At 45.8% G+C, this 72089-nt stretch overlaps 1 protein-coding gene across 1 annotated transcript; it reads left to right on the forward strand.

Annotated features, from left to right (window-relative positions):
- Positions 1-32462: 32462 nt before the first annotated feature.
- Positions 32463-49397, forward strand: EIF4EBP1 (eukaryotic translation initiation factor 4E binding protein 1). Its single transcript, XM_084803906.1, has 3 exons — positions 32463-32685; positions 46370-46540; positions 48995-49397. The coding sequence occupies exons 1-3, from the start codon at positions 32520-32522 to the stop codon at positions 49024-49026; spliced, it is 369 nt and encodes a 122-aa protein (XP_084660032.1). The 5' UTR covers positions 32463-32519; the 3' UTR covers positions 49027-49397.
- The last annotated feature ends 22692 nt before the right edge of the window (positions 49398-72089 follow it).

The following is a 72089-nucleotide window of genomic DNA, read 5'->3' on the forward strand; positions in this document are numbered from 1 at the left end:
CATTTGGGAAGCTATGGGACATGTTGGAATAGCATTCCAAGAAGCGTTTTGTCCCTTCCTTGTGGCTTTTTAGAAGCCTTAATTTTGCCATTACAATATAATCAGTACATAATATGTAGACCGCTGCAATCCCTCGCCATTTACCAGCTGGGAAAATGAGAGTCACAGTAGCTTGGCCTGAGAAAGTAATCATCTTATTTGCGGCCCTGAATAACCAACGGGAATGAGACGTTTGGGAAAAATCAGCTTCATCGTGACATTCTAATGCTTTTTGAGAACTGATTCACAGCACATGCAGAAGGAAAGAACAATGCCTGGAAACACAATCTCTCAGGCTGAGCCAAAGAAACCAGTCAGTCCCCATTTCATGGTCCCATCCATCCATCCCAAGGCCAGATCTAACACTAGACCAGCCGATCAGCAGGGCTGCAGGGGGAAAGACAGCTGTTCCAGCTCTGATTTTATCCCCGCTGGAGTTACTGAAGTGGAGAGGAAGCTTTGGCCTCCCCCACTCTTGACCCAAAGCACCAGGATTGCTGCTTCTGCACCACTAATGGGGGCAGAGAAGTGGCAACCCTGATCGTGTCGTGGGGATGGGAGGAGGCTGCAGCCCTGGTTCCTGCTGCAACTTTTGTCTTGGATGCTCCCAGAGCCCATGTCAAGGGTAGGCATGGTTGGGCATCTGCTGAGGGTAGGGGCCTGCTGACAAGAGCTCCCTGAATGTGCTCCTCCTCTGTACCACTGCAGCTTGCTTATTCACCTGCCTCTGTCTCTGGACCAGACAATGGTGGTGATGAGAAAGAGCAGTGGCGGCCCCTGCCTACTTGCTCGCTGGTTCTCTGCCTGTCAAGCAAGCAAGTGATAGCCATGATGAGCATGAGGGGGAGCCACATCAGCTGGTGACCATGGCAGTGAGAAGGTAGACTCACTTCCGGAGGGAGCCCATGGAGGGTCTCTTGCCCAAGCGCCCTCCAAAAGCTGGACCCAGCACTGGATGCTCCAGTTGCCAGAGAAGCTCCTACCTAGAACTGCCCTGAATATTGTTTTGGCTTTACATTAACTGGCTGGTTTTGTGTATGTTTTTCACATATTGTTGCCTGACTTGCCTTGATTCTCGGGGATGGAGATGGAGTTACAACGACCGAGAAGAGCTCAGGTTCCTACAGCAGTAGTCCCCAACCTTGGGTCCTCAGCTGTGGTTGCACTACGACTCCTAACATCCCCAGCCAACGGAGAAGGCTGGTGGAAGTTGTAGTCCAATAACATCCGGGGACCCAAGGTTCAGAAGCACTGTATAATGCCACCTCCACAGATACTTGTTTGTACCCACTGTTGAATGCCTGGAAGGGCACTACAGATCCAATCAGAACAGGCGCACATAATTGCCAAGAATGCTGGCCTGATCTGCCGAGGATATTATAAGTCCAAAGGACTTGCCTGCTGTGCTGACATTACTCTCCATTTTAGAACATCTTCCATCTTCTGTACACATCTGGCCTTTGTGTATCTTACTGAATAACCTCCATTCACCTCCTCTGTGTGGCCAACCCCTTTGCAGTGCAAACGTTCATCTTGGGCAGCTTTCACGAGGACTGAATGTTTTCCAGCTGATCTTCGAACTTGGATAGATCCAGCCATGTCATCCCCTAAGAGAAAAATGCACAACTCCAAGGATTGCTCGCCAGTTTGAAAGTGTTCAAAGGGAGGAAGCGGGAAGGCAAAGACAGATGCATGAAACAGTGTGTAGAAATAAAGCCTGGGGCTTATTTTCTGCATTGCCTTGCAGCCTTTGCTCTGTTTAAAGCAGGGGTGGAGAAGCTCAGGCCTGTGAGCCAAATTGGCACTCCTGAGGTCCCAGTCTGACTCTCCAGGGTTCACCAGATGGCCACGCCCCCACCCCTTGACCCCACAACCACTGATCATTTGATGTTTTCCCAGCTTTTGTGCTGTTTCTTGTCCAATTTAAAAGGCTGAAATGGCTTTCCTAAGGCTTATTTACTGGCGGTAGGAGCTTTAAGCTACCATGTGCTGGTATTTTTTGTATTTTGGCACCTACCACTGGAATTAGGTCACCAAGAACTTCTCCAAAATAGAATTTAGCCCTCGGGCTGAAAGAGGTCCCCCACTCCTGGTTTAATGTTTCTTTCCCTGGCTTTCTCCTAGTGGAGTACATGAAGAATGCCGTTGGAGAATCCTGCCATATGTCCCAACACCACAGATGCATGCGTCCTTCAACTTTGATGAGACATCCACAAGAAGTATGGAGGTGTTCCATTATAATTATTAGTGCTGTGCTGAAAATTTATCCCACATTCTTTTTCGACCATTCTCATTCAATTGGATAGAAAAGAAGGGCTGGATGTGCCTGATCTCAGAAGCTAAGCAGAGTCAGCCCTGGTTAGTACTTGGTTGGGAGTATGCCTGGGAATCAGGCTTCCTGCACTGAGCAGGGGGTTGGACTCGATGGTCTTGGAGGCCCCTTCCAACCCTATGAGTCTATGACTCTAAGGTATTCAATGGAGGATAAATTTCAGAGAAATTCTCATGGGTTGGGTTTGGGGTTCTTGTGCTTACCTTACTTGTGAGGTGGCTGAGGAGCATGTGCGAGTATCCTGTCTGTCATTGTACAATAATCTCTGTGGCAGCCTGTAGCCTCCTCAGCTTCCTGCACTTCAGTTAAAGCTATAATGAGGAAGACATCATGAGGCAATTCCTCCCACAGGGTTTTTTCAGTTCAGAAAGTTCAGGTGGCCTGGGAGGCTGCAGAGCAATGGAAAGATGTGTGTAAGAGAGAGACAGAGAGAGAACACACACACAGCGCCCTCAGCCACTTCATAGTGATTAGGTAAGCTCAAAAAAAAAACCCAAAAGAAATTCAAAACTCTGCCTCAGAAACGTGGAAGCCTCAACACAGCTGAGGCTGTTGCCACTTAGAGAAGTAGTGCAATAGACCAAAATCCCTTAGGAAAGAAGGCAGAACCTGTGCTACAGCCCCTGCCAGTAGTGAGCCCTGTCTGTGAGAAACTGTTGGGGAATTTCTCCTCCCCTAGGAGAAATTTGGTGAAATTGTCCCACCAATTTCTCTGCCCACAAATTTTGAGGCTGGAGAATTTTGAGAGCCCATTTGTGAACAGCTCTAATAATTATATCCTAAAACAAGGGAGGGCAACTTGTGGCCCTCTAGATGTTTTCTCCTACAATTCCCATCAGCCCTAGCCATCATAGCCAATGGTGATAGATGATGGGAGTTGTAGGCCAAAACATCTGGAGGCCCACAAATTCCCCACTCCTGTCTGAGAAAAACAAGGACATTCTTAATGTAGTAGAAAGCTGGAATGACAGAAGAAAGGGACCACCAGAAACCCCTTTGCAGATGTCACACCAAGTGGGCAAACATCAAGAGAATTTTAGGCTGGAGACAATCTTTTTTTTCTTTTCTTTCTTTTCTTTTTTACAAGGAAACGCAGAAAGCTGGTGGCAATTTGTTCACCTACATTCATTTTCCATCAACAGGACCTTGTATAGATTCAAAAGCCTGCCAAATCCATTGGAATGGATGTGAGGGTATGCCAAAAGAAATATGTGGGTACCCCATGTGAAGAGAACTTTTGTCATACTTGATCCTAACATTCAGAAGCCACATGGACTCAGAGAGTGAGGGGTAGGGTGGCCAGGGGACCTCTTTTATAGAGGACTGCCCTCTGTTTTGAATGCAACCTTTATCGGAAGGGCTGCCCACTCCAAGTCCAGCATAAAGATAAAGAGCCATCAGAAGAAAGAGCTGGGCCTTGAAGCTGCCCATCAACAGCACCTGGGCAGCAGACTGAGCAAGGCACACACATCACCTGGTCACAGTCTTCCACACTATGTCTTGTCTTTCTATATAAACTATCATAACTATTTCTAAATTTGCATCTCTACATTTACATCAGCAAATGCAAACGTTATGCAAATCACTGTCCTCTTTTGTCCCCTTTGTTGGTGATGCATTTCCTCTGTTTTGGTGATTCATAAGTGGCCAGTGGTGCTGGCTGAGAAGGTGCCAGGACTGAGCCCCACCCCAAGAACCTGGGACTCCCTCCAGATCCAGGACCCCAGATCCACAAGCCCTTGAGCCCAGTTCCACCAAGTGGCAATCGTCCCCCAAACACTCACACTCAGCTGAGCTGACACTCACCAATGCAGGCAGCATCCCCGGCTTGGAGTCATGGAGAGGTGGAAGCATGCTAGTCTCCAAGCCAGAAGGCTGGCCCTTTAAGGCTCTCCACCCCTTAGCAAAAAGGTGGCGCCTGAGAGACTCGGTCAGGCCCAAGAAGCAGAAAAAGACTCTATTGCAGGGGTCCCAAACACAGCACCCGTGAGCACCATGGCACCCCTAGGACCTCCAGTGGCACCCATGAAGCTCTTCCCTCCCTGCCACCTTCACAAAAATTGTTTGAAGAGAAACCTTGGAAAACATTAGGGCAATCTTCTTTCTCTCTCTTTCTAGCTGCCAGCATTGCATTTTCTCTCCCCACTATCCCTTTGCGTTGCTGTTTCCCCCTCCCTCCCAGCCTCTAGCCTTGCTATTCCCCCCTCCTCTGTAGATGACAGGGATGAGTCCTAGTGCCTTGAGAAATTTGACAGCTCCAATCAGAGTTGGGGCAGCTAGATCAGAAGCCAGGGGAGGGACCCTCCCTAGTGAGCCAAGATGCTGGGAGAGACTCCTCCAAAAACCGTAACAAGCAGATGGCCCAGGCAAAGTCTCTGCCCCCTCCCTCCACTCAAGGAGGAGGAGGAAGGAGGAGGAGGGCTGTGACTTGAGGGATGCTCAGGCACGCGGAAAACAAAGCGTCCTGCGGAAAACAAAGCAGCAAAAGTTAGCGGCAGGGCTCAGACACTCAGCTAGGATAACCACTCTTGGAAGCCAACGAGGAGGGATCCACCCTAAGGGAGGGGCATCACTGCGAAGCAAGTCTGGCCCTGAAGTTCATGCCCAAACTGTCAGGCAACTTCAGTACCCTCCAGTTTGTCTCCTCTACTTAGGGATTGTGGATTGGTTGTTTAGGGGTCTGAGGCAGTCTGAGAGTTTCCTGGAATCTGCATTTGTAAAGAGGCTAGTCTCTAGCAAAATAAAGTAGTATATTAGCCTGAAGCTTTGTCTCCTTGTGGTGTTGATTGCGAAAGGGGAAGGATGATCCATTTCTGAAAGCAGCTTGTTGTTTCCCCCTTCCTGACTTCTAGCCTTGCTCTTTCTTTCCCCTCTACCCCATTGCCTTGCTATTTCCCCATCCCTCCTAGCCTCAGTATTTCTTCCCCTGGCCCCAATTTAGCTCACTTTTCACTAACCAGGCCCCCATGGCATTATGTGACTAGCAACATCCTCCATGGGAGCCATTTTGTGGTGGTGCCCACAGCATTCTCAAATTCCTAAATGTGCCCATGGGTCCAAAAAGGTTCAGGACCCCTGCTCTACTGAGACCAGCTGTTGTTGGGCTCTGTCCAGGATCCTGGCTTTCTGTGCGAAAATCCTGATCCTGACTGCCCGTAGGCCTATGCCATCCTGACTCTGGGCTTTGCTTCACCAAGACTGGATGCATACCACTTTCAACTCTCCTTAAAAACTATTGCCCTGTTCCAGACTTCTCTGCCTAACTCTTTGCAGGAACCCATGCCTGGCATCTTGACTATAGCCCTTTTAAGAGCAAATGCATAGACCAAGGGATGGGGAAGACTGTGCCTAGGGTAGCCACGTGTTCTACTTTACAGAGCGCAGTCCTCTATTTAAAGATATCCTCTTTTTGATGGGCTGCCCAGTCCAAATGTGGCTTGAAGTAAAAGGACCGTAAGGAAGGAGAGCAGGGGCCTCACAGTCGCCCATCAACGGTTCGCACCTGTTTAACAACAGTTAGCAGACCAAGAGGGCACATGGGTCATCTGACCACAGTCTTACTCACTATGTGAGATGTATTGTATTTCTATTTAAAAGATAGTTATTATGTCTGATTTTGCATTTATACATATGCATTCGCATATGCAAATGTTATGCAAATTGGCGCCTTCATTTGACCTTTTTCTTTCTGGTAATGCATTTCCTCTTTGGGGGCAATGCGTAAGGGGCCACCTTACATCAATACCCTGAGCTCTGCCATTGATTGGTCTGTATGCTGCTGATATGCACAGATCCTCTGTAAGTGCAATTGAGAATCCCACAAAAAGCAGGGTTGCTAACCGCACAAAGAAAACTTACCTATATGCAGGAGCATTGCTAGGCCCATGAGTTCCTTGGCTTGAATCTCTTTCCCAGGGTCCCAGATCTATCGCCTAGCCACTGACTGTCCATTGATGCCAATGGAAGGTTTCTTTCTTACTTTAATTGCCTTGCAGGGGGCCATTTTCAAGGGAATTGCAGCTGGGGAAGGAAGGGTCAGCCCTCCCCTCCCACATGCTGGAATATCCCCCTCCCCCACCATGCCCACCCCATGTGGCAATTTAACTTAGAATTAATGCAGTTAAGCTTTTTTTCTAAGCTTAATTGCATGGGGTGGGGGCAATTTTCCTCCAAGAGGGAAAGAGAAAAAAGTGGAGGTGGGAGAGGATTGAGGGAAAGAGATTGCAAATTAATTGCAATTGAAGAGGAACTACTGATTAGGGATGATTTGGGGCATGAAATAAATGGAAGCATTTATTTTATTTGAGGTGATTTGGATGAGAAATTAACTAGCAGGCTTTGCCTTCCATGAAATGTAAAGAAATCTTTAAATTTAAATAAATCCTAATAATTATTTCTAAATTTGCAGCTATAGATATAAATTAGCATATGCAAATTTTATGCAGATTTGCATTCTGTGGGCCTGGGCCCAGAGGCGTTTCAATGGCCAGCAACTCCCTTGCCTACATGGGAAGATGCTACACACTGAGAGCCATGCAATCAATGCATGGATGTTTTGAACAGGGAAAGCAGGCATGATCCCACATGTTTAATTTTAGGAAGTCTGGAAAGGGTTAATCTCTGAGAACAATCAGACATCCCTGCTCCTCAAGACAAATAGCATTGGGGACTGGAGATTCTGATACCAAGGGGACCCACTGGGGAACGCAAAAATCTCCTATTTGTCCTTCCTAGATGAAGCAGCACCAGAACAGCAGTTTGCACTTGTTGCCGAAGCTCAGTCCGGCTCTCTGTAGGCTGGCTGTCATTTCCAAAACAGACTGCAAATCAATGCAGGCCTCAGGCCAAGAAGGCACACAGAGGCCGCCTGAGTTTATTCTTGGCTGTCCTTGCAGGATCGTTAGAATCGCCCACACTAACCACTTCTCACACAAGAAAGGCACTCGCTTGCTTGGAGCTAGAGACAGTTCACCACTTAGAAAAATTCAGTCACCCATATTTCCACCTCCCCCTCACATTCACCCTGCTGCTCTGTCTGATCTTTATTGCTTTTTCCATGAAAACAACAAGAACCCTTAGATGTAGGTCAATATTTATTCTCATATACAGATGGGGAACAGAGACTGTTTTGTGCAAGGCTGGCCAATGAACCGGTGGCAGAGAATCCTTCAACATACAGGAGCACTCTCAGGTCGAAGGGACACCCATAAGGGCAGGGCCGGCTCTGTGTTTGACAGGGAGCCCAACAAAGGGTCCTTTTGACTTCGGTGCCCATCCACCTCCCACCTACCTCTGGCAGGTGTATCTGTTGCTGCTGCTGCTGGTGCAGGCAGCAGCGGTGCTACAACCTGCTGTGAGTTGCCCATCTTTGAAACGTCCCATAATGCCCCAGAGCAATGCTGCAACCTGCTGTGAGTTGCCCACCTTTGAAATGTCCCACAATGCCCCTGAGCAATGCTGCATAAGGGCAGTGTGGGAAACTCAGACAGCAGGCGGATTGTACAGCCTGCTGCCCAGTGCAAGGGAGGAGAGGAGGCAGCATCAGCAGAGGCCCAGCAACTGCCTAAAGATGCTGGATATCAACGGCAGTGCTGTTTAGGGGTAGCAATATGACAATGAATGATTTTTTTCCTGCTGGATTTTTTCCTGCTTCAGATAATGATCTCCAAGAATCTTTCAATGCCCACAGAGATGCTCTCCACAAAGATATATGTTGTTTAAAAAAAAAAAAAGGAGAGGACACAAGACAAACTTAGGGCGCAATCCTATGCAGGTTTAGACAGAAAAACGTCCTACAACTCCCAGCATTCCCCAGCCAGCATAGCTACCTGGGGGATGCTGAGAGTTGTAGGACTTTTTTCTGTCTAAACCTACGTAGGATTGTGCCCTTAGATAGTACCCAGATGGACAGAACCTAAGGCCTAGGAGCCAAATCCGGCCCTCCTAGTGTCCTAGTACTAGAGGGCTGTGCCCCCTTACCCTGGCCCCACCTCCTTTTCCCCAAGCAACAATTGTTTGGTGATTTCCCAGCTTTTGTGAAGTTTTTTCTCCATTCTAAAAGGTCAAAATGCCTCTCCTAAGGCCTAGTTCCTGGCAATAATAAAATATGCTGGTATTTGGGGTCTTTCTGGCCCCACTCCTTTGCCTCTGGCTCCACCCACCACTGGGATGCGGACCCCAAGAACGTCTCCAAAATAAAATTTGGCTCTTGAGCTGAAAGAGGTTCAACACCCCACCAGTCCCCCAAATGGGCGGTGCACAATTAAGTCAAAAGAAACAACTGCATTTTCTAATTTATAGATTCAATGTGCTGATATTAACATTCAAAGCCCTAAATAGCTTGGGGACAAGTTATCTGAAGTATCACCTCCTCCCATATGTGCCTGCCCAGACCCTAAGATCATCCTCAGGGGTCCTTCCCCAGGAGCCCCTGCCGAAGGAAGTGAGGCATGTGGCTACCAGGAGGATGGCCTTTTCTGCTGTGGCACCCCGGCTGTGGAATGAGCTCCCTAGAGAGGTTCACCTGGCACCAACATTGTACTCCTTCCAGCACCAGGTGAAGACCTTTTTATTCTCCCAGTATTTTAGCATTTTAGCTTCCTAGTCTTTTAGCTTTAGTGTTTTAAATCTGTATTTTAAATCTCTGCGTTGCCGCTAGGTTTTATTCTGGTCATACTGTTATATTGTGGTTTTAAGCTTTCATATTTTATATTGATATAATATATTTAACAATATTTTATATTGTTTTATGCTGCGCTTTGTGGTTTTAATTTTTGTGAACCGCCCAGAGAGCTTCAGCTATTTAGCAGTATAGAAATGGAATGGAATGGAACAGAATGAATGAATAACTGTGGTGAGTCTGCTGGCTTGATCATTGTGACTGAGGGGTCAGGGAAGCAGCACAATCATGTGGTCCCTACTCTATGGAATTCCCATCCACGGGATGTAGAATTGGCCCCCTGAGTTGCAGTATTTTAAAAGGCTTTGAAAACCCACCTGTTTCGCATGGCTTTTCACTGATGCCTTTTATTAGTCCTGCTGCTGCTTTATTGATATTTTATTGCTGTGACTCTGCAAATGGCTTTTGTAGTGGGTGAATTATATAATATAATTTCAGTCTGGTTTCAGGTCAGGGTACTGCACTGAAACAGCCTTGGCTGCTCTGACTGACGACCTACTCCCGATGAAAGACAGGGGGAGTGCTACCCTGTTGATCCTCTTGGATCTCTCAGTGGCTTTTGCCACCATTGATCATGGTATCTCACTGGATCGGCTGTGCAAGGTGGGAGTTGGGGGCACTGTGCTACAGTGGTTCTGCTCCTACCTGCAGGTCCAATCCCAGAGATTGGTACTGGGGTATTCCTGTTCTACCCCATGGCTATTAAGCTGTGGGGTGCCACAGGGTTCTGTTCTATCCCCCATGCTGTTCAACCTCTATATGAAGCTGTTGGGTGAAGCCATCAGGAGTTTTAAGGTGGGGTGTCACCAGTATGCTGATGATGCTCAGCTCTACTTCTCCTTGTCATCGGAGTCAGCTGGGGCAGTGAAGGTGCTAGACCAGTGCCTGGAGGCTGTAATGGGCTGGATGAGGGCCAATAAACTGAAACGAAATCCTGACAAGATGGAAGCTTGTGGATTGATGGTTCCTGAGTCTGGGAATTGGGTCCTAGGTGGAGTTGCGCTCCCTCTGAAAGAGCAGGTGCATAATATGGGAGTACTCCTAGATCCATTCCTGTCATTGGAGCCCCAGGTGGACTCTGTGGCATGGAGTACTTTGGGCCAGCTTTGGATGATCCATCAGCTACAGCCTTTCCTGGAGAGGGATGACAGTAGTACATGCACTGGTAACTTCCCGATTAGACCACTGCAATGCACTTTACGTGGGGCTGCCCTTGAAGATGACTCGGAAGTTGCATCTAGTACAAAATGCAGCAGCTAGACTGTTGACAGGAACATCGTGTAAAGATCATGTAACACCAGTTTTAAAGGAATTGCACTGGCTGCCAATACACTTCCAGTCAAAATTCAAGGTTCTGCTGATGACATTTAAAGCCCTAAGCGGACTGGGACTGCAATATTTGAGGAAACATCTCTCCCTATGTATGCCTGCCCAAGGATTAAGATCTGTTGGAGGAGCCCTCCTTTGTGTCCCACCAGTGCAAGACATACACTATGGTGGGATGTGGGAGAGGGCCTTCTGTGCTGTGGCACGCTGGTGGTGGAATGCCCCCCCCCCCGGAAGCCTGATTGGTGCAGACGCTGGTTTCATTTTGGCCAAGTTAAAACATGGCTTTTCACCAAAGCCTAATTGAGGGCTAAAAGAATTCCCTAAAGTTGCACACTGTTTTAACAGTTTTATTGTTTTAGATTTTTAATTGGTATTTATGTATTTATTTATTTATTTATTTATTTATTTCTATACCACCCAATAGCCGAAGCTCTCTTAACTTGTTTAATGGTTTAATACACTTTTAGCTGTTTAAATTATTTATTGTTTTATACTGTTTAAATTGGTTTTATCTGTACACTGACCTGAGATCTTAATGATATAGGGTGGGATACAAATGTTTTAAATAAATACAGAATTATTAGTCTGTGTTATGTGTGTTTTATATATGTGTTACTATAACATTATATCGTATTTTGTTCTCCACCTTGGGTGGACTTTGTTCACAAAAGTGGCTTATAAATATTTAATTTTTTTTTTTAAGTTAAGCATAGAATCACAGATTTGGAAGGGTACTCAAAGGCCATCTAATCCAACCCCCTGCTGATGCAAGACATTCACTGTTACAGCATCCCCAATAAGTGGCCATCCAGCTGCTGCTTCCAGACCTCTGATGGAGTCCAGCATTTTCCAAGGCAGTCTGTTGCACTGCCAGACAGCTTACTTGTAACATCAGGAAGGTCTTCCTAATATTTAGTCAAAATTCTATCTTTGTTATTTGAATCTATTGGTTCAGGTCCTACCCTTTGGAGCAACAAGAGAAAAAATCTTTCTCAAATGACAGTGAATGGTTTCCTGAATGGGCAACTAGCGAGACAAATGTTTGACAGGTGTTTGTGTATTTGGGAAAGGAAAGGCCATTTGAAAATGAACAAGGAAAGGGGAACAGACAAAGAAAGAGAGGGAAGGAAAGAGCACTGAATTCCTAGCAAGCAGCAGAGGCTGGTAGCTGCTATTTCAGTGGGGCATTAAATCTGCTGTCTTTCAGGCAGAACCAAGTAGAACTCCAAGGAGCTATCCAAAGTGCTGAACCCTATCCCCAAAATGGAGCACCTTGGATAGCTCCTTTAGAGTTCTGGATGGTTCTGACTGAAACCCAGAGCGGATTCACAGCCCCACTGGCATCAGAGCCAACAGCCCCCACTGCTAGCTGAATTTAGGGATTCAGCTTTTTGTGCGGTGATGGAACTGCACAAGTTGCTTTCTGAGGATCTGCTGCCTGCTTTTTTAGGAGTGTGCCAGTATTAGCTGAAAATAAACCAAATATTACAAAGACACTGCAAACCCCCAGTGCTCTCTCATCCCGCGGAAACTAACAGTGCAATTGCAATCCTATACATGTCCACTCAGAATTAAACCACATTGAGTTCAGTGGGGCTTACTCCCAGGTAAGTGAGTGTAGGATTGTAACCGAAATCTGGTAGAGTTCCCTCTAAAACTCCCCATCCACCAGGGAATATCGCTAGGTGGGGAGCATGTAGCAATATTCACCAGGAATTGTAGATGCCAGGATTCTTCTACATGCAAACCATGTACTTTGTCATTGAGTTATGGGCCTCCTGCTATAAATGTATCCCAGTTACTCAAGATGTGGTGAAGATGGATGTTTTCCAAGTGTGAAAGTTTGAGGCATACAGAGGCAAAGGGGAAAAAGGGGTCAGGCCTAGAGGAGTACCTGAGAGGAGTAGTTTCATTTCCCCGGTTAAGTTTCATTTCTTCAGGTTTGAAACAGTGCTTTCGGTTTTGGGGGAGGAGGCTATAAAAAGAGAGAATCAGAAAGACCAGAGCAGTAAGACCACAGTCGGGGAGACCAGATCCTGAACAGGGAGCAGGAAGAAGCAGCCTACAGAAGTCTAAGTACAGCTAGGGTAAAGGAACTTGCGTTTTGCAACTTTTATTTTCCTTTAAGGCCTTTTGTATCACTCAGCTCTATTGTGTAAATACCTTTAGTTGTGATTTGCTTGCTTTAATTTACCAGTAAACTGTTGTGGTTATACCCTGTGTCTAGAGTGTCAACCACCCCATGGCTACTGCCTAACCCCCACGTTATTGGGAAGGGGAAGTTTAAAAGAAGGAAAGTGGAACTCTTAAAGAGGCAAGAGATCCTTAAGGAGTTGCTCAGGGGGTCCAGGCCATAAGGGGAATCCTGACACCAAAACTCTAAGCTCATTGATGAATGCCACTGAAATGTTTCCCCAAAAGTCCACAGTGTTTGATTAGGCCTGAGTTTAAATGGGGAGGGGGACAGGTGTGAATATTTCCCTCAATGTTGAAAGAGACCCCCTCTTGGGTGACTTTTCAGAGATTTCCATGAAAGGTGTTCACCTTTTCAGGAAGAAGCATTGCCCAGAATAGACTTTGGTTTTGCCCACATATGTTCAGTCCATGACACTTGATTGGGTAGGAACCTTCTTGTGACCCAACCAGGAAACAATACCTTCACCTCCAACTTCGCCTTGTTTGCCCTTAATGATGTCTGCACATATCTTACTTGCTACAGAGCACTGTGATTTTTTCATGTTCACTTAGGGATATTGGAGGAATCCATTTTTTTTGGGGGGGGGGAATGGAGCTTGACAAGCTTCCTTTGGTTCACCCCCCCCCCCGACTTCAGTCTGTTTTCTGTGAATTGGCCCAACTTAATCTGCATTGAGTCAGAAGAGTTCATGGATTTCCCGTATTTTTTTTAATTTGTACAAATAGAGGTTTGCACAAATTGCAGTTGCAATTTACACAAATTATGCAAATTGTGATTGCAGTTTGTGCAAATCTCAATTTGTGCAAATTTTAAAAATGTGCAAAAAGTTCCTGGATTTCAGGGAAAGTCCACAGCTTGGCCCACAAATGCAAGCCATGTTGGGCATGCTGGAGAACTCCCTCAAGCCAAAAATGAAACGGATTTCCCATCAACAGACATCCCTATGTTCACTACATGATCCCTGATAGGTTGTGATCCCTCCAAGAAGGAGAAAGAAGCCCTAACCAGGAAAAACTAAGTGTTGCCAAAGGAGCAGCAGATAGGGGAAACCAAAAGCAGTAAAGCTACTTTTTTTTTTTTAAGTAATCATTCTCATTAAGTAGTTTTGGGGAAAAAACACACACACAGACTCCTTTTGACCTGAAAATCAACCAGGTGAACATTCGTAACAGCCCTAATTGTGCTGACAATTATTCCTTCCTTCCAAGGAGGAAAAGGCAGTTTACATGGTTCTGCACTCCACCACTGCCCTTTTATTCTCACAACAACTCTGTCAGGAAGATTGACTGGTGCAAGGTCACCCAGTGAGGTTCACAGCCAAGGGAAGATTTGAACCCAGGTCTCTCCAGTCCTTCTCCAGCGCTGTAGTGACTAAAGCACACTGGATGTCTGGCTTTGTCAGTTCCCACCCAGTTCCTTCAAATGGAAAGTCTGCATTGACAAATGCTTTCTAAAAGGTGGGATTAAATTGGCAGCAGGGACGGGGGCAGTGGTGCACCTAGGCCTGGATTTGGGGCTGAAGACCAGTGTCCCACAGCCTAGAGGGCCTCCAAATGACCAGTCAGGGAGTGAAGGTGATGAGAAGACCAGGGCAGAAAAGCCAATTCCATTTTATTGGAGAATCTATGTAGAATCTATGTAGAATCATAGAATAGTAGGGTTGGAAGGGGCGTACAAGACCATCGAGTCCAATCCTGCTCAATGCAAGAATCCAAGTCAGAGCATCCCTGACAGATGGCTGTCCAGCCTCGGCTTGAATGCCTCCAGTGTGGGAGAGCCCACCGCCTCCCTAGGGAATGGATTCCATTGTCATAATGCTCTAACAGTCAGGAAGTTTTTCCTGATGTTCAGCTGGAATCTGGCTTCCTGTCACTTGAGCCCATTGTTCCATGTCCTGCACTCTGGGATGATCGAGAAGAGATCCTGGCCTTCCTCTCTGTGACAACCTTTTAAGTACTTGAAGAGCACTATCATATCTCCCCTCAGTCTTCTCTTCTCAAGGCTAAACATGCCCAGTTCTTTCAGTCTCTCTTCATAGGGCTTTATTTCCAGTCCCCTGATCAACCCTCTCCGGCTTTTCTGGAGTGCCAAGAACTGGACACAGTACTCCAGATGAGGCCTAACCAGTGCTGAGTAGAGGGGAACTAGTACTTCCCAGGATTTGGAAGCAATGCTTCTATTAACACAGCCCAAAAGAGCATTTGCCTTTTTTGCAGCCACATCACATTGTTGGCTCATATTCAGCTTGTGATCGACAACAATTCCAAGATCCTTCTCGCTTGTAGTGTTGTTGAGCCACGTATCCCCCATCTTGTAATTGTGTATTTGGTTTCTTGTTCCTAGGTGCAGAACTTGGCATTTATCCCTATTAAATTTCATTCTGTTGTTTTCTGCCCAGCACTCCAGTCTATCAAGATCACTTTGAATTTTGTTTCTGTCTTCCAAAGTATTAGCTATCCCGCCCAATTTTGTGTCACCTGCAAATCTTATCAGCATTCCCTGCACCTCCTCCTCCAAGTCATTAATACAAATGTTGAAGAGCATTGGGCCCAGGACTGAGCCCTGCGGTACCCCACTCATTACCTCTCCCCAGTCTGAGAAGGTCCCACTGATTTGAGTCCGATTCTGTAGCCAACTGTGGATCCACCAGATCGTTGTTTCATCTAGCCCACTTTGAGCTAGTTTGCTCATCAGGATATCATGGGGCACTTTGTCAAAAGCTTTGCTGAAGTTGAGGTATATTCTGTCCACAGCATTCCCACAGTCCACAAGGAAGGTTACCTGATCAAAAAATGAGATCAGATTCATATGGCAGGATTTGTCCTTGACAAATCCATGTTGGCTTCAAGTAATCGCTGCATTGTGTTCAAGGTCCTTACAGATGGATTGCTTTATCACCTGCTTCAGAACTTTCCCAGGGATTGATGTCAGACTGACTCGTCTGTAGTTCCCAGGTTCCTCCTTTTTACCCTATTTGAAGATAGGGACAACATTAGCCCTCCTCCAGTCATCTGGAACTTCACCCGTCCTCCATGATTGCTCAAAGATAACAGACAGTGGTTCTGAGAGTTCTTCTGCCAGTTCCTTTATTACTCGAAGGTGCAATTCATCTGGCCCTGGAGATTTAAACTCATTCAAAGTAATGAGGTGTTCCTTGACCATATGCCTATAGATCTCAAGCTGCAATCCTGCTCCTTCAGCCTGTACTTCGCCTTTGCCAGGGGGGTCATAGACCCTCTTTTGGGAGAAGATTGAGCCAAAGAAGGAACTGAGCACTTCTGCCTTTTCTTTGTCATCTGTTATCATTTTGCCATCCTTATTTAATAGTTGAACCACCATTTCTTTCCTCTACCTTTTACTTTGCACGTATCTGAAGAAAGCCTTTTTGTTGCTTTTAGCATCCCTTGCTAACCTCAGCTCATTCTCAGCTTTAGCCTTCCTGACGCCATCCCTGCAATTCTGTGCTACCTGCCTGTACTCTTCCTTTGTTGCTTGGTCTTCCTTCCACTTCCTATATGTGTCCTTTTTTGTTTTCAGGTCATGTCTTAGCTTTTTGCGAAGCCACATTGGCTTCTTCTGTTGTCTTCCACCTTTTTTTCTTGTTGGAATGGTTTGTAATTGTGCCTTGAGAAGTTCCTTTTTTAAAAACTCCCACCCATCTTGGACTCCTTTTCTCGTTAGAGTCGCTTGCCATGGGACCTTACTTGTCATCATTCTGAGTTTATTAAAATCAGCTTTCCTAAAATCCAGGATACGGGTTTGGCTACACTTGGCTTTTGCTTCCTTTAGAACCATGAACTCAAGTACAACATGGTTGCTTTCCCCCAGAGTTCCTGTAACTGCTACTTTACCCACTAAGTCATCTTTGTTGGTTAGGATCAAGTCAAGGATAGCCAATCCTCTAGTTCCTACCTTACTTCCTGTAGGAGGAAGTTATCCGCCACACAGTCAGGAATTTTCTGGAGGGGCCAAGTTTTGCAGAATTTGTCTCCCAACAAATATAAGGGAAATTGAAGTCCCTCATTACTACTACATCATGCTTCCTTGAAACATTGGCTATTTGCTTTTCAAAAGTTTCATCCTCGTCTTCTCCTTGATTGGGTGGCTGGTAGTAGACTCCGACCAATATGTTCCTTTTATTCTTTGCTCCATTTATTTTAACCCAGATGCTCTTGATGGGCTACCAAGCTCATTCTCCTGTATTTTGTCATGATGGAGCTATGATTTGAGTGTAAAATGCAAAAGTGCACACGCTCAGAATATTATTATTGTTATTTTAAAATAAGGGTTGGCGAACAGTTTTACTGTTGACCTAACATATCAGGAATATAGAAGCAGTTGTACAGCATGGAATGAGGTGGTGGGAGGGAGAAACATGAGCTGTGTGCTTTGCAACTTAGATAGCAGTCCTATGGTCCCTGGGTAACCATCCCAGGGACTGCAGGACAGCTCAGAGTCCCCCTCCGAGGTCAGAGAGAGCGTTCTGACCTCAGAAGGGGGAGTCAGAGATCTGCCCACCCGCACCTGCCCCTTGCAGCCGGTGCAGAGAGCACCATGCTGGCTGCCTCACCAAAGTTGGAAAATCAGAGGGGGGGGGGTGTTCTGAGGGGGGGGGGCAGACAAGAGAGACCGAGACAGTGGAGGCTGGTGGCTCTGATTTTGGTGGGCCGGTAAATCCATTCTGGGTTTCAGTCAGAACCAGCCAGGCCACTAAAGGACCTATCCAACATGCTGAACCCTATCCCCAAAATAGGTTTGGCACCTTGGATAGCTCCTTCAGAGTCCTGGCTGGTTCTGACTGAAACCCAGAATGGATTCACAGCCCCATCCGAAATCAGAGCTACCAGCCTCCATGGGGCCAGGATGTGCCTTCTCCTAACCCTTCCCCTCCAAAGTGCCTTTTCTAGGTAGGCTGAAAAGCCCATCTAGCAAAAAATCAAACATCGGAGCAAATATCGCCTCCACACTCCACCCAGCCCTGCCAGCTTCAGCCCAGCAGGGCACCCTTAAGTAATACACACAGCCATCTGAAGGGGACCCCATAAAAACGTTATGTTCTGGGTCTGGAATTACCTAGCTGCACCACTGAGCATGGGGGAAGAACCAAGGTCCAGTTACATCGCTCTCACTCTGAGGAGGTGAGAGGGAAAAGAATGCCCCCCATTGCAAAGCAGCCGGGCCGTGTTTCCCTCTTTGCCATGCTGTCCTATAGCGGTTGAATTGCCACAGTGCAGCACAGCCACAGGGAGAACGTCAGTCCGGTTGTCTCAGCAACTGGGGTTGCATTCCCCCCTCCCGATACCCATGCGATGCGAAGGCCACCCCCGCATAATTGGTGTACGTTTTTGTCTCCTTTCCCAGGAAAGATCATCAAAGGGAGGGGCCCTTTTTGCAGGCTACAAAAGCTTCCTCAAAAAGCCGCCTCCCCCTCCCCATTTCAGCCCAGCTTCAGGGGATTAATTTGCTCGTCACTGTGCAAGACGGTGGCATTTTTTGTGTCGCCATTTCCATAGGCAGCGAAAGATCTGGGGGCGTTTGGCTAATGAATGCCTTCATGTCACTCCCCCGCTTTCCCTTAGTCCACCCTTCCCCAACCTGGAGCCCTTTGGATGAGTTGTATTATGACTCCCATCATCCCCCAACCAGCCAAAGAGGGAGTTGTAGTCCAACACATCTGGAGGGCACCCCATGGTGGTGGGGAGGTTGCCCTAGTCTGGGGGCTGCAAAATGGCATGGGGCAGGATCCAGACTTGGTCTCACTTAGAATAGACTCATTGAAATCCATTATCCATGACTAACTTCAGTGCTGTTTAATGGGTCCACTCTAAGGATAACCAAGTCTGGATCCAACTCATTAAAGTAGAGATGGGCAACCTTTTTGCTGCTGAGAACCGTATCCCCTCATGAGTAATCTCTTGGGGGCTGCATCTCTTGAGGGCTGCATGTCGGCAGTGAGCTGGGCTGAAGTGGGCCCGAAACAAAAGTGAGTAGGTGGGTTAACCCTGTTCTCTTTCTGCTACTCTCTTTTTTTTCTCTCTTTCTGTTGCCCCCTTTTCTCTCTCCCTCCCTGTTCCCCAGGGCCAGCTCTACCATTAGGCAAAGTGAAGCAGCTGCATCAAGCAGCAGAGGCTTTGGGGGGCAGGGGAGCATAGTGAGGTGATGGGAGGAGAGAGCTATTGGTAACATGCAGCCTGCCTTGTACCTCCTAAGCTACCTTGCTGTCTTCAGGTTTGGTGGAGGATGCGGTCCCATTACCAGTGTTGAAGTAAGATCCAACTCTCGCTCTGGTTGTCTTTTAATCCTTCGCCTCAGGCAGCAAAATGTTTTGGGCCAGCCCTGCTCTTCCTTCCTGCCCAGAGGGCTGCCAGGGAAGGGACATATCACTCTTGCCAGAGATCTGATCGCATGCAGAGGGCTTTTGAAATGAGTCTGGGGGGTAAAGTTGCCCATTCTTGCATTAAAGCCTCCCATGAAGCTCATCCTACACAGTATAGTCCTGGGGTCTCCAACATGCTGCCTGCAGGCACCAGTGTGCCCATAGACCTCTCTTGGCACCCGCCAGGCTGCCTGCCTCTCCTGATTTTCAATTTATTTCTTAGAATTTAAAAAAATTAACTGGGAGGCTGACATGTTGCAAAGCAAAAGCCTGCCCTCCAGCACCATCTGGATTTGTTTTCAAAAGAGTGGTATTGTGTTTTGGAGATCAGAGTCCACTTCTGCCTCATGCTTAAGTTCTTGGACAAGTTACTTTCGTTTTTACTTCACTAAGTTTGCCTTCTAGGAAATGAGAGTTTTGTGACCACCCGTGACCACCATAGTCGCCATTGTATGTAGGGGAAAGCAACCAATGTGGCAGCCATTTTCCACCCCATGACACCCTCTCAAAATTCTATATGCGCCCACCAACCGAGAAAGGCTGGGGACCCCCATATGTATTGTTATAAGGCTTCAGAATCACCAAACAGGTTACGTTATAACTGATTTACAGAGCCGGAGGTAGAGAGGTTAAGGAGAGGGTTCAGAGGAGGGCAACAAAGATGATCAGGGGACTGGAAACAAAGCCCTATGAAGAGAGATTGAAAGAACTGGGCATGTTTAGCCTTGAGAAGAGAAGACTGAGGGGAGATATGATAGTGCTCCTCAACTCCTTGAAAGATTGTCACAGAGAAAAGGGCCAGGATCTCTTCTCGATCATCCCAGAGTGCAGGACACAGAATAATGGGCCCAAGTTACAGGAAGCCAGATTCCGGCTGAACATCAGGAAAAACTTCCTGACTGTTAGAGCAATACGACCATGGAACCAATGACCTAGGGAGGTGGTGGGCTCTCCCACACTGGAGGCATTCAAGACGAGGCTGGACAGCCATCTGTCAGGGATGCTCTGACTTGGATTCCTGCATTGAGCAGGGTTGGACTTGATGGTCTTGTAGGCCCCTTCCAACCCTACTATTCTATGTTTCTATGATTCTATGTTCTCTCCAAGGCTTCCTTGAACACATGCACAGCCATAGAGAATAAACTGCCATACAATCTTGGTTAAAAATAATGGCTGTTAGCCATCCCTTTGCTTCTGTTAATTCAGTCCTGGCATTTTCCAGCAGACCAGGTGTTCCTACTGCTGCATAAACAGTATTGGCTGGTCTGTGCTGTCTTCTTTACAGAGGAAGATCCAATATCTTCCCCAGGCAGCTTATCATCATGCATCTTCAATTGGAATCTTAATAAAGCTTTAGGATTTCATTGTGTCCTTGGTGGCTCTATTTGCACTTTCCCTATTAAAAGATTTAATCAAAGTTTATCCCAGGGCCGAGTCTGGCATTTTACAACATGGATAAACCAGGCACAAGATGCACCGCGTGATCAGTTGATATTCTCAGGCCACGTTAAATGATTATGCATACGCAATTGCCAACCTTTCCTCTCTCTTTACAATTTCTGGAATGCTCAAAAGCCTCCTTTGCAAAGTCTGGATGAAGAAATAGCCTTCAGTAGGCCATAGACATTCCAGCTCGTAGCCCTATCCAGTGAAAGACAAAGGCTGAGTTCGGATATCACAATAAATTATTGTTTATCATGACAGGAACAAGGTGCAGCAAACAAGATGCAGGAAACCGCTTGTATGCTCCCCCTCCCCTCATTCAGTGTGGCTGGAAGGAGATCAGTAGTTTTTGCTTCCACGTATGATTAATCACAGTTTACCGTTATGTCCAACCTAAACTGTGGTTAACTTCAACTATGGTTTGTTGAAACAAGCCAACCTTCTAAGTATGAAGTTGGGTTGTTTCAAACAAGCTATAGTTAAGATTAACCACAGTTTGCCAGGTTTGGATGAAACAACAAACCACAGTCAAGCAAAAGTGGAAGGAAACGTTTCCTTACTCCTTGCAGCTGCACCAGAGGATAAGAGGGGCGTGGGGAACTCGCAAGCCCAAGGGCATTTCTACACCAGCCTAAAATCCTGCATTTAAAATGGGCTGTCTGCTTCCATTTTAAATGCAGGATCACAACTGACAGCCTTTACCTGTGCTCCCTTTCCCCCTTCCCCTTCCCCCCTCCTTCTCCCCATATCTGGGTCTTCCATTATCTTTCATTGATCTCGCTCCTCTTCTTGCCGCTTTTACTCTTTTCACGGAGGAAACTGAAGCGGAACACAACGGGGTAATTTGATAGCTTATTCTCTGCAATCTATGTAAAAACGGAACAAAGGGCATTTAGTGCAGGAGGGTCACGGCAGGGTCACTTCATCATGTAAAGAGCCCCCAAACTTCCGTGAAGGAGCCATCTCAATTGCAGGATAAAAGCCCAATGTGAAGGAGCCCCAGGGGTCACTGTGATCCATTCCTGACATGATATACCCGCCTTCCCCAACCTGGTGCCGCCCAAATCTTTTGGACTTCAACTGCCATGAACTTGAGCCAGCATGGCCAATGATCAGGAATTCTGGGATCTGTAGTCCCAAACATTTGGATGGCATCAGGTTGGGGAGGGCTACAGTAAATGATCATTTACCATGACATCCGAATCCAGCCACACTCTCTTATGTCCCAATGAATCAGTACCACACTTTTCAGCCAAGGAATGGTTCTGGACTAGCCAGGGTCATAGAAAAAGAGTAGAATGTATAATTTTAAATTATAATGCAACATATATTTAAGTTCCTTGCTCCTCACTCCAAGAGCCAGTATGAATAACCGTGTTCTTAACGGGCCATTGTGGCCACAAACCCTGAGCAACAATCAGGATTCTGGCTAAGAGGAAGTGGAGCCAGACAGATCAGAAACACCAGTGGGGCCAGCCAGCACAAATCGAGATGGTTCAGGGATGCAGAACCACAGGCAAATCTAGGCCTCCTCTGGTCCCAGTCCAGCCTACCGGGGTTCCCCAAATGGCCACACACCCTTCCCCTTTCCCCCTAACGACCAATTATTTTGTGGTTTCCTGGCTTTTGTGGCAGCTTTCCCCCATTCTGCAAGGCTGAAATGCCTCTCCTAAAGCTTGGTTCCTGGCAGTAAGAGCTTTAAGTTCAAATATGCTATTATTTGGGGCTCCATCCCTTTTGCTTTGGCCTTGCCCCTTTTGCCTTCAGCCCTCCCCACCACTGGAATGTGCCCCCCGAGAACTTCTCCCAAATGGAATTTGGCCCTTAAACGGAAAGCGTTTCAACACCCCTGTTTTAAATAGATAAGGAAATAATTCATCAGAAAGAACCTTGATGTTCACAGTCAAGCTATTCTGGAATTCTAGGATGCACTCCCACTTGACCCCTGAACCTGTTTTCAAGAGAGTCAAGAGAAAAGGTACATACAAGATCACTGAGACATCAGATTGAAAACATGCAGAATTAGGACACAATTCTACACATCAAGAAATGTGACATTCCAGTTCAAGGGGCCAGGAGCCAAGAAGGCCTCTCAAGCTATGTGTTCTCCTAGTTAACTTTTTTTGCATTTCTGGTTGCAATCCTATGCACTATTACTTGGCAGTGATACCTGTTAAACACAGTGGAACTGACTTCTGAGTGCATTACAAAATTGGGCTGTAAGGCTGCAATCCTAAGCACACTTACTAGGGTGTAAACCATTCTGAGCCTGTTTGGCATTGTTTGCTTGTTATATTGTTGTTTATTATGGATTGTGTGGTTTGGTTGTTGTAAACTGGTCTGCATAATGCAAGCACATTGGGGCGGGTAGTGGTGGTGGTGGTATAGATCTTTGAATGAATGAATCTGGTGGGAGTTGATTCTCAGTAAACATGCATCAGATTGCACTACAAAGCTCTAACCCAAGAGACTGAAGAGTGCCCAGTGGCGAGGCACCCAAATGCACCAGACTACTCAGATGACATTAATCTATAAGGTCAGTAGAGGGCCTCCTTGTGCTACTTAAACATCTCTGTATGGTGAAGAGTTTCAGAGGTTGTTATAAATCATTTTTAATGTAAACAGGTTTTGTAGGAAGAGAGGTGATATCAATTGCCCTTCTGAGTTTGGTTTTAATAGTTAAGATTGTGCAACTCATTCCCAGTTTTGTGAGCTAATAACTGGGTCGGGCAATGTTATGGCTTTATAATTAGGTCAGGCTTGCTCTTTGACTGTGTGTTTCCTAGGAGGAAAGGCTACAAACGTTGGGGACTTTTTAGTTGAGAAAAAATGCAAGACTAAAGAGAAACATGATTGGGGTATAGGAAATGATGCATGGGATGGAGAAAGTAGACAGAAGCTTTTCTCACTCTCATTATACTAGACCTTGCGGTCACCCAAGGAAGCCAATTGGTGGAAGATTCTGGACAAAGCACGCACGCACGTGCACACACACACACACAAGCCCTTCTGAGCACTGCACATAATTCATTTATGGAATTCACAGCCACAAAATAAAGGGATGGCTTCTCTAGCTTAGACGGCATTATGGCAAGGAAGAGATCACCCTGGCCCCATATATCAGCCAGAGAAGGAACAGCTGCCTAGAGCTTGTTTCACCCTTCCCTGCCAGAAGGGCCACCTATAAGAATTTTGAAACTAGGAACCAGTTCCTGCATTTTGCTGCTTCTTCATTTTGTCCTCCTCCTTCCAAATCCCTTTTCCTTTTGTGTCACGTTTTTTAGATTGTATGCCAGAACTGTAAAGGAGCTATCCAAGGGGCTGAGGCCCATCCCCAAAATAGGTCCAGCAAATAGGTCCAGCACCAGAGCTCTTTAGAGCTCTGGCTGGTTCTGACTGAAATCTAGCCCCTCCAAAATCAGAGCCACCAGCCTCTACTGATTGTATAGGATTGCATAAATGGAGACTATATGGAGAAGGCATTTCTCAGCCCATTTATCAGGCTTCACAGGAAGGGAGAGAAACGAAAGGGCTCTTGTTTGTCTCTAGAACAGGAATTAGTCTCAATTCAGAATAAGAAAAGGTATTGGTCCTAATCCAGATTAGACCAAGGATACTTGATATCCCACAGGGTCTTGTGCCAACATTTTATTTTCTGTATGGTACTGACTCTTACAACCATTAAGAATTTCCTTTCTTCTTTGTTATGTGTTTTGTAGCAGAGATGGCAGTTACCTTTGGTTGTTCTTTGTGGCCTCTCCCATCATCACTATTTTGATGATTTCTCCCACACTACATGGCATATCAGAATCTGGTCGTGGTATTGGTGGTCCTCCAAGAAATCTATAAAGCCTCTCTCCTTGCTCCAAATCTCAGCATGATCAATCCTACTTCTTCCCATGCATGCAAGAAATAATAAAATGGGACAAAGACAAAAGTGTGGGCATCTTTTTATACATGTAGAATAGTGTCTTGAAGATATTAACTTAAATGTTTTTCCCTGGCCTCCTACAGAAAGGATTGATGGATGCGCTCTTTAAGAGCACTCTAGAAAGAACCATAACCATCAAGACATTTGAAATATCAAGACATTTTCCAACAGCCACTTTGGAGTTGACACTTTGCTTGGCCTCGTCTTCCTCTTCTTGATCTTCCTCCTCTCTCTCTATAATGGCATTATTACCTTAATGGCATTTTACTCCAGAGTCAGCAGGAAGAGTTATGCCAGAGTCTCTGTCCAGCTGAGTCACACAGATGTAACAACTACCTTGCAGTTATGAATGCAAACATGTGGCTAAGCGTTCATCGGTTTACTGCTGTGCCAACAGCCCAGAGGGGCACTTACAGATGGCTAGGCATGGACCACACTGGATTCACAGCAGTGCAGTGGTCTTGCTGCCCATTCTGCTCTTCAATTCATCCCCTGGGCAGCAGAGAGAGAGACAGAGAGAAAGAGAGAGAGAGAGAGAGAGAGAGATCTTTTTCGGGGATTAATGTTGCTCAGCAGCTGAGAAAAAACAGAGAAAACCTGTACGTTTGCACTACCGCCTACTATCTTTTGGAGGTCTGGTCCATCATGGCTCATATTAGGGGCTTTTGTATTATAGTACCCACTCTCTGGAACTTCCCTACCATTGTAATTTAGGCAGAGAGCACCAACTCTTTTGGGTTTTGAATGCCTACTGAAAATGTACCTTTTACAATAGGCATTCTCAGGAAAGTAATCTTGTCCTCTGGGGGGTGGGAGTGGGGTGTACATCACATAGAAATTGGGGGACTAGTTCAAACTTGTTGGCAAGTCACACTGCCTCCTGACCTGTTGGTCTTCAACTAGCAAGTCAACCCTGCACTATATTTTTCTTTTTCTTTTTTTTGTCCTTAACAATATCCACAGATCCTTTCTTTGAGAGAGACACTGGGAAAGGGCCATAAGGCCAGCTTTGATTCTTCCACGCCTCCACCATCACCTCAGCAGGTGAACGGTTCACACACATGCAAGGTCACACAGATACCAAATACCCTTATTTCTGCCACACCTCTGTGGTGGAGGAGGAAAGGAGGAGGCAAGAGGAAGGGAAGGCTGCAAAATTTCACACTGCACGAGTTTCACAAGCGGTTCTGAAGGCCACCCAAGAAAGGCCACTTTCAGGCTGACCGTTTTCTCAGGGCAACACAGGGAAGACTAGGCCACTAAAAGACCTGGTACCAACACGCAACAATGAGATAGCAAAAAAACCCATTGAGAATCCATAAACTGGTTCCTTGGGGATGCGTGCAGCAAGGAGTTTGCAGAAATTTGAAAGAGAAAAAGATGGTCATGGGATGACATGTTATTAACCCAAAGAAGTTCACAGAGTGATCAATTATTATTCACACCTTGGCAAGCACTCGACAGTGTTGACATCTGATATTAGCTTCTCAATGTGGTCAGCATGCTGGCTAAATGCTAAGGTGGCCATTAGATCTCTGAATCTTCCCTTGCTCTCGCTAGCATGGCTGGCTGGGGAATGCTGGGAGTTTTGGACGTTTTTCTGTCTAAACACACATAGGGGCGTGCCCTAAGCCACACTTTCTGTAAAATAAATAACAAATAAATAAGCCACAACCCTGTGAAGCATTTTGAAAAGGCCACAATCCAGCAAGCAGGGAGTAGCGCCGGATAGTAGGGGGCCCTTGGGCAAGATGTTCTCAGCAGGGGCCCCTCTTACTCTCTGAGTGAGTCCACTTCCTCCTTGTCTGTGTTTCCACTGCCCATTAGTTTGTCTTCTCCATCTGGGATCAATCTGCACAACCACTCAGGAGGAGAGCACAAGGCAAGTGGACAATGCAGCGCCATCTCCTCACTCTTGGCCTTGCTTGTATGCTTGGAGAGGGAAGATGAACAGGCAGCAGTCACAAGTTACGGAAGAAGGAGCCAGGGAGACAGCAGCAAGCAAAGAGAACATCAGGGCCTGCTCCAGTTAGACTACACCGCCCACCGCCACCACTAGGCCAACTAACGTCAACTGCCCTGTGAAAAGGGACATCAAATGCCAGCTCCTGCTCAAGTCGTGCTGTTCAGTTTTGCTTTGTGAGCATGTGTTTCTTGCTGTATCTGTTGTTATTTACAAATATTCTAAGCCGCTTTGAGGACTCTTGCTGAAATAAGTTGGACTTTTAGTTTGGAGCCTATGGAATATGGAGGGCATCGTGTCTGTTGAAGACTATCAGGGATAGGCAACCTGGCGCCCCCCAGATGTTTTGGATTGCAAGTCCCATCAGCCCCTGCCAGCATGGTCAATAGTCAGGGATTATGGCAGTTGTCATCCAAAACATCTGGAGGGCACCAGGTTGCCCAGTCATGCTCTAGCCCAACCTGGCACCCTCCAGATGTGTTGGACTACAACTCCCAGCATCTGTCAGCGAATATTCTTCACTGAAAGGCCTGCGGGTTCCTGGTGGCTCCCATTCACCTGAAGTATGGCTCTCCAGTCTTTCTCATTCTCGCTTTCCCCCCCCCCTTTTTTTTTTTTGCAGGAGTTGCTCATTCTCAACAGGGACTCTTTAGCTTTGCCTTGCTGTTTGCTTTAGAGGTGGGCTGGCTGCTGTGATCTGGGCTGCTGGATTAGTCTTTGGGGATGGGGAATCAAGAGACCTGCCGCTCTTCAGCTATAAGGTATGGTGGCTTGGGGTGGGGGGGAAAGAGAACACATGAACAATCAGCTAGTTAGCTGTGGCGGGGGAGGGGGAGGGGGGAGCCCAAGAGGCAAAAAGCAGCATGATTGGCTAGCTGCAGTGGTGCACTATGCAAATGCTGGAGGGTAAACTGAATGTGTGCAGAGACAGAGCAACACAGAGCTGAGCTGGGAGATTTTGCGGAGAAAGGGAGAGAGAGAGAGCAACACGGAGCTGAGCTGGGAGATTTTGCAGCACTGTGTAATGCGGAGCGCTCTCTCAGTGCTGAGATAAAGATCCATCACCATCCAAGGACCTAATGAGCCTATCGGGATTTGGTGCCTGTTGATTTGGTGCCTGGCTGATGAGGCCTTGTTTGGACAACATGGAGGCCGAGCAGAGGAAAGCCCCCAGATGCCTCCAGTTGAATCCAGTGCATGGTGTCACCTCTTGATCAGGAGTGGGGGAGAGAACGGCCCCCCGCCCATAGCCTGGGAAAGGACCTCAGGTGGCCGTGATGGTGGTGAATGGAGTCACCAGCACATCTGCTTGAAAAATTGTGGCTCCTCTGCTTGAAAAATTATGAAGACCGCACATATGACTCAAACATGTTCTTAAGACCATTCTAATTTCCTTTCATGGCCATTCTCAAAGGATAACTGTGATGCTGCTGTATCTCTTCCAGCAGAGATGAGACTGGGTTTAATGATGAGCTTCCACCAGAGAAAGGAGACCTATTTTGAGTTGGGTTGAATGAAATTTAAAACCCAAATGCCCAATGGAAACCATCAGCGTAGAAATGACCACCTGGACAGGAGGGAAGGGAAGGAGAGGGGCCTGTCGCTGGCTGCACCCCTAAATGCCACATGTTGATTGGGAGCCTATGTGCACACAGGAGCCTATGCGCACACATTCCAGTGTTCCTGGGCTCTGCATGCACAGTCTTTATTCAGGAAAGGTGGAGATTTTAGACATTAATAAGGCAGACAAGAAAAAAACAACCAAGCATGGCTACCCTATCATATCTAGTCTGACGTTTATATAGCCCTTTGGCTTCTGAATTTGACTAGGGATTCTTTATTTAGTACAAGTTATTCCAACCCTTCTTCCAAGGTGGCACTTCCCCCTTCCCTACTGTATCCTCATAGCAACCCTGTGAGGTAGGTTAGGCTGAGAGAGAGGGTGACTGGCCCATGATCACCCAGTGAGTTTCATGGCTGAGCAAGGATTTAAAGCCAGACCTCAGTCCAACATTCTAAACCAGGGGTGGGGAACATGTGGCTTTCCATATGTTGTTGGACTGCAATTCCCATCAGCCCTAGCCAGCATGACCACTGGTGAGGGATGACTGGAACTGCAGTACAACAACATCTGCAGGGCCATATATTCCCCATCTCTGTTCTAAACACTGCACCACATTGGTTCCCAGCACATCCTCTCCAGCCAGTCTTTGCACACATAAGGACTAGCAACTTTGAAAAACACACACACCACATGCTGAAATACTCAGGATGCTGAGTTCTGCACCCAATACCTCATTAAGTGTTTTTCCTTTTTGTAGAATACACCTGGAATTTCATATCTATATCTCCTAGCATAAAAACCTCTGCACAGTGCCAGAAGGGGACAATATCATCATCATCACCATCATCCCCACGTTACAAAGAAACATTTGGCAGCCTTCGATCAGATAGTTTTAGATTGTGTGGCGTAATGAGATATTAAAGGAAAGAGAGTAAAGGGTTACAAATCATAACAGGAAATAGATGGTGCAATAAACTTTTATGAGCAATCATGACAATGCGTGTTATGGTATCGTAAAGTTATAACAAATAAGGCACAGCAAGGGATGGAGAAGAGTTGATATGACCAAGTTGTAAATCACAGTTAATGCCATGCCGTAAGCAAAAAACAATGTCAAGATGTGTTAGTTCATTAAAGGAACATACCAAAGAAGCCTCCTCCTTCCCGGTGCCCTGACATGATCAACCAAGACCACTAAGGGGCAGAGAAAGGAGGGGGCCCTAGTTACTGCTGGTAAGTCTGGTGTAACTTACAAGTGTGGCAGCACAGCATTTAGTATTGGAGGCAATAAGCACAGTCTAAATCCAGTTTAGAACTAGATGTTCAAATAAACTTAAGGCACAATGCGGTGCATGTTCAGACAGAAAAAAGTCCTACAACTCCAAGCATTCCCCAGCCAGCACTGGGGGATGCTTGCTGGGGAATGCAGGGAGTTGTAGGACTTTTTTCAGTCTAAACATGCATAGGATTGCACCTTTACTTTATTAGTGCTTTTATACACATTGTCAGAGAAGGCTATCTAACACGGTTTAACTACAAGCAACCCCTAAAGCTGGGTAGGTGAGTGTAAGTAAGTACAGGTATGAAATATGGTCATATTTCCTTCAGGGAGACAGCCATATGGTGCTTGTTGCAGAGGAAGAGGAAGAAGGAGGAAGAAGGAAGAGGAAGGGGATCCATGCCGTATCAGACCAAAGTCCATCTAGTCCAGCATTCTGTTCACACTGTGGCCAACCAGCTGCCCATGGGAAACCCACAAGCAGGACATGAGTGCAACAGCACCCTCCCACCCATGTTCCCCAGCAACTGGTGTACATAGGCATACTGCCTCTGATACTGGAGGTAGCATAGAACAACAGAATGGTTATTCCGATAACATTTGATGGGTTTACTGTACAGGTGGAAAAGGTTGTCTTAAAGTATTGGTATCTGTTAGAAAACATCCTGAGGTGCAGAAACAGTCCTATGTTTGCATACAAACTGGCATCCAATTTGAAAGACATCTTAGTTCATACAAGAATGAGATTTACCACTAATACCATCACTACCATAGATAATATTTGTGTAGGAAAATTCAAATGTGGAAATTGCAATGTCTGTAATAACTGTGTCAACTTAAGATCCATTAGTAATTCCAAAGATAATGGAGATGATGCCCTTAAAGAATTTTGTAACTTTAATACATCTGGAGTCCTATGTACTGTTCAGTATCCGTACTTATTGTTGTATATTGACATGACCACTCCCTTTTATCTGTCCTGAGTCTTCCACCAGTCAGCTTCATGGAATGACCCTGGGTTCTAGTCTTATGAAAGAAAGAGAAATTGTTTCCCTATCCACTTTCTCCACACCATGCATAGTCTTGTACACCTCTGTCACGTCTCCCCTCACTCACCTTTTCTCTAAGCTAAACAGTCCCAGACATAATATTTCCTCATAAGGAGTTACTCTAGCCCCTTGATCATTTTAGGACGCCATCCTATACTTGTTTAGACAGAAAAATGTCCTACAAATTGCCACCGCAAATTGCGTAAATGTCTATTTCTGCCACACACACACAAAACGATATGGAAAAAGTTCCTTGATTTCAGGAAAACCACTCAGTTTACAAATGCAAGTCAGGTCAGGGGAGCCGCAGAACTTTGGCAAGCCGAAAAAAGGGCTGGATTTCCCAGTGGCAGACATCCCTACTCAAAACTCATGGCCTCTTCTAGGGTTGCTGGGTGGTTTGTTAACCACCCTAGCCAACCACCCTTGCCAGGTTTGGAAGTCACAACAAGCTGTACCCAGCGAGGGTAATTAGCAGTGGAGCTATCTAAGGTGCTTGGCACCTTGGATAGCTCCTTCAGAGTTCTGGCTGGTTCTGACTGCAACCCAGAGTGGATTCATCACCCCACTGACATCGGAGCCACCAGCCTCCACTGGTAATTAGGTATATCAGACAGCATGCAACTGGAAAGCACAGGGCTGGTTAACAAGCCACTGTAGCTTATTAACCACCCTCGAGTCAATGTGTGCATACTGGAGCGCATGAAGGGCTGTATGTGCTGTTATGCCTTGCTGCAAAATATGTTATGCTTCCATACACCATTCCTAATAAAAAGGAAAAGGTTCATCAATCTACCTGTTTCTGCTGAGTGCTGAGCTGAGAGCAGAACCCATCTGAGCATGGAAGCCTGAGCGATTACTCCACCCTTGGGGCCCACACAGGCAAAGAGGAAATATTCTACATCCATATGCCATTTGGCTGCTTCTCCTGGATATTTTCCAAAGCCAGAGTGTGTTTCAGTATTGAGGTAAAGTCAGCCTGCCAACCGATTAAAGCAGCCTTCCCCAACCAGATGTTTTGGACCATGACTCCCATCAATCAGTGGGGATGATGGGACTTGTAGTCCAAGCTATCTGGAGGGCGCCAGGTTGGGGGAAGGCTGGACTAAAGAAACCTTATGACAGAAATCTAAATACACCGACTACTGGGGTGTAAGCACCATTGAACACAGTGGGACTTACTTCTGAGTAAACATACATGGGTCAAACAAACATACGGTTTGGCTGCAATCCTGTGCATGTTTACTCAGATGTAAGTCCCACTGTGTTCAATGATGCTTACTCCCTGGTAGGTATATTTTGCAGCCCTTACTGCACAGTCCACAATTCTCTGTTTCGAAGGCATCCTCTGTTTGAAGGGCTGTGCAATCCAAGTCTGGTTTAAGGATAAAAGAACCATCAGGGAGAGCAGCAGCTCTTTTGGATGGATTTATATGTTTTGAATTTATCACATTATAATGCAAGTGGGTCACCTTCATCATGGCTCAGTGGCAGAGCATCTGCTTTGCATGCAGAAGGTCCCAGGTTCAATTCCGGCCATCTCCAGGTAGGTCTGGGAAAGGCCCCTGTTTGAAATCCCAGGGAGCTGCTACAGTCACTATCCAGGGCTAAGCAAGGGGGTGCCCTCCAGATGATGTGGACTACAACACCCATAAACCCTGACCATTGGCCATGTTGGCTGGGGTGGATGGGATTTGTAGTCCAAAGAGAATACTGAGTTAGACGCTTCCTATGCTCCTTTGTTTCAGTGGAGGCTGGTGGCTCCAATTCTGGTGGGGCTGTGAGCCCATTCTGGGTTTCAGTCAGAACCACCCAGAACTCTAAAGATGCTGAAAATAGGGGTAGCTTCTTTAGAGTTCTGACAGGTTATGACTGAAACCGGGAATGGCTCCGAAATCGGAGCCACCAGCCCCCACTGCTAGATCATCAGCACATCAGTCACGGGGTGGGCAACTTGCGACCCTCCAGAGGGCTTCGCCTACAACTCCCATCGCCCCTCACCGTTGGCTCCATTGGGTAGGGCTGATGGGCGTTGTAGGCCAAAAGCCTGGAGGGGCGTAAGTCGGGCCAGACGCGTTCCCTGGACGTCCAGAGGGAGTCGCAATCTGTCAGGACGATTGCACTACCGTCCTGACAGATTGCGACTCCCTCTGGACGTCCAGGGAACGCGTGCCTCCCTCAGGACTACACTTCCCGCCGTGCTTTGCGCGGCCGAAAGCAAAGGGGCGGGCCCGGGGCGGGGCCGGCGGCTGCCGCGGCTGCCGGAGAGGAAGCGCGAGGCGGGCGGCGGCGGCGGCGGCGTCGAGCGGAGCCTCCCCTCAGAGCAGAGCGCGAAGCCATGTCCGCCGCGGGCTGCTGCCGTCCCCACCCCGCCCCGGGCCCGACGCTGGGCAGGGATATCCCCGGCCTCGCCAAGCGGCTCAACCTGCCCGAGGGAGTCGCCTTGCCTCCCGGAGACTACAGCACCACGCCCGGCGGCACCGTCTTCGGGACCACGCCGGGCGGTGAGCGAGCGGGGCCGAAGGGCGGGAGAGTGCTGCTACAGTGCCTCTGGGCAGGTGCAGAGTACCTGGGGGGGGAGGAAAGTGGTGTCAGGGGTGCCGCTGGGCATGTGCAGAGCGCCTCTGGGGAGGGGAGAGAAGTAATGCCGGTGTGCCTCTGGGCGCGTGCGGAGTGCCTCTAGGCAGGCATTGGCGCCCCTGTGTTGCGCTTGGACTCTGAGGAAGACGCTGGGCTTTCGTTGAGGCGGGGCTTGACATGGCGACCCCTCTCCCCTCCGTGGTGGAGGCACGCTAGAGTACCTCCGACCATGTGCAGAACGACCCTGGGGCAGGGGGTGGCACCTCTGGGTTGCTCCTGAGTGCTGGGCAGATGCTGGGCGTTCTTTGAGGTGGAACTTTATTATTTGTATTTATTAAATTTGTATTTATTAAATTTATTAAACGCCCGTCTGGCTGGTCACCCAGCCACTTGATGCGTGATGCCTCTCCCTTGATGCGTGATGCCTCTCCCTTGCCCCTTTTTGTGGTAAGGTAGTTCTGGAGGACCTCTGAGCATGTGTACAGTGCTTTGGCCTCCTGCGCATAACCTGCCTTGCAGGCGTAGAAGGCTACAAGGCAACGTTTCCAGGTCAGAGGATAGTGGAGCTTGAGCCCCCTTTCCCCCTCCTTGCGTCTCTCATTTTTGTCAATAAGTACTTGGATTGTGAGTATATAGGAGGGAAGGAACTGATCACAGAAGCGAGCTCAGGAGTGGGTGGATAACAGCCTTAATGTGAGGCAGGTTTCAGACCTAGTTCTTTTTTCACTAATGTAGAAATAATACAAGAATGCCTTTTAGTGGAGAATTATTACTAGAGTGGCTTCTGTGTATGCACGAAGAAAAGACTGTCGCCTTAAAGACGAACAGATTTATTATGGGATATGTTTTCATGGACTAGAGCCCACTTTGTCACATGCATGAAGTGTAATCTTCATTTGGCAGGAATACCGATGGGTACAGAAGGGGAAAAAAGGTAAACAGTTGGGCCAAAAGAGGCACGGTCTGCCTGTTCAGAGTGTGGCCTTATCCATACCATGGAGGGCCAGACTATTCCTGATATGGGAGGTCTGACTGGAATTCCTGCTGCCTTGATATTTTTCTAAAAGCAGCTGGTGGGAGGGGAGGGGGGAAATTTGGATCATGGCCGTGGTGGTGGGAGAGGTTGACACTCCTCTCTTGCCATTTCTCTGAATGAAATCGCTCCTCCCCTGTAACTGCTACGAATTGCCAATGGACAAACCTACATTCAGTCCTAAGCATGCTTTCAGGGCATTAGTCAGGGGGTAATGCTTATTGTCAGCCTTGAGCCCTGGCACTGCTTGAAATATAGGGAAAAAACACTTAGGATGCAACACTATGCATATTTAGACAAGAAAAAGCCCTACAACTCCCAGCATTCACCAGCCAGCAAGGTGCTCATATGCTGCCCTGCATGTTTAAGAGTAGGAAACCATTGGCCGAGGAAGGTGATTGTGGATTTCAGAGTTAATTTGGGGTAGCACTTAACCCCCGAACGGATTTCCCAATACAAGCAATCAGGCATGGGATTTCAGAAACAGTATTTGTTGTACAGAGAAACAGCTGCTTTCTCTTCTTTTTCTTCTGAATAGTGTGTGCTATAAAGGAAGCAGCTGGTTGAAAGGTTTCTGTCCCTGGCTTCAGCGCAGGAAAAACACACATGAATAGCTGAAGTAACTGACCGCAAACTGTGCATTGTAAGCCCCGTGAATGCCCGATAGAGGCCTTGTGTTTAGGGTCAGAGAACAGGTACCCTAGAGTGGGGGGGGTGCTGCTGCAAAAAATGGGAGTGGGGCATATCTGTGCTTTGCTTGCATTCAGATTGGGTTTCATGTGTGGCACTGAGGTATGACAGGGGGTAGATGTAGAAGTCCAGAACTGCAGGGTATCTTTTGGAGAGGGGAAGTGAGAGTGTGGTATATACTGCACGTTGTAGTGTGCCTGGGTGTGCCTGAGTCATCAGGGCTGGGAAATATCCTGGCATTGTATTTTGTCCCCGTTGCTTTCTCAAAAACAGTTGCAGCCTGAACCTAAATATCTTTGTTTGGGACTAAGTCCCACTAAGATCAGTGGGGGTTGTTCCAGCCTCAGTGCAGATTAGTATGCATTTGCCACCCCCTGATTTTTGAAAACGGAAGAGTGGGTTTCTTTAGTGCTGTAAAATACACACTCATGTGTGGAATTTTTGTTTGGAGCTGCTGTGTCTGAGTGTAGTGCTGGGGCAGGTGGTGGTGCTGTCTGAGCAGTCCCACTCCACCTTCAGTATGCATGCCACAAAGCCAGACTATGGCTGGGTTTTGATGATGCACCAACCCACCGTAGGTCGCCCCTGAACGCGACACATGGTGAGTTAGCATGTCAGGTGGGAAGCGTGGGTGATCCCACCCACGATCAGTAAGTTACCCACCCTTGTTACCCACCCTCTGCAGGGGTGGCTTGCTGTGTCATCTGGCAGGTGCTCTGTGGATAAATCACAGCGACCAGCAAGACAGCCTCCTAGAGTGCCCGGAAGTGGAGAGGAGGAGGATTATGTATGCTGCCTTGGGTTCCTTAAAGAGGAAAAAAGGCGGGATATAAATGTAATAAATAAATAATAAGTGCCGGCAATACTCCTGCCCACACAGCCAAACTTGGTGGTCGCATAGTGACGGCTGAAGTGGTTGGCACAACCCTGTTCCCGCCAGGTTGGCTGCTGGGATATTCATCTACAACAGTGGGAGGACAGTGATGGAACCATGGAGCAGGGATGGGTAAGGGAACCACGCTGCCCTGCATCATTCCGCGGTCATGTCGGGGAGGCACTTGTCGTGGTTTCCCTCCCTGAAGCGTGGTTCTGCTACCCACCCTCCTCCTGTAATTGTGTGAATGTGCCTTAAGTTCCTTGTACTCTAGCATCCCCACACATATTCCAAGATAAGAGAATCGTTATGGTTGTAGGTGATAGAGTATGCAGTGCCATTAACTTGGGATATGTTTAGGGATGCTAGAGCACAGGGCATATAATCTAGCTTTATGGTGTATATTGGAGGCATAGAGGGGTTGCTCATACCCTGGCATTGGCTTGTGCGTTGAAGGCAGACGCATTTGGGGTCAAGGACTGTGACTTGAAACAAACAAAGTTGGTGAGACAACACTCTTTTGTTTGAACCTGCAGTTTGATTCAACCATAAAGATTGTTTTGACTCCTCTGTGTGTGTGTTTTTTAGGACAGTAGTAAGTCTCTTGAACAGAAAGTGACTTGTAATGTTCTGGAGTTGGAGTGTGACTGCGGAGGGCATGATTTGTGGGATCAGGGTGTATCTGAGAATTCCAAGAAAAGGGGTGACTTTCCTTCATGTGGGGGTTAGTGGATATGAAATGGTGAGTATGCCGGCAGTGAAGAGCAACAATTCTGAAGGCTCAAGAGTAATTAAGTTTGGCTGCAAAAAGAAGGGATTAATCCTGTGCACAGTCAGGTGTACAAATTTTCCGAAGTTTCTCCATGTACGGTAGTTTCATCAAAGGCTGCCAACACATCCACAGCATGATAGGGGTATGAGATATGAACATTCAGTCTATCACCCCTCCCAATCTATTACCATTACTGGGCTCAATGTCAATAGTCATAACTTTATAAATTCTTGGAATAGAAAATACAGATATTCTACCAATGTGGAGAACATTTAATTATAAAGTTTGATGCAATAATTCTAGTGGTTTGTTTTTGAATAAAAGTTGTTTAACTGTCCAGTAGCTTTATTGCTGTGTTAGTCCAAGAGACCAAGCTGTGTGAAGGAAAGTAAGCAATTCCTTTTATTTGTCGGATATCCATCGGTGCACAAATGTCTGTGGTTCCCCGTGCAGAAGGTCTGTCAATCTTAAAAACCTGTACAGTCTTGCCAACTGAAATGGGTCCATTTAAAAGCTATTTAATTGTTGCTATTTTCACTGAGTTAAAAATGTGAGTCAGGAAAGCAAAGACAAAATTAAACTTTTTGGCCATCTTAATATTGAGACGAGTGATTAAGGAAGAAATGGGTAAAGCTAGCTAAGTTAGCCTGCTTGTAAGCATACCCACAGGGGAAGTTTCCTACATTCCTTTGACTCCTTTAAACAAGACTTTGAAGGGCAGGAAGCAATGCCTGAGAAAAGAAGGCACAATGCAGCTTTGCATTTCACTTGTCAGCATCCTTTCTCCCTGCCATGTGCTCTGTGCTTCCTTCCCCACACCTGCTATGCACACAGGTCAAGGATCAGTGTTAGATATGCGCAGGTGCTGTGCGGCTTGCAGGGATCAACATGCTGAATCCAAGCTCCAGAGACATGGGGTGGGGAAGAGACATGCCCAGCTCTGTTTTGCAATAAGCAGGATTCTTTGGCAGGCACCCAGACTGCTTCATAATATATTTTTTTGAAGTATGTACACTAATGAAATAGAGCAGGTATCTTAGAACCGATTCATATGTTACAAATAAACCCTGAGATGTGCAAAGAACAGAAATGTTTACTCACTTGAACCATATAACATGACAGTTCTGCTTTTCTCCACAAATAATTTTATTGCAGTGTGATCCTATGCATTTTTATTCAGGAGTACAGCACATTAAGTTCACTCTGTAGTACATGTGGCTGGGATTGCACCCTTAGCAGCTTAGCTGTATATTCTCCTGCTGTAAGAAACTGAGTTTCTTTGTGCAGTGTAGACTTCCAACGTGGAAAGCACTCTAGTATAGCAAATTTCAGGGAGTTTGTGTCTGGATCAAATGTGTGGCACTTCATTTGCATGGATTTCTCTCATGTTGGGTAGCCACAGTGGAAGCCCGCTGTTCAGATTCCCATGCATTACGAAAGGGCCTTTGTGTACAAAGAAGCACTGCAACGTGTAAAGCAGCTCTCATTAATGACACATCTAAGCCATGTCTAAGGGCGCAATCTTATGGCCACTAGACAGCCGCAGGATTGGTTGGTTTCCAGGAACTGACCTCAGAGCCCATGCTTCGAGGTCGGTTCCTGGAGAAGTGCCTCCACCGCTGCCTCATAGGTGGCGCAGATTGTCCTTTGGCTCCATGCTTAGAAGAGCAGCACGGAGCGCAGCAAAAGGCGCCATTCCCAGGGGCGGGGAGTGCGGAAGCTTTGGTATGACGCTTATGCATCGTCCAGCCTCCCAACACCTGCTCTGAGGTCCCATGGCTAGACAGGTGAAATCGGCTGTCTAGCTGTGAATGCAAGACAGCTGGAAGAGAAGAGCCCCTCCACATTCTTCCTGCTGTGCATTGGATAGGCAGTCACCTCCAGGTTCGGAGGCCGCTGCCTATCCCGATAGGATTGCTCCCTAAACCTTACCCACAATGTAGGCCTGGCTTCAGATATGGTGGTAGGATGTTTTTAAAATTTAAATTAAAATGTGTACTTTTTTCTCTCAGTAAATATGTAAATTGAATAGACTTGAGTAAAAGATACCTGAAAGAGAGGAGGACTGGAAAAGCACTTCGTGAATCTAATGTGCTATAGAAAGAAAAATGTTTGGAGACGAACTAGTGATGCCTTAATGTTCTAAGCCAGGGGTGGGCAAATGTCAGGCATGTAGGGTCTACTTTGCTTTTTATTAGAACCCAAATATCCACCAACCAGAATCTAGTGCAAAACACACACATAGAATTAAAGAATTCTTCTGATCCCAGGAATTTGTTTGAGTACCAAATCTCAGTGGAGCTCACAGTCCTTCCACACACAAATCGACTCCTGGTTGCTGGAAGCTTTCTTCATTTCAACAGTGTAATTTGGGGTTGAGGTCCTTTATTCCCCTCTGTTAAACATTTGGGTGTTAGAAATCCTTGGCGATCTACCAGAATTCACCCAGAGATCTTCCAGATCTACCTTCTGCCTACCCCTGTTCTAAGCCAACTGATGGAGTTTGATTAAGGCAAGTGGAACCTATGTTAAAACAAGGTATTCACTGTGGGTCTTGTGAGCACCTTTTCTATATGATGGTGTCTGAAAGCAAAGAACAAGCAGAGGAAGAATTGGAGAGCTTTGCTAAAAGCTGATTGGGGGTGAGGCCTTGAAAAACTGGAGAGGAGAGGCAGTGTTTCCGTGTGGGATAATTGCAAGTGGAAAGCAATGAAGTCAGTTTTCAGGGTGAGAACTTGGGTTGTCTGAAGATATTAAATCTGAGGTTAGTACCTCTGAGTTGCCTGAAAGTTATGTTTTGCTTAAAGCCAAGTCCAGAGAGGTGACTTTGACCTCACTCTCCGAAATCCTAACATCGACAGGGATTTAGTTACACTCCCTCACATTTGTGTCAACAGCTCTAACCTTTGACTTTCTGATAGAGGCTTATACCACCCCATGCCATGGATACAAACCAAAGAGCTGACCTCACTGAAATTGTTGTTTGCTAATTGCAACAGAGCTCAGCCTGGAGAAGTGAGGACAAGAGGCTGACAGAAGTGGCCTTTTGATGTGTCAGATAGGGAACACGCTGTTTAGCTCTGCAGGCAGAGTTGATATGAGCTAATGTTGTGGTAGAGCCCCTGCCAACTCCGCTTCTGGATCCCAATGCTTCATTTCTCACAGATATTTCTCTGTGACCCCAGAGAAAGATGGGTCTCGCATAAACAGGCCTCAGCCCATCAGAAGCAGAAAATAATCTTACGGCTGCTAAGCATCAGCATAGGTGGCTAATGCCCCTATTTGTGGTTTGTTTTTAACAGTCTCGGATTGCTATTGGGTGTCTCACCAGTGTGATCAGTGCTCCTTTGTCAGTGCTAATTGCATAGAGGACGTACTTGCACAAACACTTCAGCGCGTGGTAGCCTCTGGGAAAGCTCGCAGGGTCAGTTTTTGGGAAGCATTTTGGCAAATACTTGAAAAGCAGCCTCAAGGGTGGCACACCAGAAGGCCAAAGCCTGTGCATGATGGTGGGTGTGCATCACTGGCTGCTCATGGGGTGAAGCAGCCCACTGCCACCACACACTGTTAATGGAAGTAGGTGTAAAGTTCTAGCTGACTTGAGGAAACCCATTAGATCGAACCTGCATTTTGTAGACAGTTCTTGAAGAGTGAAGTGGGGGGATAGTATGGCACATAATGTTTACATCAACCTTCACCAAGCTGGTGCCCTCCAGATGTCTTGGACCATGCTGGCTGGGTATTATGGGAGTTGCAGTCGAACACATCTGGAAAGCACTGGCTGGGGGGACACCGGTCTGTGTCATCATGCAAATAGGAACATGCCAGGGTCAAAAAGCAGGTTATGAGTGTGTCTTGAGCAGGGCTGTCACCTGATTAAAGAAATCTTAGTAAATTGCTTGTATGAGCTTTAGGGCACAGTCTTATGCATGTCTAGACAGAAAAATGCCCTACAACTCCCAGCGTGCCCCAGCCAGCAATGCTGACTGGGGCATGCTGGGAGTTGTAGGACATTTGTTCTGTATAAACATGCATACTACTGTGCCCTTAGTCGATCAGTTACATCTGAATAAATTTGCAAATGGAATTACTTGTTCCTGCATTAATTGATAACAGGATAACATTGTCCAATGGGCGAAACATGTTAACTTCCCTCCCTCTCTTCTCCCCTCTGTGTCTGTCTGTCTGTCTGTCTGTCTGTCTCTCTCTCTCTCACACACACACACACACACGTTGGTGCAAGAGGTTTACCTATTCTTATGACATTTTTAGGACTGTGTGTACTCTGCATTTGAAAAAGGAAGAAGAAAAAGCAGGATTCTGCACCAAATGAAGGCCCGTGGCAGAGGACCAGTATTCAGAAGGTCCCATATTCAGTCCCTGGCATCTCCAGTCAAAAGAACTGCCTAGGCCTCTGCCCCAGACCCTGGAGAGCTGCTATCATAGTAGATAATACTAGATGGAGGTGCTGTGAGTTAGTGGTTTCTATGTCCAGAAATTGGGTGTACAACCTAGGAACATCAGAAGCTGCCTTATTCTGAGGCAGGCCATTGATCCATCTAGCCCAGTATTGTCAACACTGACTGGCAGCAGCTGTCCAGGGTTTATGATAAAGTCTTTCCTAGCCCTACCTGGAGATGCCAAGGATTGAACCTGGGACTCTCTGCATGCAAAGCAGGTGCTCTACCACTGAGCTACAACACCTCCCTGTTCTAGATGGGGTTTCAGTCCTCCTGAAACTGAGGTCCAAGTAGCTTTGATGGCTCAGAATGTGTTTCACCAGCTTTGACTGGTTTGCCAGCTACAATTGTTTCTGGACAGGGATAGTCTGGCCATGGTGGGCCATGCTCTGGTAACCTCCCAATTGGATTACTGTAATATGTTGTAAGTGGGGCTTCCCTTGAAGATGAGCCAGAAGCTTCAACTAGCGCAGAGTGTGGCTGCAAGTATGTTAACTGGTGCAGCCAGGTAGAATCACGTTATGCTGAATGTGAAGGAGTTGCTCTGGTTGCCTATTTGCTTCTGGGCCCAGTGCTGGTACTTTCCTTTAAAGACCTAAATGGTTTGGGGCCCAAAGATCTAAAGGAGTGTCTCTCCCTGTATGAGCCTTCCCATGTGCAGAAAAGGGCAACTAAAATGATCAAGGGGCTGGAGCATCTCCCCTATGAGAGAAGGTTACAACAGCTGGGATTGTTTAGCTTGGGGAAAAAGGAGGGTTAGAGGAGACGTGATAGAGATGTACAAAATTATGCATGGTGTGGAGAAGGTGGATAGGGAGACATTTTTCTCCCTTTCTCAAAATACTAGAACCCAGAGTCATCCTATGAAACTGATTGGTGGGAGATTCAGGACAGATAAAAGGAAGGACTTCTTCACACAGCACATAAACTATGGAATTCGCTACCACAGGAAGTAGTGTGGGCCATCACTTTGGATGGCTTTAAAAGGGGGTCAGACAACTTCCTGGAGGAAGAGGCTATCAATGGCTACTGGTCTTGATGGCTATGTCCTACCTCCAGTACCAGAGGCAGTGAGCCTATGCACACCAGTTGCTGGGGAATATGGGTGGGAGGGTGCTGTTGCACTCATGCCCTGCTTGTGGGTTTCTGGTCGATGGCTGGTTGGCCACTGTGAACAGAATGCTGGACTAGATGGACCCTTGGTCTGATCCAGCATGGCTCTTCTTATGTTCTTATGTCTTGAGATCTGCAGGGCAGGCTCTTCTCAAAGTACTTTCAACCTGTTGTGTAAACAAGGGAAGAGAGCCTTCTCTGTTATGGTACTCAGATTGTCAAACACCCTCCACACAGACATGTTATTGCAGTCTTTCCAGTACCGGGTTAAAACTTTTCTGTTTCCTCAGGCATTTTAAGTTGGGCTAGTCTGTATTGCTATATTTGCTGCCTTTTAAAAATAGTTTTATGAGTACTGTACTATTTTTTACCGTAGTTTGTAGTTGCATACTCATTGTACACCGCCTTGATAGCCGTAAGGGTAAAGCCAGTTTAAAAATACTTTAAATAAATAATAAAATAATACGTGGACCAGTGGCCTGACCCTGTATTTAGCAGCTGCACATGTTAACGAGAATCCAAAATCTGTGTTAAGAAAAGCGGAATTCTGCATCCTGCATAAGTCATGCAAATGAAGCAGACTTGTAGATAAGAGAATAATATTGCAGATGCAGTACTGTGCAGGGCACTAAAGTCCTGACCACAGGAACTCTTGCTGCACTCTTGCTGGCTTTAGAGATTGAACCAGACATTCTAGCAGCCATGAGGGCTAGAAACCTAAAACTGCACACAGTATCTAAATTCTTTCCCTGTATCTAGCCCACACATATATTCACATCATATGACACTGATGGGAATCTCAAAAGTTTGCAACGTATCTTGGGGGTGGGTCTGCTGTTAAATAAACAAAAGATTCTACTGGGTGTGCCCAAAGGATCCTGCCCTTAAGAAACAATCAAAACTTATGGGGTAAGTGGTGTGGAGATGTTATTGACCCCTCTAACATGAATACAATCAGAGACCACAGATCATAACCCTCAAAAGTCCCCCACCCACCCCATTTGTAAATGGCACAAGCCATTGTGCTCCCTGATCTGTAGTTGGCTTAATAAACAGGATCTCTAGACATGTGACTGACGGAATGTAAACCCAGAGACGCAGTCCTCCAGTGAACCCGTTATGAAATGTCCCTGTGTAATAACTGGTACACTGACAACTGTTCTAGGAAAACTGGTGTTGTTCTGCATGTGTTCCAACAGTTGGCAGCTGTAACAATCGACAAGGCTTGTTGTCTCTGCAAACCTTGATTAATGGCTGTTTAATGTTGGGCGTAGGTCTGAACTGGTGACTCTGCCAGTTTAATTCCAGTCCCCTGATCTGTGAAGACTAGCCAACTTTGAAATGCTGACGGCGACTTGGAAAATAATTTAGCACAGGCTCCTCAGCAGCGACTATCTGAAAGTCTTTCCCCAGCCCACATGCAATATTTTTTGTAGATCCTCTAGCTTGAAGAGAATATTGGGCGGAGGTGTGTGTGTGTCTGTCTATCTGTATCTAAGACAGAGGCTTCTTCATCCAGCTCAGTGAATTGCATGAATATAGCGCAGCCTTCTGCAATCTGGTGCCTTCTAGATTTTTGCTTTAGAAAAGGTAGGGAACTGGTAGTCCTCCAGATGTTGGTGGACTGCAGTTCCCATCACTCAGTCATTGGCCATGCTCGCTGGGGCTGCCAGAAGCTGGTGTCCAACATCATCTGGAGGGTTATAGTTTCCCCACACCCTGGTTTAGAATGTTCAGAGCACGTCATGCGCATTAGTCCAATCTTTGTAACAACAACAGCCCACCCCGTCCTTGTTTTCCATTTTTCTTTTTCCACAGACAACATTTCATAGTTACGGAACATGCTCGGTCCCCATTGGGCTGTTTGGACTTTAAAAAAAAGGTTTTTTTGGCACTTCTGCAAACTTTGGGGTTTCCCCAAGTATGCTGATACCTCCCTCTTGTTTCTCTGTGCTCCTGTTTTGGCTAAAGTCCTGTTGGCACTCACCATCTGAGTTTGCTATTACAGGGTATGCTAAGAAAAAGTGATTTGCTGAATACCACCAACTTACTCATCTGGCTGAGAGCCCAACTTCATGTTGCTTATAGATGTGTGAAACAAAAACTTGGTGGCCTTTTTTTTTTTAAAGGAAAGCTGTTTAAGTAAGGGGAGGGGATTTATAGTAGAGATGGAGCAGGTGAGAAGCACCCTTTCCCTGCTGCTTTGCCCCAGATCAGACATGTCCATTGCATTCCTCCTGCAGGGCTCCAAATGAGAGAGAGTGAGAGAGTTTATCTTTATTTGGAGTGTTGTGTAGCTAGGCCCAAGGTAAGACTTGACTTGGGGACATCAAAGCTCACACTCATAATTGATGTACCAGCTCTTGCTAGATTATTAGCATTAAGCCCTGAAATATGACTTCATTGGCTGGTTTTGGGGTTTTCATCTTAAAACAATATTGAGAGGGCTCTTTTCCAGTGCAATCATGAATGAAAGTTTTGGAAATTAGCTGCAGGGTATACATATATTTCCTTTGCAAACAACCTCTCCTGAGTTTCATCACTCCAGGGCCAGGACGAAACCCATTCTGGAAATGGAGCATCCAGTATTTATTTGACGTTAAACTCTGTCATGACCTAATGGTGACAAATGCCACCAGGTTGTCAAAGGGTGAAGTCGTAATATTTTTAGAGTAGCTGGGCTGATCTAAATGCACCTTTGCTCTAAAAGATCGTGCTCTTTTTAAAAGTACTCATCAAGAAACGTAACCCTTTTTATTTAAAAAAAAAATCTGAAAGAGTTGCACTTCTCTGTTTTTTTTAACCTATTAAAGTGACAAATGGAAAAAAAATAATGTAGGCAATTGAAAAAGGCAGGCAGAACACTTGAAACAGTATGAGACAGAACAGGTGGCTGAACCAACACGTTGCCTGGTATTCTGTTGTGTGTGTGTCATTCAAATTGCAAAGCTGAGAGAAGCCAGTTTCTCACTGCAGCTGAAGGATACACCATGAGTTTTCCTACGTTATATCTGTCTTCCCCCCCCCCCCCAGAAGTTATATCTAGGCTTTGCTGCTTAGACAGCACAACAGCAGCAACATGCAGACATGAGTACAGAGCTCCTCCTAGTGCTCACTCAAAGAGATATTTTACATTGGCAGTCATCTTGCACCACCACTACTTCATGGAGAGCTCTTATCCCTTGTATGTGAACTGGCCTCTCCTCCTGCTCCAGTGGTGAGCAGCCCCAGTTTGGCGCCACATGAGATTTTTCATGGTGAAGAAAGAGTGCGCTGTGTGAAGGGCCATGATTTTGTTTGACTCCATTCCCCTAGTTCAGGTACAAAGGTGGGGATTTTGAGACACAAATATAGTGAAACCATTCACACGTCTTTGTGTTTCCTTTTGCTTGAGTCCTGATCTGTCTTTGTGGGCCATATTAACTAGGGGTGAGGCTTCTAAGAAACATTTGTAAGGTCTTGCCCCCAAAGGGCTTGGAGATGTGTGTGTGGAAGGGTAAGTTAATAGATAGTGGGTTGGAGTAGAAGTAGGGATTGGGGAGAATTTTGTTCACTTTGCATTTTGATAAGAACTTACCAAATCTACACTTTCCATATCAATATGCGTTTCTCAGAATTTTGCAGTGCCATTCTCTAAACCAAAAAGAGCATACAAAAATGTGTATATTGGGGAAAATATATACAAAAATATGTATATTGGGGGGAAACTGTACAAAAAGTATTATGTAAGCCTTTATATAATATTGCTTGCAAAAATGTATATATTAGGAGAAATGCATATGGAAATGTATACAAACTGATGCAGAAACAGGATGGAACAAACTGAGAATTGGGGGGAAATGAGAAACTGAGAACAACCGAAATTGACAGATTCATCAATCCATGTATGGACACAGAGCCAGAGTCCCAAAATTATCAAGTTGCCACAGTGCACCAGCGGAATCCATTTTGTTGGCTGGCGAGTGCTTTCTTGCAGCATAGGAAGAAAGCTGCTGCTGCAAAAGACTGAAGTTTTAAGAAGAAGCAGGGACATGATTCTTTGCTTTCCTTCCATGCCGCTTTTGTGCCTTAGGGGAGAGGATCAGAGGTTTCTCCATTCTTTTCTTCCTGGCTTGAAGGGGGAACATGCTGATCATGTAAGAGGGTATGTACAGACATCTAGGAATCTGTGTGTGTAAGAATGTGTGCACACAATTCCAATGTAAAACTGTGAACTTGTGCCCCGGACAAATACCATCGAGACAGATATTTTGGGCAGCTTCAGATGTAAAGAGAAACCATAATTTCCCTTTACATCTGAAAATGTATGAGCTTCAGTAAGCTGCCGCAAGCTCATGACTCATGGATCCAGCCTTTCTCTGCATCCATCATCCAGAGGAGGAGGTCAAACTTTTAAACTAACCACAGTTGTTGTGATGTCCAAACTCTGGCGGGAGGGTAGATAGTTTAATCTAAACTATGATTTGAGAGCAAGCCAGGATCGAACAGTGAGAGGGAAGGGTGATCATGCAAACCTGACACCATGATATGCAAGAGGTACGGCCGTGACACTTATCTGCTGCAACAGACTAACATGGCTGCCCTTCTGGAATTTGCTTCCAGGCCAAAAAGTTGTTCCTCAGCCCCTTGGTGAAAGCCGTGATTTCTGTATGTATTTCCCTTCCAGGTACGCGGATTATTTATGACCGTAAATTTCTAATGGAGTGCCGGAATTCTCCAGTTGCCAGAACACCACCTTGCGATCTTCCAGACATTCCAGGTGTTACGAGTCCAAATGTGGATGAGCTCAGGACCGAGGCCAACCTCATCCACGCTGACGAGGAGAAACCAGGCTTAGGTAAGTGGTGATCTGCTGCAATGTCATGGAAGTATCTTCCAGTGTGCAATGCAAACCCAGGCTGCACAATGTTGATCCATTGTAGGGCCGTCTACCAGGACCTCTGTAAACCTGTGTCTGCTCCCTGCTTCTGTTTGCAAAAATGGGTGGATGGGCATTTTTAAACACCGTGGAGGCCCAGGCCTGGCATAAGCACCTGGCATCCTAGGACAACTGCGGGGGGTTCTAGTGCTCCAGCAAGGCCCACCAGCACTGCCCCTCCAAATCAGGCAGCTGGGCCTGTACATTTCTGTTTTGATTTCCTACAGTGCTCCGGAGTGACACTACATCAGGGGCTCCAGAGTATTAAAATGGCAGCCCCAGAGAGTTCTTGCCACTGCTGAATAAGTCTCAGCAGGCCCATCAAGAGGGCACCTTGTCCAAACTTGGAGCCTGCTCTGGAATAAGCCATAATATGTGGTTGGGGGACTGTGTCATCCCTGGTGTATCCAAAAGTGTGCAGGCCTGGGACAGAGGCATTAAAATGTGTTTTGGAGTAAGTTGAGTGGCCTCTGGATGCAGTGTAGCTCTGTCCTTAGGCTAAGCACAGCACTAATTCAGAATGTTCCTCCATCTCTCAGATTTCAAGGGGAGGGCTCCCCACTTCCCCATCACCATTTAATGTTTTGGTATTGTGGGTTTCTTTCATCAGAGAAAAGTTCTTCCTGGATATACAGAAAGGAATATTGATGTTTGATGTTTATTGAGCCCTTAGCATTTGGCCTGGTCATATCTGTAATCGGGCATTGCTACAACTGTGCCCATGGGGCACCAACTCTGATACTATTTCACAGGACTGGCCCTGCATCTATTCCACAGAGCCCTAAGTGTCCATCAGTGTCAATGGAACCGTTTTTTCTCTTCCTATTGGGCAGATTGCAACTGGGGAGGGGAAGGTTAACTCTTCCGTCCCCAAATGCTGCAACTCCCCACCCCCCAATATTCCCCTGCATGGCAATTAAGCTTAGAAGAAAAAAAAAATTCTGTTGATGTGGGATGATCTGAGGCAGGATGCAAATTAACTGAAGAATTTATTTTAATTGAGATGATTTAGGCCTCATCTGGAGTACTGTGTCCAGTTCTGGGCACCACACTTTAAGAAGGATGCAGACAAGCTGGAAAGGGTTCAGAGGAGGGCAACAAAGATGATCAGGGGACTGGAAACAAAGCCCTATGAAGAGAGACTGAAAGAACTGGGCATGTTTAGCCTTGAGAAGAGAAGACTGAGGGGAGATAGGATAGCGCTCTTCAAGTCCTTGAAAGGTTGTCACAGAGAGGACAGCCAGGAGCTCTTCTCAATCATCCCAGAATGCAGGACATGGAACAATGGGCTCAAGTTACAGGAAGCCAGACTCTGGCTGAACATCAGGAAAAACGTCCTGACTGTTAGAGCAATACGACAATGGAACCAATTACCTGGGGAGGTAATTGAATGCCTCCACACTGGAGGCATTCAAGACAAGGCTGGACAGCCATCTGTCGGGGATGCTCTGACTTGGATTCCTGCACTGAGTAGGGGGTTGGATTCGATGGTTTTGTAGGCCCCTTCCAACCCTACTATTCTATGATTTGGATGAGAAATTAATTGGCTGGCTTTGCCTCCTGTAAAATTTAAAAACATCCTCATTTTTTTAATGTGTATGTGGCTAGATAGCATCACCGATGCAATGAATATGAACTTGAGCACACTCCGGGAGAGAGCAGAGGACAGGAAGGCCTGGTGTGCTATGGTCCATGGGGTCACGAAGAGTCAGACACGACTTAACGACTGAACAACAACAACAAATAGATATAAATGAGCATATGCACATTTTATGAAGATTTGTGTCCTATGAGCCTAGCAGCACTCCTGTCTGTGCTGAAGAGTATAAAGCATTCCCATCCAGAAGTGGCCACAAACTCTAATGCTGATGCTGGAAATACCCTGTTGTGTGGGTATTTCTAGCATGTTTCTAGTGGTTTAGCAATAGCATAGCCTCAGCTACCAGCTTCAAAGGGCAGAGTGCCCAAATGGTAATATTTGTACTACTTAGGGCATCTGCTCCTCGTGACTTTGTTACCACAGCAAAACATTGCTGAAAATAGTAGCCAAAGAAGAACCTTTGAGAGAACATTTTGTTCTTAGTTGGCATGCAGGGAGCACTGAAACAGCTTTAGAAAAAAATAAAACTTGTTTTACCGCTTAACCACCATTATCAAAAGCATTAATTCCACTTGTTTGTTCATAATCAGTCTGAAATGTTGACAGATTATAGGCTGCCAACCTTTGGGTTTGTTTGTTTTTAAAGTTGTCTCAAGCCTTTCTGTTAAGGACTTGAGGAGTGATACTTTTTGCTTTCAAAGATTTGAGCAAGAAGCCTCATCAGGCTAATATATGTGAACTTGAATTTCATCAATAACTTTTCTCTTCTGCAGGCGAGGAAGCCCAGTTCGACATGGATATCTAAAAAACCTGTCTCCTGAGAATAGTTTTTTTGTTTCCGGTGAAGATGAGAAATCAGCAATGCTTCCAAAACAAGTGAGGCTTGTAGAATAGCCCACACTTTGCAAAGCTTTCCAGGATGGAAGGTCCATTACATTTTTTACTTGGAGGAGAAGAGGAGACTTCCTGTTGCAAAAGGACTGAATGCACTGGCATGTTCTCTGTGTGGTAAGAAGACTGCCAGTGATGAGCGTTGGAATGAGAGAAGCGGAATGCTCTGTCCAACTTCTATGCCTTCCTTGAGTTGTTGTGCCATTGTTCCTGAATATCAGTGCTCTCAAGCAAGGGACTGGGTGCATGGGGAGAAATAAAATCATGCTGGATCTAGGGGATTAATTCAGTAGCAGGTCTTTATTCTCATCACTCTTCTCTTGGGCAAAGTACTCTACAGTCTTTATATCATCACTCTCACAAGGGATGGGAAACTGATGCTGTGTACAGATACTCATTTTTGTAAAGCAACAGAGCACCTTTCTGTCTTAAGCTTTTCCATAGCACTAGCAGCAATGGTAGCTTGATAACGGTACAAATATAGTGGGAGAAGCTTGGTCATGAGAGGAAACTGCTTGTTCACTCAATTTCCCTGTTCTCTGTAGCCACTTTCCCTAGTGCCATACAAATCAATGGCCTGGTGAAATCGACTAGCTTACATCAGCCGCTTCTGATCAATTGCACTCCTGAAATAAACGTTTTCTTTTCTTTGCTGGAGTGGTGGGGAGTGCATATCGTTCAAAGAAAAGTGGTTTTTCAAAAACTAAAAAAAGTTCTTGAAATGAGAAAGTATTGCTGTGGGAAAGCGGGTAGCCTTGCACTATTTTTCTTCTTTCTAAAGGGCTCTGTAAATGCTCATGTAGATCTGTACACATCCTTAACTGTACTTTAAAAAAAAATAAAGATGAGAAAATTGCTCTGAGCTTTGGAGGAAACTGTTTCTCATCATTAGTGATCTCACACAAACTGTTAGTGCACGGTTGTCACAGGCAGCTATCAGTAGCATCTAAGGCTTAGGGCAGGGTTTTCCAACCTGGTGCCCTCCAGATGTTTGGGACTACAACTCCCAGAAGTCCCAGCCAGCATGGCCTATGTTCAGGAGTTATAGGAGTTGTAAACTAAAAAAATCTGGAGAGTATTGCTGGCTTAGGGAATAGACAGTTAACATAATTGTATTACCACTGTTGCAAGGAAGAGCCAGGAGTTGGAGATTATCTGACTGAAGGAGGCACTACACCCCAAGGAACAAAATCCTGTAGAGGGTAGGGATGTCAGAGAATTCCGCCACGGATCACAGGGAGGCCGAATGCCAGTGCATTCGGCCCCCCGAAATTGGTGGCGAAACAGCCTGCCCCCCCCCCCTCCGGGACGAGACTTACCTGGGGCGGATCTTCCGGGCAGCAGCAGCTCCGACGGTGGTTCGGCGGCAGGGGCCGGTCTTCTGACCGGCTGCTGCCACCGCCATTTCCAGTTTAAAAAAAAAAAAAAGATGTGATAGGCTACATAAAGATTTACGTAGCCTATCACGGCTAGGTTTAAAAAAAAAAAACCGTGATAGGCTACGTAAATGTTTACGTAGCCTATCACGTCTGACTAAAAAACAACAAAACGCGCGTACGCAAATGGCGGCGGCCACAGCCACCGCTATTTGCGTTCCTTATTTTGGCACGTCTTAGTCTACGTCAAGATTTAACGGACATAGCTATTTGCGTTCCCCTTATTTTCGCCGTCTTAGTCTACGTAAATCTTGACGTAGACTAAGACGTGCCAAAATAAGGAACGCAAATACGGCCGCCGCCATTTGCATCCCTGTTAGCCAGCGGCCGGATGTCCGGCTGCTGGCGGAGCCGGCCGGCAGCTCCACAGAATCCCTGCGGAGCAGAGCCGGCTGGCCAGGATTCCGGGGGGAGGAACGGAACGCCTCCCCCCCAACATCAACATAATCCGCGAACGGGTAAGTGACTTTCGTACATCCCTAGTGGAGGGTGTGGGGAAGAGACAATTTTTCCATGTGACCTCTGTGGAGCCTTTAAAAAGCTGCAGTTGGAGCACAGTACCTTTTTCAGTCACCACTAGCTAATCCATGTGATTAATATTATGGGAGTGGTTAGGCGCAAAGACAGTTATATATACCTCATCATACACGAACTGCAAAATGGGACATCTGATTACAGAGCTGCTTACAGAACTATCAGTATGTTGCAGCTAAGACTAGTGCCAAGCTACCTGTTATGGTATTAATGCTTTTGAAGAAGCATGCTTAAACTGTCCACTTCCATTTTGAAGAAAAAAGCAAACATGAGGCCCCAATCTGGAACGTGGCACTGATGGATTAGGGCCCTGTGCCAGTTTCCTGATGAATAGTAGCAGTGGGGGATTTCTGTAGAAAACCTTCCAGATCAGGGGCTGTATGGCTGCTATTTCTTCAAAATAAAAGCAGCTGCTGGAAGGGACAATGTACTTGAAAATATTGGGGAAGAGCAGTTCAAAAGTCCTCACTTTGTCTTCCTGCCCTCACTATCTCACATGCACACACTTCTCCATGGCTCTGTCTCTGCTGTTAAATAAAAGTTTCCTGCAGAACACTTCACCAACGATACTCAGAATTGACTGTTACTGTCTCCTAGGCAAAATACTTCTGCATCATGATGAATGGTGCATATGCATCGCTGCGATTTCCACAGTAAAATGCAGGAACTGCAATCTGGAAAGGATCAAGCCCATGTTTAGTAAAATCTGTAAATTTGGCCTTACACAGGAAAAAAAGCAGTCCCATTCCAGAGTGCCCTCTAGTACTAAATCTGTTCCTTGCTCCTTGCCATGCTAAATTCTATGTTTTTGTACTATTCATCAGGGGAAGATGGAAGGTAAATCTGACTGGATCTGCTGTTAATCTGGGTGATTTGCAGCAGACCAGCAAGGATTTCTGACTCCCAGTTGTTTAACAATTACAACAACAAAATGATACACCCTGTCCTAAATTAGACTGCTGAAATGAAGAAACCTTGGGATAACTAGGAGTGGTGTTTGTGTGTGTGTGGAAGGATTGTGAGCTCCATTCAATTATGCTACTCAAATTCTTGGGCTCAGAATTCTGTAAATCAAAGTGTATGCCTTTTGCACCTGGCTCTGGTTGGTGGATCTTGGAGTTCTCTAAAAAAAACAAAAAGCAAAAAAAGTAGATCCCATAGTCCTGAAGTCTGACCACCACTGCTACACATCCTATACTATTTCTTGCAGAAATGGGTAATTCCCACTGCACTGAAAGCTGAGGATTAAGGCTGTTGCATGGCTCAAGAAAGCATAGTTTGGTCAAATAGAGTCAAGGCATGCCCTCCTTTTGTGAGTGAGGGTATCTTTTAGACCTTTTATGCAGGCACAGTGGGAGGTGCCTTTCTGTGGATTTATCAACACTGAGAGGTCTAAGTACCTGCCAGGGCTAATAAAGTCTTTTTCTGTGGGATTGGCCCCTGTGAAAGGGGACCAGGTGTAATTTCATTGGCAAAGAGATATTTTTTTCTAGGCTGGGTTTCCCTATTTCTAATAGTCTGAAATTCCTGCACCTTAAGCTGCTGGAAACTGGGCAGCTGGTATTAAGATTCCATGTGCCAGAAAAAGCATTGCATTGCTCTGCAAGCAGTATCTCAGTTCCTTATAAGGAACATAGCCTCAATTGTGTGTGACAATATTGAACTAAAAGCTTTATGTTCGAGATCCTCTGTTCTGTTGGCTGGCTGCCCTCCTTTTTCAGAGTGTTTTGAATTATCTGGAACAAGTTGCTGATGAAAGATTTCTCCTGTATTTGCAACAAGACTAATGTGTGGTGTGATATAGCCCAGCTCAGGTGGGCGGAAGGTAGATCAGGATCTACTGGTAGATCTCAGAGTGATGAGTAGATGGATCAGCAAAAAATTTCTTATTTCCAGTTCAACAACAGCACCTACCCCCAGTGCCCTAAATTATACTGCTAAAATAAAGAGAGCTTGGCATAATCAGGAGTGGATTTTTGTAGGAGAGTTGCAAAACTGAGCTCTGTCCAGTTCTGCTTCTCAAAACAAATTCCTGAGGTCAGAATTCCTTCATTCTAAGTATATGTCTTTTGCACCAGGCTCTGTTTGGGGATCTCAGGGTTCTAGTAAAAAGCAAAGTAAATTCCACAAGTAAGGATATGTGGATTTTGTTTAATCTGTTCCATGTGTGTTTCGTGGATTGTCAGACATCTTTCATTCTGTCATCTACTCAGTTACAGAATCATTGACAGAATCATTATTCCCCTTCTGAAAAAGCCAGCCATTAAAAAAATGGCATATTTTGATGTATTTTCCAGTAACATTTATATTTTCATACGATTGAATTGGTATACAATTCTGGAAAGCTTTTTAAAAAATAGTCCACAAGTCCACAGAACCTGCACAACTCAGAAGATGCCAGTCCACTGTGGAATCCATGGGTCAAATTCATAGAAATTCAAAAGTCATTTGATTCCATTTCATATTTCTCCAGCATCCCTACCTATGTCTCCACACTCTTGGTTTAGCTGCAGCTGTGCCATCAACTTCAGTATGCCCCTCTTCCCAGCTCACTACTCTCTTGTTCCTTATGCTTTACGGCCCAAGGGAGGAATACATGCAGAGTAGCAAAGTTTTTAGCTGCCCAAGGATGTCTTCTAGCAGTTCTGCACTAAAATCATCTGGGAACAATTGCTATTTACCTCGGAAGGGTTGAAGACATGCATCTCTGGAGATAACAGTTCTAAAACCCAAAGGAAGCTCCATCCATACATAACCCCAGCTGTTCAGTTAGCTTGTAAACAATGCTTGTGTTTTCCTGAACTTTTTCTGGTGCATGCTCTTGCTCAGACCATAATACAGAAACCCTACATTTTAGACTTCTTCCCTTACCTTAAGTTGCTAATTAGTCAGATCAAAGTGCTAATGGATCTGCCAAGTATTCTTAATCTGTTAGCAAAGTGCTGTGTGTAAGCTTCTTTCTACTAATACTGCTTGGAAAGTATTTGTTTTAAAGCTTTTTTAGCCTTGTCTTCCCTGCCGTTTGAGGCAGCTTGGAACAAGAAGTTTAAAATAGGCATCAAACTAGGAATACTTCCAGTAGAGGGCAGAGTGTTCCAGATGGAGGGCTCATAGCAGCAGTACCATTTGAAGGGCACTTTGCAGCTATTCCATCTTTTCTCCCTTAATAGTTTTCCGCAGTAACAAAAGATATGGAAGAAGAAAACAGAAGAGGGTTACGCATGGAAGATGGCAATAACTGGCCCCACCCTGTAAAATTATGTGAATGGGGAAGACAGTGGCATGAAAAACAAAACGAAGCACCCCAGATATTCCTAAATTGAACAGAATCTGATGACAACCATAAGAACATAAGAAGAGCCCTGCTGGATCAGGCCAAGGGTCCACCTAGCCCAGCATTCTGTTGCCACAGTGGTCAACCAGCTGCCTACAGGAAACCCACAAACAGGACATGAGTGCAACAGCACCCTCCTGCCTGTGTCCCCAGCAACTGGTGTACATACCAATACCATACAGAGAGGAGGCATTTCATAAACTTTTAGTTGAAGACATTTGGACTGCATTTAGGTGTCTCAGAGACTCTCCCTCTGGTGTGATTCTCCCTCTCGTCCCACAGAGAGGGAAGTCCATTTGCAGAGAGGGAGATCCACCCTCATACGTCTCTTCCTTCCAGGCATAGAAACGTCCACCCTTGCTGCTCCACGGTGTTCCAACTTCAGTAATGGTTAAAAAGGGGGGGGGACATTCTAGGAACAGATCCAGGGAGGCTTTGAAGTGGCTGGATCCAAAGCCCCCCTGTTCCCACAACACACACCTCAAATACGGAAAAGTACACCAGCTGGCATTCTTGTTTTCACCCCCTACCTCCTGCCGTGTTGGGCGCATGTCTGGCAGGTCTTGGGATCTGGCCATTCCTCTGCCATGAGTTCCTGCTCCCACATCTTCTTTGGATTGCTCTGTGAATTGCCAATGGCCAAGGGCAGTGAAGGCTGGTGGCTCCGATTTCAGTGGGGCTGTGAATCAATTCTGGGTTTCAGTCAGAAACAGCCAGAACTCCAAAGGAGCTCTTCAACATGCTGAAACCTTTGGGGAAAGGGATGGGGGTCTGACAAAGCTACCCTTCCCGAGCACCCCTAATACCGAATTATATATTGTACTTTTAGTGTGGATTCTAACCATAAGTCACTTGAGGAGCCAGATTTTGGTTGGAAAGAAAGGTAAAAATGTCATAAATACAGAAAAGCTAATGTCGTTATTCTAGATGTCTAGCCAACCATGGGAGTGATGCCTCACTAGCCAAAGTCTGTTGCTAATAAAATGGGAGAAATCAAGTTTCTTTTAAAAAAAGCAGGCCCAAATCTTTTTTTCAGTCAGGAAGATAGCAATTTCAGTCATTGGGATTAAAGCTCATCAAACAACTGTAGGCTTTCGACAACATGGAACCCTTTCACCATTGCTGGAACTTTTCAGCAAAGCTGGCTAAGTTTAAAGGAGTGTTCAGTTTTGTAAAATGTCTGGCACTCCATGAAAGGGGATATGTCCTGATTGAAATATGTCAAAATATTGTTTTATTTCAGATTCCTAATGGGAAATTGAAAAGGTGTTTAAGAACTGAACCTTTGTATCAGAAAAGCCTTCCCCAACCTGGTGTCCTCCAGTTTTGTTTTGGACTACAGTTCCCAGCATTCCTCACCATGGGCCATAATGGCTGGAGCTGATGGGAATTAAAGTCCAGAAGATCTAGAGGTTACCAGACTGGATGGGGCTGCATTAGAAGATACCTGGAGGGAGTAATCCTATGGCTGCTAGACAGCAGCAAGATGGCCATAGGATATCATGCTATCTGGGAACCGACCTCGGAGCCTGGGCTCCAAGGTCAGTTCCCGGAGAACTGATCTCCCCCCACTTCCACACTGCCTCAGAGGCAGCGCAGAATAGCCCCATCCCCTGTGCTCTCAAGAGGAGTAAGGAGTGGCTGAAAAGGGGCATGGCTGGGGGCGATAACTGCATAAATGATGCTGGTGATTTTATTCTTCTGTTGCCCATATAGGCAGTACTTCATGTAAAACAGGGCTGGGCAGAAGGTAGATTTGGATCAACTGGTAAATCTCTGGGTGATTTGCTGTAAATAGGCAAGGATTTCCAAATTCCAATTTTTAAACAATAATATCAGCAAAATGACACACACCCTGTCCTAAATTATACTGCTGAAATGAAGAAAGCGCAGGGTAACCAGGAGTGGATTTTTGTGTGGAAGGACTGTGATCTCTGCTCAAGTGTGGCACTCAGAACACATTCCTGTTTCAGAATTCTTTTTAATTCAAAATGTCAAGCTGGCTGGAGAATGCTGGGAGTTGTAGGACTTTTTTCTGACTGAACCTGCATAGGATTGTGCCCTAAGAATGTTAAATAAATTGTTGTTTCCTCTCACGGCAGCCAACTGACAGCCAAGCAGGTGAGCATATGTGCAGCAGCACAGTAATCCATAATACTTTCTTAACGATGGTGGCTTTGGCTGGTTAGGATTTCAAGGCCATGACTAATGCAAGCCATTTCAACCTCCCCATGTTGTCAATGTTCTGAGAGCCAGTGTAGTGTAGTGGCAAGAGTGTTGAACTGGGAGTCAGGAGATCTGGGTTCTAGTCCCCACTTGGCCATGGAAGCTCACTGGGTGACTTTGGGCCAGTCACAGACTTTCAGCCCAACCCACCTCACAGGGTTGTTGTGAGGAATGCAGGAGAAGGAGGATTATGTACCCCGCCTTGGGTTCCTTAAGGAGGAAAAATGGTGGGATATAAATGTAATAAATAAATAAATAAATAAATAAATAAATAAATAAATGTTGTTACAGTAGACATGTGATTTGCCATCACCTATGGCTTTAAGCAAATAAACTGCAAGTGTTCACTTCAGCAACAATCACCAGTGTACACAGAACGCCATGTAAAGTTTGATGTTACTCTGAAAGCTTCAATAAGCTCTTGCAAGGACCCAGATTCAAATTTTGGTACCACTAATTAAAGCAGGGGTGTTGAACCTCTGTGAGCGTGAATGCCAAATTGCATTGCAGAGAAGCTCTCAGGGGCCGCATTCCAGTGGTGGATGGGGCCTAAGGCAAAAGGGGCAGGGGCAAAAATGCTGGCCTTTATTTATTTATATACTGCCCAATAGCTGAAGCTCTCTGGACGCGTCACAAAAATTAAAACCACAAAGTACAGCATAAAACAATATAAAATGTAAAAGCTTAAAACTGCAATATAAAAGTACAACTAGAATAAAACCTAGCAGCAATGCAGAGCTTTAAAATACAGATTTAAAACAGCAGAGCTAAAAGACTGGAATGCTAAAATGCCAGGGACATAAGCCTTTGGAGATGGATTCCAAGCCAAGCCTTTGGAGAGGCATTCCAATCTTGTAGCATGGAAAGGGGGTGGAACTACACAAAAGCCAGGAGACCACCAAATGATCAAAGGGTGGGGCCAAGGGAAGGGCATGTGGCCAGCAGAGGAAACCTGGAAGGCCAGACTGGGAACATGGTTGGGTGGAATTTGGCCCCTGGGTCGAAGATTCTGCATCCCTGAGTTAAAGCATCTTAGCATGACTTGGAAAGACCCCAGCCTGACTTCTAGTGCCAGACAGGACTGACTGTAGATAGCAGAGAGCAGCTATTAAAAGAATCCCTGTTCATGTCATAGGGATGAAAAGTATAACCACTTCTCATTATAAATTTGTGTTGTGGGACTTGTCTTGTTTCTGTAACCTGCCCTAAAAGCCTGGGAATAAATTGGCGAGCTGATCTTGGCTGCTCCCTCCTAATGTTAGGTCCTCTAGGTGAGGCTATTAGCATCAGCAGAATTGGTACATAATTAAGGTTTAGGTGATTAATACTGCCATTTATGGGGTTGAACCCCCTCAGCTGGGCAAGCTTAGCATAATAGACTGAGTCAGCCCCCTTGCATTTCCTGTTCCATCATGTAGCTGTTCCAATTTTATTTTATTTTCATAGAGCTGCATTTCTTTATATTGTATAGGCAATGGCTAAAAATAATATGTAGCTTCGGGGTGTATTCCAACATGAACCCAGACACATTTTACATACAGTGTGTGTGTCAGTGGGGCAAAGGGTTTATGCACTGGACATCTGGGAGCTAAGAGCTCAGTTGTTTCTTAAGAAATAGATGAGTGGAAAGAAGACAAAAAGAAACAGAAAATGAAGAAAACTATTTCCTTTCCATCTCCATGATCTTAGACTAATACTAGATTTAGTAAATTGGCAGATTCTTTTCAAGGCACCTCCATTTTTCTTCCTCTCTTTTTTTCCTTGTTTTCTTCTTCCTTCATCTTTCTCTTTCATTCCTTCTTTGTCCATTATGATCCCCTCTTGTCTCTTTACCTTTCTCAATTCATTCTCATTTTCCTTTTTCCTGTTCTCTGTCATTTCCTGTCCATTTTTCTTTCTTTGTATTAGAAAATATTCCAAGGTGGTTGTGCACATGAGGATATGTAGGGGGGTTGGGGGGGGGCTGCACTGGCTGCTTTTGTAAGGCAGTGTGGGAGGAAATTCTAGAATAAAGTCTGTGTGTTCTATTTTGTTTTTCTCATTTTTGATGGACAGGGAGGAGCAAAAGTTTTTCAGTTTTTTTACGAATTTATTCATTCATTCATTCATTCATTCATTAAAATCGATAAACTGCCCCTCATCCACAGGATCCTGGGGCAGCGTGCCCAACACCAGAAGCCCAACAACCTGTTAGACCATTTAGAAGTGGTTTTAGGAGCTGATCAGCCTCCTGTTTGTGGTTTAAGAGTTTCTGTCACAGAAGATGGATAGCTCACCAGTGAGTTCAACAGACACCACACAACCAATAAGTGGCGATGACGGGAGTTGTAGTTCAAAGCATTTGGAGGGCATCTTGTTGAGGAAGGTAGCTCTACATCTCTGTGAAAGGTGCAGAAGCCCTGACCTCTTTGGCATCTGCAAAGCAGAAAGGAGAAAATGACTCCACTAGTGAGTAACAGTAGAACCCTTTAACGTAAAAACTCGTGCAGGAGCTTGAGCCATAGTAGAACCCTTTAATGTAGTGCTACGCCAGCCTTTCTCAATCTGCTGCTCTCCAGATGAGTTGGACTGCAATTCCCAGCATGCCCCAGTCAGCATGGCTGGCTGGGGCATGCTGGGAGTTTCAGTTCAACACATCTGGAGGACACCAGGTTGGGGAAGGCTGTTCTACACATTTTGGAGTAAAAACTCCTACGTCAGGACCTTGAAAGAAAAACGCAAACATTTCAGATATCAGAAGCTTGCTTGCTTACCAGTGATTCTTCACCAGTGCGGAGAATGAGCAAGCTCTGTGCTCCTTTGGTTTTGTAAGATTTTCTGCATGCCTAGAGATGTTGCGGCATGGAGTGCTTCTGTTCAGGGTTCCAGCCAGCCAGTCAGACTTGCCCTCTTCCAGGACACTCCCTTCTATCCCTCCCCCTCCCTCAGCCGTCAGGGTTCCATGAGCACTGAGCAGGGCTTTTTCCTCCTAAATATTTGTTCTAATTCTGTAAACTTTGAGGCTCCCCCAAGCTTGCTGAAACCTCCACTTTGGGTGTGGGTGGTGCCGTTTCGGCTACATAAGGATCCACATTCAGATTCGGCTGCCCCACTATGTATAGTCTTGCCATGTCAATTTCCTTGTAGGTTACCTACTCCACTTCTGCTTTTCCTTTGACAGCTGTAGCATGCAAAGAAAATGGCAAGGTGAAACTACACATAGCGGACAGCCAAATCTGTGCTCTTGTACACTTGTGAAAGACCAGGGAAGACAACAGCAACAACAACAGCAATCATCATCATCATCATCATTATCATAATCATCGAACCCATTTGCACACTTCCAATGCACCCCCCCCCAAAAAAAACCCTGGTGAATGAAGAAAGTGCTCCAAAACCAGGTAGCAATTGGAGTGGGGAGGGAGCTGAGAAAATTTGCCCCATAAGGATGAGGAAACAAGATGGGTGGCCACAAAAAGGACACTAGTACAGATGCAGGGAGCAGAGTGGAGGGCTGAAGGGTGAAGAAGCATGCCAAGTCACCGCATGTCCAATCATCTGTCAGGAGTAATGTGGGTTGGCAAGCGAACAACCAACCTACAGTGTCTTACCTCCTGGGTGACTTAGCCTGATGTGCAAACTGGCCCAGTGAGTTTGCTATACAGGATGAGCAGTTTGCACAACAAAGCCAAATGCGAGCAGGAGCACAGCCCTCAACCACATTAACGATGAAGAAATCAAAACCATGCCCTTAAATCGGCACCCCAAAGCAAAACTTTTTCATAAAAGCCTGGCAAAGATAAAGGCCTCCCTAAACCTCACCAGCATCAAACACTGGCAGACATCACTGGGACGTTAAGACCTCAGAAAAGGCCCTGCCACAATATCCCACCAATTTTGCATAGGGTGACCACTTTTGAATTGCCAAAAAAGAGGAATTGCATTCCCCCCCCCATGACACAGATATGCAAAAAATGTGCAAGTGCTAACTGATATGCACAGATGCAAATTTAGAAATAATTATTATAATTGAAATAGAAATATTGTCTATCTCACCATAGCGGGGAAGATGGTGACCAGGTGACCTGTTTGCCTGTCTGTGCAGTCTGCTGTCCAGATACTAAATTTTGACAGACAACAGTTCTTACAGTTCTTTATCTTGAAATGGAATTGGACAGTTTCAAACAGAGGGTACCATTCAAACAGAGGACACCTTCAAAATAGAGGACATTCCTCTGGCAGCTCTTCAAACAGAGAACTGTAAAACAGGACACCTGGCCACCCACATTTAACAGTCCTTAAAGATGGAGGCTCTAGTGGGACCCATAGAGCCAATCATAATGGGGAGTAATCCCACATAGAATGAGGCATATTCTAATATACGTAGAGTTCGAATCTGTATGCTAAGCCATTACGATTAACAAACTCCATTACACTCTGTGACATCAGCTCCCCACCCCAAACTGTTTTGTGCATGTGTGTTTCCTGAACATCCAGCCTAATGAAGACAGAGGAACTCCAAAGTTTGCTCTCTTCTTTTTGACTTTTTAGTTGATTCTAATAAAGGCTTTATGCTCTTACTGCGTTAGGAGGGGGCTTCTTTTGTTCTTTGTAGGCTATTTTCCACCCAAGCATGGCTGATGCACTACTGCCATTCATTTCTCCTGGATTTATGCATGATTTGGCCAATAAACAGGGGCTTTACTATCAAGCCAATCCACAAACTAGCTAAACTGGATTGTTTGGATTCAATGGGACTCAGCGGCTTAAATCCAAATACTTTGGCTCAATTGTATTGAGTGTAAGGCTATAGGTCCCATAAATTGAAAACAGCACACTGCAAATTACTTCACCATGTGCTACAAACAGTACCCTGACATTTCTAAGAAACAATATATCTTTTTAACATGTTAAAAAAAAAGTTAAAAATACAGGCGAAAGAAAGAAAGAAAGAAAACACACATAATACAACAAGAGCACTAATTAATGGGGAGGGGGAGAAATTCACTGGTGATGGTCCTTAGTAGATCATGAATTGCTTGTGAGGCAATTGGAGAAATAGAACAACCAAGAAGAAGCCCACTAACTATTGAGAAAGTTTCAATGTGTAAGTTAAGTAGCCAAATCATTATCAGAAGAAAAAAAAAATAGATGCATCTGTATTTGACTGGAATGTGATCAGAAGCCTGAAGGGCTTCTATTCTATGATTCTATGATTCTACAGGCGACCACATAGGAGAAAAACAGAAGCAAACAATATTAAGGTTTACACATATCTTAATATCAATATTAAGGTTTACACATAACTTAGTATCTCAGAGTCTTGTGGCACCTGAAAGACTAACATTTACTGTGGCATATGTTTTGATGAATGACAGTCACATTTCTTCAGATGTAGGGAGGCCATGTGTCCGCTTTTGCAAATGACAGTCCTCTATTTGAAAGCTGCCCGAGGAACGTTCACTATTTGAAGGTGTCCTCTACTTGAAGGGCTGTCCAATTCCAATTTAAAGATAAAGTACGATAAGAACGATTGCTCATTCACACTTACTACAGCAGACTGAAAGGCTCAGGTCAGGAAACACAGGTCACTTGGTCACAGCCGTCCACATTATGGTGAGCATGTATTTCTGTTTAAATTGTAATTATTTCTATATTTGCATCTATACATATAAATTAGCATATGTACATTTAATGCAAAGAGCTGCCTTTTGTCCTCTATTTTAGTTATGCTGTTCCTCTTTGGGGGTGATTCGTAAGTGGCCACCCTAACGAAACGTTGTCTTCAGTTGGCAGGTTTGTGTGTGCCCATGTTTGTGTGTAACACGCACACACACACACACACACACAAGCATTGAGACAAAAATGGTAAACACTGAGATCAAATTGCCATGAGATGTAAAAAGTACAGTCTGTGGCCATTCAATTAAAGCTTAAATGTCTACAAAATAAGAATGGTGACTATTCACAATAGCATTCATTGGTGCTAATGTGAAGTCTTAGAAGAAGAATCATAGAATAGTAGGGTTGGAAAGGCCCTATAAGACCATCGAATCCAACCCCCTGCTCAATGCAGGAATCCAAGTTGGAGCATCCTTGACAGATGGCTGTCCAGCCTCATCTTGAATGCTTCCAGTGTGGGAGAGCCCACCACCTCCCTAGGGAATTGGTTCCATTATCATATTGCTCTAACAGTCAGGAAGTTTTTCCTGATGTTCAACCAGAATCTGGCTTCCTGTAACTTGAGCCCATTATTCCATGTCCTGCACTCTGGGATGATCGAGAAGCAATCCTGTCCTTCCTCTCTGTGACAACCTCTCAAGTACTTGAAGAGCGCTATCCTATCTCCCCTCAGTCTTCTCTTCTCAAGGGCAAGGCTAAACATGCCCAGTTCTTTCAGTCTCACCTCATTGGGCTTTGTTTCCATTCTCCTGATCATCTTTGTTGCCCTCCTCTGAACCCTCTCCAGCTTGTCTGCATCCTCTTAAAGTGTGGCACCCAGAACTGGACATAGTACTCAAGATGAGGCCTAACCAGTGCTGAGTAGAGAGGAGCTAGTACTTCACAGGATTTGGAAGCTATGCTTCTTTTAATGCAGCCCAAAATGGCATTGGCCTTTTTTGCTGCCACATCACATTGTTGTTACAAGGTCCATTAATGTCTGTAGCGGGACAAGGCATCTTAAAACCATAGTTATCCCCAAAGTCTTTGCAATTCCTCTGAATTCCCCATACAGCCCCACCCAGCCCATGCCACTGTAATGCTACCCATGCATTCCTGTTGCTCCAAATATTTTGATTATCCAAATTGTTCACATGCCCCAAAGCCATTCAGAGAGGTGACGCTGCAATTTCTGAAAGGAAGAGCAGTGCAATAAAGTGCCTGGAGGGAGAAAGGGCTAACTGGCAGCCAATGGTGTGCTAGGCTTTACAGACATTCCTTTCTCTGCCAGGGGGCAGGGAGCTTCGCAAAAATGCATTTCAAAGCAGGTGTGTACCTTGACCTTGCAGGGTTAGTAGCCTCTGCTTAGCACATCCTCCTCTGGAGCGAGAGTGATGCTACTTGCATCCATTTAAATGCAAACGCCTCTGATCAGGTCATCAGCACTTCAAACATGCTCCTAAATGCTAAATGTGCTGTTGCAGGTTGGGAACGTTCGCATCAAGGCCAGCATGGCCTTTGCAATGCTCATCAAAAGGTTCTGGGCAGCAGACTGAGCAGGCAAACAGAACACCTAGCCACTGCCACCATCTTCTCCCCACTATGGTGAAGTGAATTTCTGTTTTAATTCTAGCCCTTATTTCTAAAGGTGCATCTATCCATTTAAATTGGTTCATGCATATGTCGTCATCTTTTCTTGATGACACATTTCCGTATCTGCAATGAGCAGATAAAAGGAAGTTCTTCTTCACACAACACATAATTAAACTATGGAATTCACTACCACAGGATGAAGTGATGGCCACCAATTTGGATGGCTTTAAAAGGGGGTTGGACAAATTCCTGGAGGTGAAGGCTATCCATGGCTAGTGGTTCTGATGGCTGTGTGCTACACCCAGTACCAGAGGCAGTGAGCCTATATGCACCAGTTGCTGGGGTGGGTGGGAGGGTGCTGTTGCACTCATGCCCTGCTCGTGGGTTCCCTGGTCGACAGCTGGTTGGCCACTGTGTGAACAAAATGCTGGACTAGATGGACCCTTGGTCTGATCCAGCATGGCTCTTCTTATGCTCTTGTGCTCTTATGTTCTCTTTTGGGGAGTAAGTGATCAGCTTACCCTCCATGCTCCTTCTCTAGGGGAGCTTTCAAAGTCTGCATTAAAAGTTGAGCATCCTGGTGCCTGAATGGTGCTTGAGTTTGGTCTTGTGGTGACTGTGATGAGGCCTCTTCCCACATCCAATTAGCTGATCTATTTGCACATTTTCCCTTTCTCTTGCTTACATGGATCCACACAAACGGCTTTTGTCTTCATCTCCCCTGATGAAGAGATCTGATTATCTCAAAAGCTTGCAGATTTGTTGCAGTCTTTGGGTTGGCCTAAGAAAGGTCAACTAATATATGTTTGTCTTGTCTCTCACTCCTTTCACTCAGTTTCTCTCCAATGTGCAGATTTGGTTACTGAGGCAAACAGGAGACACAGGCCTTTCCTTATCCACTGTTCATGGAGAACACTCTTGCTCTCTATAGCTTTCTCCTTTGTCTGATAAGCTGCAATGAGTCACTTTTGCTTGTTTCATCTTTGGTTCCAGTGCCAAAGAGGGGTGGTCCTAGACTAACTGCCAGCAACCGGAGCCCTAGGTAAGCTATGCAGTCGGCACACACACACACACACACACACATCACAACCCCAGGGGCAGATCTAGGTTGAGGTTTCTTATAAACTGGGAAACATTTTGCCCCTATTTTCCATTTAATGAAGAGGCAACATCTCCCCCCGCCCTCCACTGCATCTTCAGAAATATTATCAGAAATATAATAAAATACCCAAAACGTGTGTTGTCGTTGTTGTTGTTTTTTTACTAAGCACTGTATCAACACAGAGGGTCTGATAAAAATAACAAAGGAGATGGGCACAATCCCTGGAAGAAAAGCTCCTGGAAGAAGGATCCTGGTTACATCCTTGGGGCTACATGGCCAATAAGACACTGCCAGCCTCTAGGCTCAGTCTTTTGAGGGCAAAGGAAGAGGCTGCTCTTGGGGGGCCCTCACTCCCTGCCTCCAACTGAGAGCAGTAACAGAGCAGGTGGATATCCCATGTCACCTGAGAGAGGATCGGATTCGGGTCCCATGCCTGGCGGGCAGATGGCTGCACTTAGCCCCACCATCCCCATTTGGTCCCTCTCTAACCTCCACAGCCTCGGTTAGATTCCCTCCGCATGCACACGGGAATGGAAATAATGACATCTTTGTAATTTTATTTATATTTTTAAAATTGGTATTTGTTTCCTCGAATTTGGTGGCCCACTTAATTTGGTGTCCTAGGCAACTGCCTCATTTGCCTATAGGTATGGGCCATCCCTGATGCCAAAGTTTTTCTAGCCCTACCTGGAGATGCTGGGGATTGAACCAGAGACCTTGGCATGCAAAGCAGCTGCTCTACCATTGAGCAACAGCCCCCCCCAATCTAAGACATCTGGAGGATACCAGGTTTGGGGGACGCTAATCTACACTGACTAAAAGCAGCCCTCTAGGTTTCCAGCCAGGGGTCTTCCCAATGGAGGCTGGTGGCTGAGCTATGGTTTTTCATCTCATATTATTCTGACCACTTCTCTGAAAACTGGAAGCCAGCTGGAGTGAGCATGCATGTCAACTCACACCTCCACCCTGAAGATAAAAGGAAACATTTGGGCCATTCTTGGGAGTGTGATGCAGTTGGTCTGTTACTAAGGCTGTGGGCCTGCAGTGTGGGTGGCATCCAACCATCCATTTTTCTTTCTTTCTTTTAAATCTTGAAGCCCAAACACAAGCTCCATCAGATCTCTTTGCCTTTGGTGGATATAGCTGGGCGTTGAGTGGGGGGCAGGGAGAGAAAGGACAGATTAACTCCTTTCTGGGAAGTCACTTTTGGGTAACAGCTCCTGCAAATGAGCCTCTAGTCACTCCTTAATTGCTGCAGGCTCCCCGTGTGAAATGCTGTCTGAATATGCAGTCAACGTTGCTCCTCCATGCTTGGAGACTGGCCTCAGGGGTGAGAACCAGACATGCTTTGTTTATCTGCAGAGGCAGATGTGGATTGGAAGTAATCAGCCTGGCGAACTGTCCTGCTGGATCTGTGGGAAGGTGATGGCCAAAAAAAGAAAGATGCATCTGCCTTCCCACAAGGCTGCCTGTTGGCCCCCAGTCTCAGCCAGCAACAAACTGCACCCAAGAAAGTCAGCGGCAGGAGCATCAGCTGTGAAGCCTGCAAAACTCATGATGCATTTATACATACGTTTTGCTATGCAACACACCCATTGTGACACACGCAGACTGGAATGAAGACAAGAGGCAAACCTTTGGCTGAAATGTCACAACCTTATTGACTAAAGACGAAGAACAAACCGATGGATAGGTGTGGGCACCCCTTAGCCCCATCTGGTTATGTCCCTTGTCCTACAGTTGGTGGGGGATCCCACCCTGGTTTGAAGCACCAGATCAATCAGGAGCTGACCTGGGCTTTTCACTGCCTGCCCACTATGAAGGCAGGCTCAAAGGGTCCCTATCCACTCAAGCTTCTGATGGACTACAGACCTACAGAGCCCAAGGGCTGCTCTCCTCCTGTGCCCTCTTGATCCAGGCAACAAAAAGAGCAGGGCCAGGCTTTTGAGGGCCCCGGGGCAAGACACCCTCAATGGATCCCCTCCCTCAATAAGCCTATCTTCTCACTGCCATTGTCACCAGCTGCTATTGCTCCTCATCCTCTTTCTCATCGTTGCTGCCCACTTGCTTGCTTGACTGGCAGAGAGACAGTGGCATCTCCTGCTCCTGCTCCTTACCACCAGCATTGTCTGGGGTGGAGTGAGAGGTGGATGAAGAAGCATGGTGCAAAAATGAAGAGGAGGAGTAGCTCCAGGGGGCTCTTGTCAGTGGGCCCTCAGCAGGTGCCTGGCCATGCCTACCTTTGACACTGCTCTGAAGAAGAGGTGGGATGAGCTAGCAACCCTTCAGCTCTCAGTGCCACAGGCTGCTCATCAGGTTAGCCTGTTTTTATCATGTACTAGTATTATTATTTACATTTATGCATTGGCTCCCACTGCAAAATGACTTACACAAACAATAAGAGAAATCCAAAATTAATATAACAGAACCCCTGTTTTGCCAAGAGGCAAAGGCTCTTAAGAGGATTTGGAGGCAATGGACACTCAAACTGGTAGCACTGAATGATTTTATGAGAGAGCAGGCAAAATGATGCGGCGAAACACAAGACACTGAGCACAATGGCTTACTTCCCCGTTCAGTTGTCGATGGCTTACTTCCCCATTCAGTTGTCGGCAGCTCCAGGTGAATGACAATGGAGAGAACCCAATCAAACAGCCAGCACGCGGCACCTCCATGGTCCAGATCTGCGTCGAAGCTCCCTGTGGGCAAGTCTCTGGCGACTTTTATACCTGAGTTCTCCTGTTGCTATGTGCAGGTTTGAGGAACTCCCTAATTAATCACACCTGGGGTGATGGTCAGATTCTCAGGTCTCATGACGTTCATACATTCTTGTACCACCCAAAAGATAAGCTAGAGGGAGCGGACAGTGGCCAGCCTAATTGATTCAAGGTTATACCTCCCAAGCAGACAACTGACCGTGGAAAGCAAACCTCCAGCCTAGAGGCTTGAGAGCTGTTAAGGGGGGTAGGTTTTTAAGGTTCTCCAGGAGATTCAGGCATGCAAGGAACAATTGTGGCATGCCACTCTCCTATCTCCTTGAAACACAAGGGACTTCTGGTGCATTTCCTCTACAACCCCCAGCCCCACCCCCTGCAATCAATATAAACCATAATCAGCCGAGTAATTTAAAGAAAAATAAACACCACAAAAACATAATCTAAAAACAATACAATATGAAAAGTGTTCCTCCACTTTACACAAAATCCCCTGCCTTCCACCCCCAACAACCCCAGGTAGAATGTACACCACAAAAGCAGCCCACAATAATTAGGCCTTAAAGAATGCTGAAATCCCTGGCTGGAGGCACTGCGTTATCCGCCTTCATGTGATCAGATTCATACTAACTAATCAGAACCACCCTGGTAACCAAACAAAGCAGAGTGGGAGAAAAAGATGCACCCAACAGCCAATCAGGATGTGCTTAAAAAGGGCAACTAACTATCCTCAACCTGTTTCACTGCATGCAGTGGTCCCCAGCCCACCAGGCACATCATCCCAGGTGCCTCTGTTCTCACCTGTAGATGCAGGGGTGTGGCGTCTGATTGGTGTTTACATGCACGATCCCCCCAACACACACACACTCCTTATTTATACATATATAGATGTCAGTTGAATTATCTATCCCCATGTGTTTAGCTGGGGTCAGGGCACTGGGTGACCAGGGAGGAGTTGTGCACACATGCTCCCACCCATGCATTTGGTTGAAGCACCATCATCCCAAGCCCACCCAGAAAAAAAGACAACTGAGGGGAGACATGATAGAGAGCTTATAAAATTATTATCATCCATGGTGTGAGAAAAGTGGGTAGAATTTTCTCCCTATCTCGTAATACTAGAACTCTGGAGGGGGGTTGAAATGGCCCCACACACACACACAGCCTTATCCAACCTGGTGCCCTCCAGATGTGCTGAAGTATACCCCATCACCCCCAGCCATCACACCCAATGGTTGGGGATGATAGGTATTGTAGTCCAACATACCTAGAGAGCGCCGCATTGGGGGAGGTTGCCCTGATACATTCAATGAATGAATGAAGGGCTAGCAAGAATATGCCTTCTGGCCAAGCCCCCTCTGCATGCTGATGCCATTGCCCATGCCCTCCCAGCCAGTTTGGCATTAGTGATGCCACTGGCTATACCCTCCTGTGGACGTCTGTCTGGCAACAGAGGCTGGTGGCTCCGATGTCAGTGGGGCAGTGAATCCGCTCCTGGTTTCAATCAGAACCAGTCAGAACTCTAAAGGTGCTATCCAAGGTCCCTCCTCACCATTGATAGCTCCTTTAGAGTTCTGACTGGTTCTGACTGAAACCCAGATCAGATTCACCACCCCACTGACATTGGAGCCACCAGCTTCCACTACACCCTGGCCTATCATCTCCATGCCCATAGAGCATCTTTCTCATTATCCACAGTTGCAAGGATGTATAGCCAGCAAACCTATCCACATGGGAAAAGAATGGCCATGGCCAAAGGGTACATCTATTGAAGATGTGAGGGAGGGGGTTCATTCCAACGCCCTTCCAGTCATAGAATGAAACTGACTGACAGTGCCGTCAGGGCAAAAGAAAAGTAGTATTTTACATTTGGGATCATTAATTGATAGAATTCACTGCTGCGAGAGCTGCCGTTGGCCATGTCTCCTACTTTACTGAGGGCAGCCTTTCATCTGATGAGCTACAAAGCAAAATAGGTTTAAGGAAAATTATGTATATACAAATATATATAACAAATATGTAAGAAATTTTAATATAAAAACTAATATTTCATACAAAGTTTAAAACAATAGGTTAGCAGTCCAATGATCTATCATACATAGATCATTGCAATACTGATTTCCGACAACAACCCCCTCCTCCAAAAAAGGCTGTACAAATATACAAAGCCTACATACCAAACGTGTGTCCATCAAACTGGTCCTCATCATTGGGAAAAATATATAAACAACAATTATAGCCCTTGTTAAAGCAATCTTTTCATAATGTCAGAGAACTGTCCTCTATTTTGAAAGAATCCTCTATTTGAAGGGCTGTCCAGTCCAAGTCCAGTTTAAAGATAAATAACTAATAAGAATGGAATAAACTCCCCAAAGAGGTTCACCTGGCACCTACATTGCTATCTTTTTGGTGCCATGCAAATACCTTTCTTCTCTCCCAGTTGTTTTAGATACCTAGTTCTAGGTTATTATGGTTCCTATGCTGTTTATTGTTTTGCATTATATTGCATTTTATTATTTTAAATATTTGTATTGTATTTTGTATTTTTAACTGTGTTTTAAAATGGCATTTATTTTTTTAATTGGCTGTCATCTGCCCAGAGAACATTAGTTATTGGGCAGATTAGAAATGTACTAAATAAATACATAAGAAAGGAGAGCGGGGACTTTGAAATTGTCCATCAGTCCATCAGCATTTTAGCACCTGGACAGCAGAGGGAACAAGCATGCAAGTCACACTGTCGGGTCTTCCCCATTGTGGTGAGATCTGTACTGGTATTTTGATTTGAATTCTAGTCATCATTTCTCTAAATGATCTCAGTATGAATCCAAGGCAAACCATTCAACATCACAGTAATTCAAGTCTATGCCCCAACCACTGAGGCTGAAGAAGCTGAGGTTGATCGGTTCTATGACGACCTACAACACCTTCTAGAACAAACACCAAAAAAAGATGTCCTCTTCATCATAGGGGATTGGAATGCCAAAGTAGGAAGTCAAGAAATCACCAGGATAACAGGCAAGCATGGCCTTGGTGTACAAAATGAAGCAGGACAAAGGCTAATAGAGTTTTGCCAAGAGAACACGCTGATCATAGCAAACACTCTTTTCCAACAGCACAAGAGGCGACTCTACACATGGACATCACCAGATGGTCAATATCGAAATCAGATTGATTATGTCCTTTGCAGCCAAAGATGGAGAAGCTCCATACAGTCAGTAAAAACAAGACCTGGAGCTGACTGTGGCTCAGATCATGAGCTGCTTCTTGCAAAATTTCAGCTTAAATTGAAGAACGTAGGGAAAACCACTAAACCATTCAGGTATGACCTAAATCATATCCCTTATGAATATACAGTGGAGGTGAGGAATAGATTTAAGGGATTAGACCTGATAGACAGAGTGTCTGAGGAACTATGGACGGAGGTCCGTAACATTGTTCAGGAGGCAGCAACTCAATCCATCCCAAAGAAAAGGAAATGCAAGAAAGCCAAGTGGCTGTCTGATGAGGCTTTACAAGTAGCTGAGGAAAGAAGGGAAGTGAAAAGCAAGGGAGAAAGGGGAAGATATATCCAACTGAATGCAGAGTTCCAGAGTTCCAGATAATAGCAAGGAGAGACAAGAAGGCCTTCTTAAATGAACAATGCAAAGAAATTGAGGAAAACAATAGAATGGGAAAGACTAGAGATCTTTTCAAGAAAATCGGAGATCTCAAGGGAATGTTTTGTGCAAAGACGGGCATGATAAAGGACAAAGAAGACAGGGACCTAACAGAAACAGATGAGAGTAAGAAGAGGTGGAAAGAATACACAGAAGAACTATACAGGAAAGATCTTAATGTCCCTGATAGCCATGATAGTGCGGTCACTGAACTTGAGCTGGACATCCTTGAGAGTGAAATCAAGTGGGCCTTAGGAAGCATTACTAACAACAAAGCTAGTGGAGATGACAGTATTCCAGCTGAGCTATTTAAAATCCTAAAAGATGATGCTGTTAAAGTGCTGCATTCAATATGCCAACACATTTGGAACACTCAACAGTGGCCACAAGACTGGAAAAGGTCAGTTTACATTCCAATTCCAAAGAAGGGCAATGCCAAAGAGTGTTCAAACTATCGTACAATTGCGCTCATTTCACATGCCAGCAAGGTGATGCTCAAAATCCTACAAACTAGGCTTCAGCAGTATGTGAACCAAGAACTACTGGAAGTACAAGCTGGGTTTCGAAGAGGCAGAGGAACTAGAGATCAAATCGCCAACCTTCGCTGGATCACGGAGAAAGCAAGAGAATTCCAGAAAAACGTTTATTTCTGCTTCATTGACTACGCTAAAGCCTTTGATTGTGTGGATCACAACAAACTGTGACAAATTCTTAGAGATGGGGGTACCAGACCACCTTA

The sequence above is a fragment of the Heloderma suspectum genome, chromosome 6 (assembly GCF_057233095.1).
Source record: "Heloderma suspectum isolate Gila_16-S chromosome 6, 16-S_ref, whole genome shotgun sequence".
Lineage (NCBI taxonomy): Eukaryota > Metazoa > Chordata > Lepidosauria > Squamata > Helodermatidae > Heloderma > Heloderma suspectum.

What these genes read in the sequence shown, in the direction of transcription:
- EIF4EBP1 (XM_084803906.1), top strand. Translation starts at nt 32,520, where the DNA reads ATGTCCGCCGCGGGCTGCTGCCGTCCCCACCCCGCCCCGGGCCCGACG. An exon ending in CTTCGGGACCACGCCGGGCG is followed by an intron (nt 32,686 to 46,369) that starts GTGAGCGAGCGG and finishes TTTCCCTTCCAG; the next exon opens with GTACGCGGATTATTTATGAC. An exon ending in CGAGGAGAAACCAGGCTTAG is followed by an intron (nt 46,541 to 48,994) that starts GTAAGTGGTGAT and finishes TCTCTTCTGCAG; the next exon opens with GCGAGGAAGCCCAGTTCGAC.